General features: G+C 42.9%; 2 protein-coding genes across 4 annotated transcripts; one reads left to right on the top strand and one right to left on the bottom strand.

The window, feature by feature from the left end:
• Nucleotides 1-20,870: 20,870 nt before the first annotated feature.
• LOC132866040 (protein sprouty homolog 2-like) lies at nucleotides 20,871-53,575 on the bottom strand. Of its 2 annotated transcripts, XM_060898599.1 has the most exons (4): nucleotides 53,309-53,575; nucleotides 48,487-48,524; nucleotides 47,993-48,052; nucleotides 20,871-22,984 (listed from the first exon to the last, which is right to left on the bottom strand). In XM_060898599.1, exon 4 carries the CDS (start codon nucleotides 22,924-22,926, stop codon nucleotides 21,925-21,927), a length of 1,002 nt encoding a protein of 333 aa, XP_060754582.1. In that variant the 5' UTR covers nucleotides 22,927-22,984; nucleotides 47,993-48,052; nucleotides 48,487-48,524; nucleotides 53,309-53,575; the 3' UTR covers nucleotides 20,871-21,924. The 2 variants fall into 2 exon arrangements, with proteins under 2 accessions (XP_060754582.1, XP_060754583.1); XM_060898600.1 differs by lacking the exons at nucleotides 47,993-48,052; nucleotides 48,487-48,524.
• LOC132866041 (uncharacterized) lies at nucleotides 31,306-51,114 on the top strand. 2 transcript variants are annotated; one of them, XM_060898602.1, is made up of 2 exons: nucleotides 31,306-35,259; nucleotides 51,058-51,114. In XM_060898602.1, the coding sequence occupies exon 1, from the start codon at nucleotides 32,372-32,374 to the stop codon at nucleotides 33,371-33,373; it is 1,002 nt and encodes a 333-aa protein (XP_060754585.1). In that variant the 5' UTR covers nucleotides 31,306-32,371; the 3' UTR covers nucleotides 33,374-35,259; nucleotides 51,058-51,114. The 2 variants fall into 2 exon arrangements, with proteins under 2 accessions (XP_060754585.1, XP_060754584.1); XM_060898601.1 differs by lacking the exon at nucleotides 51,058-51,114 and adding an exon at nucleotides 38,413-38,624 and having other exon boundaries at nucleotides 31,306-38,324.
• Nucleotides 53,576-72,089: the final 18,514 nt, after the last annotated feature.

Below are 72,089 nucleotides of genomic sequence, written 5' to 3'. Positions count from 1 at the left end.
GGACGGAATAAAAAATAAGGGAATAAGAGTCCAAAAAACAACATATTCTTGTCTTGCACAATTTTTACTGTTGATCCATTAAGTATCTCAGTTCAGTAGCCCTCTTTTCAGTGCCAGCATTTAGGACCACCAACTGCTCTCTCTTTTCCTTGGCTCATCGTCTCAGGGTGTTTGACTTTGTTATTAGTGTTGCCATTTTGGTGCCAGCAGAATTCTCTGCTGCTTCTGCCATGTGGTCAGCATCCTTTTGGAGACTCTCACATACATACACCTTCCAATAATCTCTTCCTTTTGAGTTCCTCAAGTTCCTCCACCACATTCTTTCTTTTTTTCTTTTGGTCATCTTTTTCCTTTTTACTTCTCTCTTCATCCAGGTATGCTCTGTACCTGGTGCGTGCTGTGGCACAGTAACTGACCATCTCTTTGGTCAGAGGCACTTTGGTCACTCCTCCACACACTCTGACATCTCATATAAGCCTCTGTGCAATGATTGCTTCCTCGGTTATGTTGCAGGTCTCCACCTCTTTATTTGTTGAAAACCCATGCTCAACTTCAACTTGCCCATGGGACAAGAGCAGCAAATATTTGCAGAATGTCCAGAGGTCAGGATAAGACCCACTCACTTTCTGATGTAAAAATACATCAACTCTGGATTTGTCTGAAGGACTGAAGGACATCAAGTCCAAACCTTTGGTCTCACTGTACAGGAGATTTTCGAACTGCTGAAATATTACATCACGTGTAATTAGATTTGATGCAGAAGAACAGTGTCAACACATAGCATCACAATTAGAATAGGAAAGTAGCTTGTAACCCAATAATCCCATGATACCAGAAATGTGCAATCAAATCTCTGGGTATATGTTGACCAGGCTAATACTTCAAACCAAAAGAGTTGGTCTTATAAAGAGTGTTAAAATCCATGTGTTAACAATATTCATGTTGATAAAATAGAAAACCATAATTTAACATTCCGGCGGCACGGTGGTGTAGTGGTTAGCGCTGTCGCCTCACAGCAAGAAGGTCCAGGTTCGAGCCCCGTGGCCGGCGAGGGCCTTTCTGTGTGGAGTTTGCATGTTTTCCCCGTGTCCGCGTGGGTTTCCTCCGGGTGCTCCAGTTTCCCCCACAGTCCAAAGACATGCAGGTTAGGTTAACTGGTGACTCTAAAATTGACCGTAGGTGTGAATGTGAGTGTGAATGGTTGTCTGTGTCTATGTGTCGGCCCTGTGATGACCTGGCGACTTGTCCAGGGTGTACCCCGCCTTTCGCCCGTAGTCAGCTGGGATAGGCTCCAGCTTGCCTGTGACCCTGTAGAAGGATAAAGCGGCTAGAGATAATGTGATGTGATGTGATATATCTTAATAAAGTGCTCTGGGTATCATTGCTTTAGGAATAAGTTGCCTGTTTTTATAATGTTTGTATTTTTTTATAATTTCAGGAATGTACAAAGGAACTAAATCTCAGGAATATGCTCTCCGTTACCCCTTTTCCACCAAATCAGTTCCAGGGCTGGTTTGGTGCCAGTGGTGGTGCTGGTTCACAACTCGCTCAACTTGCAAGCCAGCTGAGAATCAGTTTGCTTTTCCATAGCTCACGGTGCTAAGCGGAGCCACATCATTATGTCGCTGTATACGTCATTACGTCGCTGTATGCGTCAGTTACGGCACTACGTTTGCATAAACCTTGGCGCGAATATCAAAGCAAAAACAACACAGAAGAAGCAGCAGTGGCAACAACAACAACAACAACAATAATAATGGATGACTTTGTGTTTGTACAGCTGCTGCTTCTTGTCACTTAAAAATGGCGATCTTTCACAGTCTTGCTATTGTTGTTGGTCTTAACAACTCCGCCCCCCCCTGCTGACGTAAGCAGTTCTTTCCTCTGGCCCAGCAGAGAGTTGGTGCTAGCCTGGAACCGGTTTTTCTGGCCCCAGAGCCAGTTCTTTGTCAGTGGAAACAGAAAACCCGGTTCCAAACTAAGCACTGGCCCCGAACCAGCCCTGGAACTGCTTTGGTGGAAAAGGGGCACTTGTCAATGGATGGACCCTCTGTTAATTGGAAATTTGTGGAACTCCTGCAAAAAGAGCATGCTGAGCAATTTGCTGGGACACAAATTCAAATTGTCGGAAGATGTGACAGCCAGAAGGTAACACAGGCATGAGGGAGCCCTGGGACATAAAGCAGCCAGCCACTACACCGTCAACAAACTTGAGTGAGCAAGCGAGTGGGGACTGACAGCATCCATACATCCCAGTTTACCAAAACACTCTATGTCTGAGGATCCTCCAGATCTACACCTTTACCTCATAAACACCATTAACAAAAGGCTTGACTAAACAGATATGTTTTCAGCCTAGACTTAAACACTGAGACTGTGTCTGATTCCCGAACACTACTTGGAGTGGCTGTTCCATAACTGTGGGGCTTTGTAAAAAAAGGCTCTGCCCCCTGATGTAGCCTTCACTATATGAGGTACCAGCAGATAGCCTGCACCTTTTGATCTAAGTAGGCGTGGCGGGTTATAGAGGAGCAGAAGTTCACTCAGGTACTGTGGTGCGAGACCATTCAGTGCTTTAAAGTTCATTCAGAGGGTTATTATGAAGATAAAACCGGATCCGTGCTCAACAAGAGTCCATGGGCTCAGAAATTAACTACTTAGATGGCGCCTTTAAACCTATGTATGCACATCTCAAGCCCATACCAGGAGCAAGCTGTTCAGGACTCTTGCATTGTTCTTCACACAAAAAGTGCCCATGTTTTCAGTTTGGTTTGCACAAAACAAGTATGGTGTGACAAATTAAAAAAAAAAGTAACTGTTCTGAACTGAAGTACTACTGTTATGCATTGAAGTACTACTAAGCAACTAATGTTGCTTTAGAACTGTGTTCTAAATTGTGTTGAAGGAAGCTTCACACACATTACACACAGTTAAATGTGGTTTTATGAAGCTCAACAATTCCCACATTTTGTCACGTTTAAGGTCATTTGTACTATTAAATAAATTTGATATTTTTGACATTCAAGAATTTGGTGTGATTTTTGAGAGAACAGGATAAAGCGGCTAGAGATAATGAGATGAGATGCAAACTTGCAATTATTAGTCAGGATAACTTATACATGTAAATTAAAACAAATCTGGAATTTGTATTCCCTGAACTTGAAATGGAAAGTTGTATAAATTTAGTAAAGTTATTTCAACTTGAAAATTTGAGTTACAATAATGCAGAAATGTGTGTTTGTGCAACTAGGTAATGAAAGTTTTCTTGTGTTGATAATTTGAAATAATCTTTATTTTAACTTGCAGTATAAAGTTGAAACAAGTGATTAAAGGTTCAATCAACTTTGACAACTTGGTAAAACATTTTGAAACAACTAGAACCTTGTAGTTAAATCAACTCTATTAAATTTAATTTCTGAGTTGAAACAAAGATAATTGTCAAATTGAGTTAACTTGCATTTTCAAGGCAGCAGGTGGGCTTGCATTTCCAAGTAACCAATTTGAAATGTTTTACAGTGTAAAAAAAGTTAATGCTGGCTAAAACAGGAAGGTGTCAGGTCTGCTCATTTTCCTGACAAAAGAACTAGTAACAAAATGCTTGACTAAATATGTTTTCAACCTTGACTTAAACATCGAAACTGTGGCTGGGTCCTGAACACTACTTGGAAGGCTGTTCCATAACTGTGGGTCTTTGTAAGAGAAGACTCTGCCCCCTGCTGTAGGCTTCACTATTTGAGGTACCAACAAATAACCTGCCTCTTATAATCAAAGTAGCCATGTCATAAAAGACCAGAAGTTCACTCAGGTACTGTGGCATGAGAACATTCAGTGCTTTATAGGTCAATAGTGGTAGTATATATACACTGGAAGAATATTAAATTATAAAAACAAAAATATCTGAATACTTATTTACCCTCACTTTATATAAGCCAGATATATAGGAAGCCAAAAGAGATTTCCGTATTACTATAGCTACAAATCCTGCCCCTCTAAGTACTATCAATCAGGGGTGTTCCATAAAGTGAAATTCAAATGAGTTAAATGCAAATCCAGTTTTCTGTGTATCCTAATACCTAGAGTATCATTGAGTATCATGCCACCTCCTAGGGTCATTCAAACAAGGGTTGTGTATATAGCCGTGTCTGGAAGCTTTATTTAAAGCTAAATCCTTTGGTCTGATCCAAGTTTCTGTGATCAGTTATAGTTTAATTTACAATAACCACTTTAGAGGAAGGAGATCTAGCAATCCTAGTTTCAGATCAAAGTTGTGCATTTGGTGTGATCTAGTGATCTAATACTCGAACAAACCTTTTCAGAATTTCTACATTTTTGTAGATGTTTAGGTTGGAACAGATTCAATCTAACTGTGTTGAAACTAGTTAGAAGTCATGCTGCCTGTGTCTTACCTTGGTAGCCAGCAATCTAACAAGCAGATAAATCAGGTAAAGTGCTATCATTTTAAATGACTAATTATGAAATTGTTCCTGTTACAGAGCGACTGTTAAAATGGATATGGGGATTCAAAGAGATAGAAGCTAATGAGAAGATAATCCCAGTAATAACACAATGCAGTTATACAGAGATGTTGGCATCACATGTATGCTCATATATGCACACACCAACACAAATACATGCAAACACTACAGCTTTGGAGGAACTTCACTTCATACAGCCTGATTTTCATCATTTAAATGACCTGTATGATAAAATGGCTGTATTTTTCCAGCTGTGGTTTCCAGCTTCAGCATGCAAAATAGCTCTCTCTGTGTGTGTGTGTGTGTGTGTGTGTGTGTGTGTGTGTGTGTGTTTTGGTTCTGTTATGGAGACTTGATCATAACGGAAGCCTTTGTGACATGAGGGGCATTTAATAAATACAGAGTTCATCCATGACATGAAACAAAAGCTACAATGCATTTTTTTTTTGTACACTCACCGGTCACTTTAACAAACACCAAGACACCTGCTCATATCCAGTTATCCACCAATCATGTGACAGCAGTTTGTGTTCACATCAAACATTAAAACAGGGAAAAATGTGATCTCTGTGAGTTTAACTGTGGTGTGCCTGTTGGTGCTAGATGGGCTGGTTTGGATATTCCAGATACTGATGATCTTCTGGGAATTTCACATACAGCACATATACATACAACAGTTTCTAGAGTTGACACAGAATGGTATGAAAAGCAAAAAAAATAAAATTATATATATATATATATATATATATATATAGAGGGCGGCACGGTGGTGTAGTGGTTAGCGCTGTCGCCTCACAGCAAGAAGGTCCTGGGTTCGAGCCCCATGGCAGGCGAGGGCCTTTCTGTGTGGAGTTTGCATGTTCTCCCCGTGTCCGCGTGGGTTTCCTCCGGGTGCTCCGGTTTCCCCCACAGTCCAAAGACATGCAGGTTAGGTTAACTGGTGACTCTAAATTGACCGTAGGTGTGAATGTGAGTGTGAATGGTTGTTTGTGTCTATGTGTCAGCCCTGTGATGACCTGGCGACTTGTCCAGGGTGTACCCCGCCTTTCGCCCGTAGTCAGCTGGGATAGGCTCCAGCTTGCCTGCGACCCTGTAGAAGGATAAAGCGGCTACAGATAATGAGATGAGATATATATATATATATATATATATATATATATATAGAGGGCGGCACGGTGGTGTAGTGGTTAGCGCTGTCGCCTCACAGCAAGAAGGTCCTGGGTTCGAGCCCCATGGCCGGTGAGGGCCTTTCTGTGTGGAGTTTGCATGTTCTCCCCGTGTCCGCGTGGGTTTCCTCTGGGTGCTCCGGTTTCCCCCACAGTCCAAAGACATGCAGGTTAGGTTAACTGGTGACTCTAAATTGACCGTAGGTGTGAATGTGAGTGTGAATGGTTTTCTGTGTCTATGTGTCAGCCCTGTGATGACCTGGTGACTTGTCCAGGGTGTACCCCGCCTTTCGCCCATAGTCAGCTGGGATAGGCTCCAGCTTGCCTGCGACCCTGTAGAAGGATAAAGCGGCTAGAGATGATGAGATGATATATATATATATATATATATATATATATATATCCTGTGAGCAGAGGGTCTTTAGGCTTAAACACCTTGCTGATGAGAGAGATCAGAGGAGAATGAACAGGGGGACAGTTCCAAAGCCCCCCCCCCAGCACCCCCTGTTGTGTTACACATTATTCCTAAAATACCAATGACCCTTTCTGCTATCCAGATCTGACTGATGCCCTACTTCTGGTTGGAGTTCTCTTCATCTCTTGAGATACAAGTGATGTCTTCTACTCTCCAGACCTGCTTGATCCCTCCTGATTACCTAATTCTGGTTGGAGTTCTCATCACTTCCCTCCAGTGAAGGATGACCCCAGATGGACAGTCTAAAGATACCTTTAGAAGACTTCTTTAGAAGGAGGCTCTGGACACTTACAGTTTTACTATGATGGCTTAAGACTACAACTGCTATGATAACTTTAAGACTGCAGTTGTCATGAACAGTCCTGCACTCAGGTCACCATCAATGAACAGCTGATAACAAAATAGACTTCATGTTAGAACTGTAATGGATTTCCTGGTTACTCAGTTGCACTTTTTGATCATATACATTGATAGAAGTGAGTTATTTATTATCATGCTATCTGTTATCATGCAAATGAGGATTGGTTTCCTTTTGAGTCTGGTTCCTCTCAAAGTTTCTTCCTCATGTCTTATCAGTGAGTTTTTCCTTGTTACTGTTGCCTCAGGTTTGCTCATTAGGGATAAAAGTTATTAGGGATAAATTTATTAGTTCATATGTTTAAAATCTTTATTTTTATGTAAAGCTGCTTTGTGACACTGTCTATTGTTAAAAGTGTTATACAAATAAATTGACTCAACTTGACATGTAATGTGTACTCAGCATTAATCAGCACATAGAACCTGCTTTGTTCCAACTGATCTGCTGATTGCCTGTCAGTGATAATCATAGTGAAAGCTGACTATTTCCAGTCACTGGGCAATCGGTGCATCTTTACTGACCTACTCTCGAGCACAAGAGTAAAAACCATTTGCTCCTATCAACATAAAAGTAAAAACTGCCTGTGAAGGCAGTATAAGAGTAAAAACCACCTGCTTTTTCAGCATTTTCAGCATGTTTTTTCACCTAATTTTCTTCCCAATTTGGTCTTGCCAAGTATAACCCAGTAGCTAACTTTCCCTTGTCAGACAACAGTAACCAACCAGGGAGGGTGTGGCACACACATGAATCCAACTGCCACATCTTTTCTAAATGCTGAATTTGCTGCCTCAAAAGGAAAGCACAGTTTGCCCTCTTACACATACAGTACATGAACTCACAGGAACCCACAACTGGCTAATGTCAGAGTGATTGACAGGGCAGAGAGAATATGTCACCCTAAGACCATGGCCAATTTGTCTCTCTTTTTTCTCAAGAGGGGATCTCAGCCATGTCTGACTCTTTATCACTTACATTTCTATATTCAAGGGAAGGTAAACTCACGCGCACACACACACACACACACACACACACACACACACACACACTGGCATGCAGGTCTTTGCACATTTCTACACCTTGTATGTGCTATAGCCCCCACTGTGGGTGGTAGAAATGGGCAACTGGACTTGCTTGAAGATTCTTGAAAACGTTTCACCTCTCGTCCAAAAGGCTTCCTCAGTTCTGTCTGACTAATAGGGAGTATCAGATATTTATCCTCTCCTGGATCAGAATCAGAATTCTGATGACCAGCTCATCTAAGGTGTCATTGAGGCATCATGTTGGTGTGGGTCACTGGAGGCTGGGTGTGAATGGCGAGTCATTAGGGTGATCAAAGGATTGACCTCTGCCTGACTACTACTTATTTCCAGTTTAATGAAAGTTTCTACAGACAGAAGCATGGATGCGCCATGGGATCACCAGTGTCCCCTATTGTGGCCAATTTATACATGGAGGAAGTGGAACATATAGCTTTGACCACTTTTGCAGGAGTTGCTCCCAGCCATTGGTTTAGATACGTGGATGATACCTGGGTTAAAATCAAAATCCAGGAGGTGGAAGCTTTCTCGAAACACATCAATGCAGTGGATAGCAACATCAACTTCACTCGGGAGGATGTCAGTAGGAATAATCTAGCCTTCTTGGATTGTGATGTACACATTAGACAAGACAGAAGCCTTAGTATCGAGGTCTACCGGAAACCCACACACACAGACCAGTACCTACTTTTCGACTCTCACCACCCACTGGAACATAAATTGGGGGTCATTAGGACCTTGCAACACAGGGCTCAGAACATTCCTACAACATTAGAGGGAAAAGAGAAGGAGCAGAATCATATCAAGAAAGCACTTCAGAATTGCGGTTATCCCAACTGGGCTTTCCTAAAGAGCATAAAAAGGAACATAACTGACAAGGATGATAACAGGAACAAACGCAAGAACATTGTCATTCCCTACATTTCTGGTCTATCTGAGAAACTCAGGAGGATCTTCTACAAACACAACATTCCAATACATTTCAGACCCAGTAACACCCTGAAGCAGAAACTGGTCCACCCTAAGGACAGAATACCCAGACACAAACAGGACAACGTAGTGTATGCAATTCAGTGCAGTGAGAATTGCACGGATTCATATATTGGTGAGACCAAACAACCGCTATACAGGCACTTGGCCCAACACAGGAGAGCCAGCTCCTCAGGCCAGGACTCGGCTGTCTACATTCATCTTAACAACAAAGGACACTCATTTCAGGAATGTAATGTACGCATTTTAGCCAGAGAGGATCGTTGGTATGAGCGAGGAGTTAAAGAAGCCATTTTTGTCAACCTGGAACAGCCATCACTGAACAGAGGTGGGGGTCTAAGACATCATTTGTCAACCATCTACAAGGCGGTATTGGACACTCTTCCCAGACGGCTGGGTATACGCCAGGACCCAGCTGTTTTCAGTGACTCACAGGAGGACAGAGAGAGTCAGATTGCCATTGATCACCCTAACGGACAATCCTTTGATCACCCTAATGACTCGCCGTTCACACCCAGCCTCCAGTGACCCACACCAACATGATGCCTCAATGACACCTTAGATGAGCTGGTCATCAGAATTCTGATTCTGATTCTGATCCAGGAGAGGATAAATATCTGATACTCCCTATTAGTCAGACAGAACTGAGGAAGCCTTTTGGACGAGAGGTGAAACGTTTTCAAGAATCTTCAAGCAAGTCCAGTTGCCCATTTCTACCACCCACAGTTTACTATGACCTGGATGATTGAGAATCTTCACAGACATATAGCCCCCACTGCGTCTTATACAATGTTTACAATGTTTCCAGTTCATTATTATTTTTACTAGTTTAGAGTACATTTATCATTTTGCACTGTCTTTTGTTTGCATTCAATATTTAGTTTGTTACTAGTTTACAGTTTTGTACTAGTTTATTTATAATATTTGCACTGTATCTTTGTAAGAGTGGTGCAACTGTAGCACAAGACTTTCAATGTATATAGATACTTATAGCACACTTTATGCACAAGAAAATAAAACCTGAAACTTGAAACTCATTCTGGAGGCTTGTAATGAACAATGGGGTGATGATAATTCGACAATATGACATACTACAGCAAAGAAATGTGAAATTATTAACACACTGCACATGGATAGATACCACTAAAATCTAGAAAATCTCACAAAAAAAAATCTACAAACTCCAAATGGCAAAACATTGTGACATCAGTTCATGGTATATCCAGGATATACCATGACTGACTCACACCATATCCTTTTTTTTTTGACACCACAAGATACATTGCTTAATCAGTGATGGAAGTATTTTATGTCATGTGAGCCATCCTTGGCCATTTTTTAATTAAATTAGGGACATAATAAAAAATACGTCACGGTTGTAGTTCTCCACATCCCAGATGTAGTTTGTATGAAAAATACGAGTGGCGTGTTTCCCAGTAAAACACTCCTGTCTATGTGTTTTCTATGTAATGTCTGATGAGGATAGTTTGAGCCTATATTTTCTTATCAGAACGTGATACTGCTGCTAAAAACTATGGTTATTTTATTCTGACATCATAAATGTCCTTGTCCGAACATTTTGACCTCTTTAAAATATGTAGAGTGGTGGCTACAAGTATCGACAGTCCATAATTATTGACACCTTTTCAGATTTACCAATTAAAAAACAATTTTACAAAGGTGAGTTTCAGTTACAACAGTTATTATTGGTTAATTAATCAACTGAAAGACCCCCCTCGCCCTTTGATCTTGTCATCTGATGACACGGATCGTTACCTGAGATGGAATTTTTTTCAGCATGATCAGCAAGTTGAGGAAAACCTGGACATTATCATCGCAGGTAAGCATGGTGGAAAGATCATGGACATGTTTTACTTATCAAATTCACCGATATTTCATGATCTTGTCAAAACCTACTTTGTTTCTTACTCTTTCATTTGACAGTCACCATTTTGCATCTAACCATGTGTTTGAGAAGTCAAGTGATGTTTCGATAATAGTGATCACTTTCACCGGTGTCCACCATTATCGACACCCTGTGGAAATAAGTGAAATTGACAATTGTTATGTATCGATCTTTGTGTAACATTGTTGAAGTAGATGAAGTACTTTAAAAAAATAAAAGTGCTGTGATTTATAATAATTTTTTTCTGATTCATAACAGAATGGAATGCTTATAGAGTATTTGGAATCTTATTGCAATAAACAGAATTAGACCAGCATTAAATTCTTAGCATATAAAAAATTACAAGCCTGAAATATTATATATATATATATATATATATATATATATATATATATATATATATATATATATATATATATATATATATAAATCTCCTTCTCACCCCTGGCGGGGGGGTGGTATCCATGTCATCCTCAAGCTCGGGTCCTCTACCAGAGGCCTGGGAGTTTGAGGGTTCTGCGCAGTATCTTCGATGTTCCTAGTACTGCGCTCTTCTGGACTGAGGCTTCAGATGTTGTTCCTGGGATTTGCTGGAGCCACTCTCCCAGTTTGGGGGTTACTGCCCCAAGTGCCCCCACTACCACGGGGACCACGCAACCCTTGACCTTCCACATCCGTTCCAGCTGCTCTTTCAACCCTTGATACTTCTCAAGTTTCTCATGTTCCTTCTTCCTGATGTTGGCGTCAGCTGGGATCGCCACATCTATCACCACCACCCTCTTCTGCTCTTTGTCCACCACCACTATGTCTGGTTGGTTAGCCAGGATCTGTTTGTCAGTCTGGAAGCTGAAGTCCCACAGAACCTTGGCCCTGTTGTTCTCAGCCACCTTCTGTGGTATGGCCCATTGGGACTTGGGTACTTCTATTCCATACTGGTTGCAGATGTTCCTGTATACTATCCCAGGCACTTGGTTGTGCCTCTCCATGTACGCTGATCCAGCTAGCATCTTACACCCTGCTACTATGTGCTGGACTGTTTCAGGGGCTTCTTTGTACAGTCTGCATCTTGGGTCTGATCTACTCTGGTAGATCCTGGCCTCTATGGCTCTTGTGCTTATGGCCTGTTCTTGTGCTGCCATGATTAGTGCCTCTGTGCTGTCTGTCAGTCCTGCATTATCCAGCCACTGGTAGGATTTCTTGATATCAGCCACTTCCTCTATCTGACGGTGGTACATGCTATGTAGGGGTTTGTCCCTCCAGGTTGTCTGTTCCTCCTCCTCCTCTGCGCTCTCATCAGGGTTCTGCTGCCTGAGACATTCACTTAGCAGTTCATCCTTTGGGGCCATCTTTCTGATGTATTCTCGGATTTTCGATGTTTCATCCTGGACCGTGGTCTTGACGCTCACTAGCCCTCGGCTTCCCTCTTTCCGCTTAGTGTATAGTCTCTGGGTGCTGGACTTGGGGTGGAACCCTCCATGCATGGTGAGGAGCTTTCTAGTCTTGATATCTGTGGCTGGTATGGACATATATATATATATATATATATATATATATATATATATATATATATATTCAGCCCTGTGATGACCTGGCGACTTGTCCAGGGTGTACCCCGCCTCTCGCCCGTAGTCAGCTGGGATATATATATATATATATATATATATATATATATATCATCTCATTTCATTATCTCTAGCCGCTTTATCCTTCTACAGGGTCGCAGGCAAGCTGGAGCCTATCCCAGCTGACTACGGGCGAAGGGCGGGGTACACCCTGGACAAGTCACCAGGTCATCACAGGGCTAACACATAGACACAGACAACCATTCACACTCACATTCACACCTACGGTCAATTTAGAGTCACCAATTAACCTAACCTGCATGTCTTTGGACTGTGGGGGAAACCGGAGCACCCGGAGGAAACCCACGCGGACACGGGGAGAACATGCAAACTCCGCACAGAAAGGCCCTCGCCAGCCCCGGGGCTCGAACCCAGGACCTTCTTGCTGTGAGGCGACAGCGTTAACCACTACACCACCATGCCGCATATATATATATATATATATATATATATATATATATATATATATATATATATGTAAATATCTACCACATATTACAATATCAGTAGACATTTTATATTTTGATTCAAGAAATGACATGCGAACTTTGACCTGGATTTTCATGTGGTTACAATATCAATTGCCTGTTGACATTCATTAGTAAACTACAAAACTAGGAATTAATACAAACAGCAACAAATGATTAACAAAATGTGATCTACGGAAATTATTTAAAAGTGGTTAGAAAGTGGAATAAAAAGATCTTCTGACACAAGTTAAACATTATCAGTTCATTTGTTTACAAACATTATAATTACCTCCTCATTTACGTAAGCACCAACATCGATATATTTATATAAAATATATTTTGGACAAAATATAAGTCAATGTAAAACAAATTTTAAATAAAAACTATGTTTTGTTAATACCACACACTGATTTTTTTAAAATAAATAATCATCTGGGTGTCGATAATTGTGGAACGGTATCGATAATTGTGGACAAATGTGTCAATACTTGTGGAACGGTGTCATGTGATCTGATACGCTAAGTAATCTGGAATCAACTCATTTTTTTTCCAGTGGAAGTTTGAGTAATTATTCATGCACAATTTACATACAGTGGTGCTTGAAAATTTGTGAAACCTTTCGAATTTTCTATATTTCTGCATAAATATGACCTAAAACATCATCAGATTTTCACACAAGTCCTAAAAGTAGATCAAGAGAACCCAGTTAAACAAATGAGACAAAAATATTATCCTTGATCATTTATTTATTGAGGAAAATGATCCAATATTACATATCTGTGAGTGGCAAAAGTATGTGAACCTTTGCTTTCAGTATCTGGTGTGACCCCCTTGTGCAGCAATAACTGCAACTAAACATTTCCGGTAACTGTTGATCAGTCCTGCACACCAGCTTGGAGGAATTTTAGCCCATTCCTCCATACACAACAGCTTCAACTCTGGGATGTTGGTGGGTTTCCTCACATGAACTGCTCGCTTCAGGTCCTTCCACAACATTTCGATTGGATTAAGGTCAGGACTTTGACTTGGCCATTCCAAAACATTAACTTTATTCTTCTTTAACCATTCTTTGGTAGAACGACTTGTGTGCTTAGGGTCGTTGTCTTGCTGCATGACCCACCTTCGCTTTAGTTTCAGTTCATGGACAGATGTCCTGACATTTTCCTTTAGAATTCGCTGGTATAATTCAGAATTCATTGTTCCATCAATGGTGGCAAGCCATCCTGGCCCAGATGCAGCAAAACAGGCCCAAACCATGATACTACCACCACCATGTTTCACAGATGGCATAAGGTTCTTATGGTAGAATGCAGTGTTTTCCTCTTTCCAAAAATAACGCTTCTCATTTAAATCAAAAAGTTCTATTTTGGTCTCATCCATCCACAAAACATTTTTCCAATAGCCTTCTGGCTTGTCCACGTGATGTTTAGCAAACTGCAGATGAGCAGCAATGTTCTTTTTGGAGAGCAGTGGCTTTCTCCTTGCAACCTTACCATGCACACCATTGTTGTTCAGTCTTCTCCTGATGATGGACTCATGAACATTAGCCAATGTGAGAGAGGCTTTCAGTTGCTTAGAAGTTACCCTGGGGTCCTTTGTGACCTTGCTGACTATTACAAGCCTTGCTCTTGGAGTGATCTTTGTTGGTCGACCACTCCTGGGGAGGGTAACAATGATCTTGAATTTCCTCCATTTGTACACAATCTGTCTGACTGTGGATTGGTGGAGTCCAAACTCTTTAGAGATGGTTTTGTAACCTTTTCCAGCCTGATGAGCATCAACAACTCTTTTTCTGAGGTCTTCAGAAACCTCCTTTGTTCGTGCCATGATACACTTCCACCAACATGTGTTGTGAAGATCAGACTTTGATAGAGCCCTGTTCTTTAAATAAAACAGGGTGCCCACTCACACCTGATTGTCATCCCATTGATTGAAAACACCTGACTCTAATTTCACCTTCAAATGAACTGCTAATCCTAGAGGTTCACATACTTTTGCCACTCACAGATATGTAATATTGGATCATTTTCCTCGATAAATAAATGACCAAGGATAATATTTTTGTCTCATTTGTTGAACTGGGTTCTCTTTATCTACTTTTAGGACTTGTGTGAAAATCTGATGATGTTTTAGGTCATATTTATGCAGAAATATAGAAAATTCTAAAGGGTTCACAAACTTTCAAGCACCACTGTATTGAAAGTCTTTTCTACTTCTGCAATGGCCAAAATATGGTTAAGGTGTCGATAACTGTAGCCGCCGCTCTAGATGTTCTTTTGATAAAAAAAAAAATAAAATTGACAGGCCGATGGATATAGCTATAAATTTGCGCTACCGGTATTCTATTCGGATAAAGTATGTCAAAATTTCCGAACACCTGTTCAGAGTTGAAATCTTTTTTTTTTTTTGCCGTTAAAATTTTGCATATTATTATGTTATGTATATTTTTTGGCGATGTCACAACTCGTCGTGCCTGTGCACGCGCGGACCGGATGCGTTACATCCTGCGGGACAAAGAGCTGCTCTGTTTCCCCCTCCACACGCGCACGCGCGGAACAACTACAGTTTGGCTCGTGCACTTGAGGCGTCGTTTCTGACTTGTGGGTTGTTTTACAATCAGGTTCCGCGAGCTAAAAATCACATTTAACACTTATTATCTTCAATATCAAAAGGCTTGACTAAATAAACTTGGTTGTTTATTGTAGCTCTGTGATAGCTCTATTTACCATGCAAAAAAAAAAAAAAAATTGGTGATAACGTTATTTTTGGTGAATCTCATCTCATCTCATTATCTCTAGCCGCTTTATCCTGTTCTACAGGGTCGCAGGCAAGCTGGAGCCTATCCCAGCTGACTATGGGCGAAAGGCGGGGTACACCCTGGACAAGTCGCCAGGTCATCACAGGGCTGACACATAGACACAGACAACCATTCACACTCACATTCACACCTACGGTCAATTTAGAGTCACCAGTTAACCTAACCTGCATGTCTTTGGACTGTGGGGGAAACCGGAGCACCCGGAGGAAACCCACGCGGACACGGGGAGAACATGCAAACTCCGCACAGAAGGGCCCTCGCCGGCCCCGGGGCTCGAACCCAGGACCTTCTTGCTGTGAGGCGACAGCGCTAACCACTACACCACCGTGCCGCCGGCAATATATGTCATATTTAGCAAAATTACTCATGTCATTTAGAAAAAGTGCTTTTTTGACCACAGGTAGCTCCAAAAGGGATGCACTTAAATCATTCTTTATACCATAAAACACATATTTGGTTCCATATCATTGGAAACATAGTTAAGTTTTAATGTTGAATGCCAGTAAGTTTTCAGACTATTTTGATCAAATTAGTATGTAATTGTGTCAAAAAAAAAATGTCCTCTCCGAGACAGCTAATTTTTCAATATAAAATAACATATCTAAAATGGGGGCAGCACGGTGGTGTAGTGGTTAGCACTGTCACCTCACAGCAAGAAGGTTCCGGGTTCAAGCCTCGTGGCCAGCGAGGGCCTTTCTGTGCGGAGTTTGCATGTTCTCCCCGTGTCCGCGTGGGTTTCCTCCGGGTGCTCCGGTTTCCCCCACAGTCCAAAGACATGCAGGTTAGGTTAACTGGTGACTCTAAATTGACCATAAGTGTGAATGTGAGTGTTAATGGTTGTCTGTGTCAGCCCTGTGATGACCTGGTGACTTGTCCAGGGTGTACCTCACCTTTCGCCCGTAGTCAGCTGGGATAGGCTCCAGCTTGCCTGCGATCCTGTAGAACAGGATAAAGCGGCTAGAGATAATGAGATGAGATATCTAAAATGATTATTTTCATCCTAAAATGTGGTCAAGATATTGGGACATAAATATTAGAGACAACTAACACAAAGCTTACAGCCTTATATTTAAAAGCACTATGGAAGTAGTGGATTCTGAATTGTCAAAAAAAATGTCCTCTCTGAGAATCACTTAATTTGTTTCCCCCAGCCCTGCTTAAAGCTACACTTAATCTTCTTTATCTTAGAGCAGATTACACAATACCGTACACATATGTCAAAAATTACCTGAAATCTGTTCTTTAACTTGTCCTTCACTTAAAAACTGGTACAAGAACCAGTTTGAATCAATTTGAATTTTGGACCCCTGTGACACAAACTTTGTACCTTGATTGTAAAACAACCCTTGTCACAACTTCAGTGCTTTAAATAAAAAGTGATGAAAACTACGAGGACATGCATTTATTCTGCTGTATGCTGGAGGATGTATACCTCGGACACACACACACACAGAAAGAGAGAGAGAGAGAGAGAGAGAGAGAGAGAGTACCACACACACACACTGAGCAGTTTTGCATTGTTTTCACTGATGTGTGCTTTTATAAGTCTCTAATTTTGATGATCACAGACTGAAATTTTAATTTTTCAATGTCACATGCTAGCAATTACATTAACATGCATTTTAAAGTCTCATAGTTTAAAGTGTGTGTGTGTGTGTGTGTGTGTGTGTGTGTGTGTGGTTAGTTTCCACAGGAAATGGCGTACACATGCAGACTTCGTTTTCTCAGAAATGTGTGTGAACATAATTGTGTGTGTGTGTGTCCTTGTACTTGCTGCATATTGAAGACTGGAATCCATTTTGGCTCATCCTCACTTCTTTAAAGGGCTGTTTGAGGGTTAAGACTTAGTTTTAGGGTTCAAGTTAGAATTAGGTTTGGGTAAGGGTTGGGGTTAGGCATTTAGCTGTAATGGTTAAGGTTAGGGTAAGGGGCTAGGGAATGCATTATGTCAATGAGTGTCCCCACAAAGATAGAAGTACAAAAGTGTGTGTGTGTGTGTGTGTGTGTGTGTGTGTGTGTGTGTGAGAGAGAGAGAGAGAGAGATGCTAGTTCCTGGTATCACACTTTTTTAATTACTAAAGAAGGGATTTTCAAAATTTTTGCAACTAGAGGTCTGTTTAGCTGTAAAATTAATCCTATTGAACCTCTTGGTACAAATTTATTTCTGAATGTAATCCAACTATTCAAATTTTATTCAGTTGTATGCTCTAATATTCTGGCTCTTTATTGGACCCTCTTGCTTTGAGGAGACATTGCTAACCACTACACCATCATGCTGCCCTAAATTGCTCATAGGTGTGAATGGTTGGATGTCTGGGGTGTACAATTAATGATAGTTTGTCTTTACTGTATCCTTTAAACAGGAATGTGAGAACACAGCTTTTTTCCTGTGGACTTAAATAATGCACATCAGGCTCTGATGTGTATTATTACTTCAGTGATGTGTCAAATGTTTACACCATAGAAGTGCTGAAAACGAATTGTACTTTGGATGTTTTCAACTCGAGGAGAGATGTGAAATATTTGCTCCAATAGTGTGGGTGGCATCTGTATTGTGCACTGTATAGTTGAAGCAAGTCAAACATTGTCTAAAAACTACTCTGCCGTATTGCTAGAAGGAAGGGGAAAATGCAACCAGACACTGTATATGTACAGTGTCTTGCAAAAGTATTCATGCCCCTTGGTGTTTGTCCTGTTTTGTCGCATTACAAGCTGGAATTAAAATGGATTTTTGGGGGGTTAGCACCATTTGATTTACACAACATACCTATAACTTTAAAGGTGAGCATTTTTTGTTTTATTGTGACACAAAAAATAATTAAGATGAAAAAATAGAAATCTGGAGTGTGCATAGGTACAGTATTCACACCCCCAAAGTCAATACTTTGTAGAACCACATTTTGCTGCAATTACAGTTGCAAATCTTTTGGGGTATGTCTCTATTAACTGAGCACATCTAGCCACTGGGATTTTTGCCCATTCCTCAAGGCAAAACTGCTCCAACCCTTTCAAGTTAGATGGATTGTGTTGGTGTCCAGCAATCTTAAAGTTATGCCACAGATTCTCAATTGGATTGAGGTCTGGGCTTTGATTAGGCCATTCCAAGACATTTAAATGTTTCCCTTTAAACCACTCCAGTGTAGCTTTAGCAGTAAGTTTAGGGTCATTGTCCTGCTGGAATGTGAAACTTCATCCCAATCTCAAACCTCTGGCTGACTCAAACAGGTTTTCCTCCAGAATTGCCCTGTATTTAGTGCCATCCATCTTTCCTTCAGTCCTGACCAGCTTTCCTGTCCCTCCAGATGAAAAATATCCCCACAGCATTATGCTGCCACCATCATGCTTCACTGTAGGAATGGTGTTCTCAGGATGTTGGATTTGCACCACACATAGCAATTCCCATGATGGCCAAAAAGATCAATTTTAGTCTCATTTGACCAGAGTATCTTCTTCCTTGTGTTTGGGGAGTCTGCCACATGCTGTTGGGCAAATTCCAAATGTGTTTTCTTAAGCAATGGCTTTTTTTTCTGGCCACTCTTCTATAAAGCCCCACTCTGTGGAGTGTACGGCTTAAAGTGGTCCTATGGACTGATACTCCCATCTCCGCTGTGGATCTTTGCAGCTCCTTCAGTGTTATCTTTGGCATCTTTGTTGCATCTCTGATTAATGCCCTCCTTGCCCAGTTTGTGAGTTTTGGTGGGCAGCCTTCTCTTGTCAGATTTGTAGTGGTGACATATTCTTTCCATTTTGCTATGATGGATTTAATGGTGCTCCCTGTGATATTCAAAGTTTGGGATGTTTTTTATGACCCAATATTATGATCAATACTTCTCCACAACTTTGTCTCTGACATGTTTGGAGTGCTCCTTGATTCTCATATTGCTTGCTTAGTAATGTTGCAGAATCAGGGTCCTTCCAGAACAGGTTCATTTATACAGACATCATGTGACAGATTATGTGACACTTTGATTACACACAGGTGGATTTTAATCAACTAATTATGTGACTTATGAAGTGAACTGGTTGGAACAGCTCTTATTTAGGGGTTTCATATGAAAGGGGGTGAATACCTATGCACACTCCAGATTTCTGTGTTTTTTTCATCTTAATTATTGTTTGTGTCACAATAAAATAACAATTTTCACATTTAAAGTGGTAGGCATGTTGTGTAAATCAAATGGTGCTAACCCTCCAAAAATCCATTTTAATTCCATCTTGTAATGCAACAAAACAGGACAAACACCAAGGGGGATGAATACTTTTCCAAGACAGTGTATGGCTCGGTGAGTTAGCCAGCTAATTATTTAGCTTTTATGCTTGGTAAATAAATGCATTACATAGATGAGTATTCATCCATTTAGGATAGAATATGCAATTCATATTGGCTTCTGATTTTCAATATCTCTGATGATCCGATTAGGCGAGGTTTGTAGTAATGTTCCTGGAATCCTTTGGCTGTGGAACAATATGTAAGAGAAGGCTTAAATGCCTTATCTGTGACCTGAGACATCCTTAAATCAACCTACCACACATGTGAACCTGCCAACTGGTTCTTTGCTATTGTTATGAACGCTGTTTACTACCAATATGATATGTCCTAGGAACAGTGACATCATTTTCTGTGCTCATGAAGATTTGATTGAAATGGACTATAAATGGATACAATGCATGATGTGTTGTTCTATAATACATATTAAATTGTAATAGTTATCAAATTGCTGTGGCATAAGAAGAAAACACTTGACGGCATGCTGTTATAGGAAAATAATCAACTTTGGGGTGATAATTCCCAAGCACACCACCCCAACATATTTTCCTGTAAGAGCATGCCCCCAAGTATGTTATTTATTACTGCAAGTGGAACAGACCTGTTAAGGTAAAACATTTTCTGTAATCTCAGATAGGAATGGTTGAAGATAGAACTCGTGTTGGATATCAGAGATTTCTTAAAGTGGTACAGAGTGAAGAACAGGCTCAGGCTTACTGCAGTCTCCTTTCAGACTGATAATAATGTAAGCAGTAACTCACATAGCATTGAGTCTGTGACCTGGTGATTCCTGTCAATCAGAACAGATGGAAATAAAGTGTTTTATATTCCATAAATCACATGAATGTGACTGAGTTAGTTTATAATATGTGATTAAATAAACCAATGCTTCGAATGTGAGGATGTGTGTGTAGTGTTCCAGGTGTTCTCTCTATCAGCGATTACGCCCTCTGAAACATGACCCGAGAGTAGATTTCACCAACAAAAAGTCACAGAAATTCTCCACAATGCCTCTTTGTAATCGGATGTCACAAAAGCAGCAAGAAAAAAAAGACCTTGAGAAAACAGCATGGTTCAATTTCAATAACATTAATATATTTTCTACTTCATAATGAATATAAACTTCACACAAGGCACTCATATGCATTATTTACATCATTTATGTTTCTTAATGTTAGCATGATAGGTGCATCTGTAAAAATAAATATGCTTGCACAATAAAAACTTTAAATAAATATACTTTACACAAAGCAAATTAAAAATAGAACACATTTTTTTCACTTTACAATTTTACAGGTATTGCTCCATGGATAATTCAAAGTATGTAAAGCAAAATAAATAATAATAATGATAATAATATGTACAGACAATATTAATAAATGCACCATAAATGTTTTATATATAAAGATCTGTCGAGTTGTCTAGGTATGACATGATGCTTTTTCATAGCTCAAATGTATAAAAATAAAACAATCTCTGATTAACTCATCAAATTACTAATTTACAAATACATGTAATTTATAAAAAGTGTAAAAAAAAGTGTTATTGCTGGTTATATCAACATGATTTGATTTTAAAAAGAGAAAAAAACTAAGTGAAAATGCACAATGCAAACCTTTAAAAAGAATCAAATTCATGAGTCAAAAAGTAATCAGATTCATGAGGTAAATTAAATCAATTTCATAACTCAAAAATATTCACATTCCTGAGTTAAAAATAATCAGATTCATGAGTCAAAGGGAATCACCGTGTTTCCTTGCTTTGCTTTCTTTCATCTACAGTGTCAAAACTACATTGTGTCAACAAATAAATGAACAACAAAATACATCAAAGAAACAAATAAGTCTCTGTCTGTCCAAGTCACAACACAATGCAAACAAAAAAATGTACAACCAGACCACTTTCCACTCTGTCACATTTCTTGGTCTACAGTTCTGAAAGTACAATGTCAACAATCACAAACCAAAAATAAAAACTGAAAGTTCCAAAAATTCAACCTAGAAAAAGTGAAGGTTACAGCACTGTCAGTGGCCTGTCCCACATCCACAATTTCTCAAAACATCCAAATCAAAAAGAAACATGAGTCAAACTGAGTCAAAACTAAAATGGATGAGTCAAAACTAAAAACAATAAAAAAGAGCCAAAACTGGAAAGTAATTGGTCAAAATTAAAAATAATGAGTGAAAACTGAAAAATAATAAGTCGGAAATAAAAAACATGAGTCCGAATTAAAAACTGAGTCATGGCTTACCACATCCTATTATTAAAAAAGAATACAAAACCACAAACATATAACAAACGTCTCCTCCATCAGTGCCTAAACAACAAAATAAAAACAAATCATAAGTCGTAAGTCACATGTTGACTCTTACATCTGCAGCCGGTCCGGTGGGTGTGGTTGTGGCAGGCTTGGCAGAGTGCCAGGCAGCCACGGGCAGGGCCATAACACAGCAGGCAGGGCAGAACGAATGCCATGGCCGCCGCCGTACTCCAACGCGTACACCTCCGGGACTCATGGCAGGAAAATGGGGCATCAGCACTGGAGTCCTCGTCATCGCTGGAGCAGTGGTAGAGCAGTGCTTTGAGGCAGCACACACATGTGGAATACTCCACCAGCGCCTCAGCTGAGCACAGGCAGCGACGCCCACACAGCCAGCAGGCTGGAAGGGGCACGGCAGCAGTGCAATCCCTGCACTTGCAACGGCTGCAGCGATCACACAGGTTTGGGTGCTTCCTGTTTCGTTGCGTTGTTGTTTCCTGTTTTGGTTCCAATTTTAAAGGCTTTTGATCTGTGGAAGCACTTCCCAGCAGCTTAATTTCTTCCTGTTTCAAGTTGCAGCTCTTGGGCTGCTCCTGTATTGCAACATCTGGTTCACCTACACTTCCCAGATTCCTCTGCTCTGAGATAAATCTTCCACTCAGTTCCAACACTTCCTGTTTCAATTCAATGCTCCACTGTTGTTCCTCTACTGCTGTCATTTTTTTGTCCAAATTTCCCAGAAAGCTTAGCTCCTGAGTGGATATTACAAAGAGTCCTTTCTGCACATCCCGTTCAGTTTTTTCTGGCTGTTTCTTCACTACAGTTTCACCTTTGTGTTCCCCAGTCCCTTGCTCTAAAGATGGTTCAGTGTCAGTGGACCTCCGAGCACTTTCAGGTGAATGTGAAGAATCCTGAGTGTGATCATCCGGTCCTGGCAGAGCACCTTCATCAGGGGCAGAGTCAGATATCTGTAGGCGGGGCCAGGTCGTAGGACCCTCTGTGTACTCGTTGCAGGAATGGACAGTTTGGATCTGATGGAGTGAGAGAAGGCCACTTCCACTGTCCTGGTCTCTTGGCTCCATTGCTGCTCAAATTGGGGATGTGAAGATATCTGGAGCGAAGTAAACACATCTGAAAGTCCTGCAGGGGATACATAGCGATAAATAGGATGTTACCCTCCCTGTACAGTATATGCAAATCAGCATGACTGTAGCCAACAGAAGATGACTAATCAGCATATGGATGTAAATGAGAAAAGCTTGCCTGCTACAATTCTCACACCTTCAAATCCTCCATGAGGACAGAGGCAGCATTAACACATCAAAATTATTAACAATTCTTCTAATATTAAACTATAATACTAGATTTTAAAGTTTGCAGTTCTAATAGTAACTATGATATGTAATCTTTAACATGTTTAAAATGTAAAGTGAATTGAATGTAGGCAGTTCTTTGTCATATTTGACAAAAACACTCTTAAAACAAAGAGGTTAGTTAGCCTGAGGTGAGTGGTTCCATCAAAATCTGGAATTAGGCAGAGACTGTTTCTGTTTCATGTGTAGAATTGCTTAAGTGGCTGATTTCAACTGTACAACTCAAAAATCTATGTAAATTCAGGAAAAAAAATGTCTGCATGAACAGAAGCCAACAGAAGAGGCGAATAAACAAATCCATGCAAATAGCGTGCATGTGCACACACACACGCGCACACACACACACAGCTCTTTGTGCAGTAATGGGGGCTGGCGACCTTCTCTCTCACGCCATTAATGGCTCTACTCTCTCCAGCTTCAGCTCCTAATGTTATCTTTTTACACAAAACTTTTCATTAAAATACTGAGAACAAGATATAAAATATTAATAAAATTTTTAATACAACCTCATATCAGAAAAAAGTTGACAGTATGTTGAAATTGAAATTAAAACAAAACAATTATTTGTAAATAATTTTTGACCTATATTGCATTCAAAACAACACAGCAATACATTATTTGATGTTTTACCTCATGAATTTTATGTCGTTTTTCCCCCCAAGTAAACACTTGTCAATTTTCTTGACCATTCTTGCAACACATTTCAAAAAAGTTGGGATGATAAAGCATTTACCACTTTGCATTGTTGCCATTCCTTCTCACAACACTTAAAAGATGTATAAGGACTAAAGACACCAAGTGTCTCAGGCGTTATTTTGTCCCATTCTTCTTGCAAACAGGTCTTAAGGTGTGCGACAGTACGAGGTCATCTCATCTCATCTCATCTCATTATCTCTAGCCGCTTTATCCTGTTCTACAGGGTCGCAGGCGAGCTGGAGCCTATCCCAGCTGACTACGGGCGAAAGGCAGGGTACACCCTGGACAAGTCACCAGGTCATCACAGGGCTGACACATAGACACAGACAACCATTCACACTCACATTCACACCTACGGTCAATTTAGAGTCACCAGTTAACCTAACCTGCATGTCTTTGGACTGTGGGGGAAACCGGAGCACCCGGAGGAAACCCACGCGGACACGGGGAGAACATGCAAACTCCACACAGAAAGGCCCTCACCGGCCACGGGGCTCGAACCCGGACCTTCTTGCTGTGAGGTGACAGCGCTAACCACTACACCACCGTGCTGCCCCCAGTACGAGGTCATTGTTTTCATATTTCTTATTTCAAAATTTGACACACATTCTCTATTGGGGACAGAGCCATGCCTTTGTAATGCATGCAGAATGTGGTTTTGCACTGACATATAGAACTACAGTGTCTTGCAAAAGTATTCATCCCCCTTGGTGTTTGTCCTGTTTTGTTGCATTTACAAGCTGGATTTTTAGGGGGTTAGCATGACTGGATTTACACAACATGCCTACCATTTTAAAGGTGCAAATTGTTTTTTATTGTGACAGAAACAACAATTAAAATAAAAAAAAAAAAAAAAACCAGAAATCTGGAGAGTACAAAGGTATTCATCCTCCAAAAGTCAATACTTTGTACAGCCATCATTTGCTGCAATTACAGCTGCAAGTCTCTTGGAGTATGTCTCTATTAGCTTAGCACATCTAGCCACTGGGATTTTTGCCCATTCCTCAAGGCAAAACTGCTCCAACTCCTTCAAGTTTGACGGGCTGCGTTGGTATACAGCAATCTTAGAGTTATGCCACATATTCTCAATTGAATTGAGGTCTAGGCTAAGTCATTCCAAGACATTTAAATATTTCCCTTTAAACCACTCCAGTGGTGTTTTATCAATATGTTTAGGGTCATTGTCCTGTTGGAATGTGAACCTTCGTCCCAGTCTCAAACTTCTGGCTGACTCAAATGGGTTTTCCTCCAGAACTGCCCTGTATTTAGTGCCATCCATCTTTCCTTCAGTCCTGGCCAGTTTTCCTGTCCCTGCAGATGAAAAACATCCCCACAGCATGATGCTGCCATCATCATGTTTCACTGTAGGAATGGTGTTCTCAAGGTGATGGGAAGTGTTAGGTTTGCACCATATAGTGGCCATATGCCATGTCCTGTGTAATTTGTCTGTGCCTCTGCACTGTTGCTTTTATTTTGGTGTTCGTGGGCCTGTAGGCAAGTCACATGGGTATTGGTGTAGGAAATGAATGAATGGATATATACCTGGGCACCAATACGGTAGGATGGAGAGGGGGTGAGTAGGGAGAGCACATTTTTTGTTGACCGCTTGTACGCAAACTTACTGAAACTTAGAACTGCAATTAATAACCTATTCTACGTCCTTTGACTTATTTATTAACATCGCTACTTTGCATAGAAGCACTTGCACTTTCTATTTTATGCCATCATTGTCTGGATTGATGAGGGTGTTTTTAAGCTGCTTGTGAGAAATAAACGGAAGAAAACAGCACCCCTTGAAGTAGACATTGGAATTTTTTGTAGCGCGTCACTTAAGTGAAACTCCCTAGCTTAGCCTCTTGGTGATTTTGTTGCTTGTCACCATACATTTGTCAACAAAAAAGCATGTAGTGAATGCCTGACAAGCACCGTCTTTATCACGTTTTCTTGTGAATGTGGATGTGACCTGACAAAGGAAACTGGAATCACCTCGGATTCATGGACGACACGCATGACTGCAGCAAAGACTGATCTCAACCCGAACTTCAGACAGGTAGGCCTGTGAAAAGCTGCATTCATGTTGTGTATTTAATGAAATAGAACGCAGTTTTGATTGTTTGCCAATGGTGTGTCCATTGGGGAACGCTGCCTGCTCGTGAGAAGTTCGCCAAATTGGACACTGGCTGTCTCTGTTGATGAAAACGATGAACTGTGCTGAAACTTAAATTCTGTCGAATCTGTTGAGCTTGTCGAGGCACTTTGCAAACTTTTGAACTGTTGAATTACTAAGGAAATATGAGTGAAAAAGACGAATCTAATGGAAATGATGCTTCTGATGCAGTGCTTACAATACGAGAAGTCAAACTCACTAGAAGGGCTTTGGTCTGTAAAATCCAAAAGCTTCAAAAGGAGTGCAAAACACATGTAAATAAAATCAAATAATTAATTCCTGCAGTGAAAGAGCTAATGAAACGAAATGAAAATGCACAACAACTGAAAACGAGGTTGCAAACTCTTGTTTAGCATTATGATTACAAGTTACATGAATCATTAATATCTTGGTTACCCGATGATGAACAAGCTATACAAAATTACTGGTTTTCAAGTATTAAAAGTCACAGCAATATATTCAAAGATAATGTGACACAATGGCTGAACGAAAGGGAAATAATCCTCTCTGCTGAAACAACCTCTAACTCTGTTGAAAATAATAGTGCTTCTAAGTCTGTTGAAAATGGTGCCACTGTTATGGATAAGAATGTCTGTCACATTAAAATGAAAGATTCATTTCAGGTAGTAGCACAAGAGACTATAATAATAATAATAACAATTTCAATTTATATAGCGTCTTTCACAAACCCAAGGACGCTTTACACAGGAGTTACCCCCCTCAAAAAAAAAGCCACACTAGGAAGAGTAGTGTGAGGTAAAGAGAAAAGTTTTCAAATTAGCTTTGAAGGAAGAGAGAGTGGAACAGTCATGAAGCAGCGATTGTGGTAACAAGTTCCAAAGTTTAGAAGCAGCAACACTGAATGATCTGCCACCCACAGATGCCAGTTTAAAACGTGGGACAGTCAGAAGTCCACAGACAGAAGATCTGAGGGAGCAGGAGGGACAGTACAAATGAATTAGCTCTCAGAGATAGGAAGGGGCGAAACCATGAAGAGCTTTATAGGTTAAAAGCAAGATTTTGTATTTAATCCGAGAAATAACTGGCAACCAATGCAGTTGCTGTAAAACAGGAGTAATGTGAGCTTGGTGAGTGTGAGGACTAGCTGCTGAGTTTTGGATGTACTGCAGGCGATTGAGCAATGTGGCAGGGAAACCATAAAAGAGAGAATTGCAATAGTCAAGACGAGAAAAAATAAATGCATTGACCAACATTTTGGCATCAGTTTCCAAGAGAAGAAGGCAGAGACGTGCAATATTGCGGAGGTGAAAGAAAGCATTCTTAGTAATTAGTTTAAAATGGGGTTCAAACATAAGGGTGGAGTCAAAGAGAACTCCAAGGTTTTTTTATAACTTGGGAAGGACTAATAGACACACCATCAACATCAATAGTGAAACTGGAGAAGTTCAGAACCTGTCTTTTGGTACCTACTAATAGAACCTCCGTTTTGCTAGCATTAAGTTTAAGGCAGTTCTTATGCAGCCATTGCTTAAGGTCAGTGATGCAAGTCTTTAGCAGCTGGACAGAGGCTATGGAAGGGGTAATAGTGATGTAGATTTGAATGTCATCAGCATAACAATGAAAGTTAAGGCCATGGTTACGAATAATCTGGCCAATAGGAGAAATATATAATGTAAAAAGAAGGGGACCAAGGACAGAACCCTGAGGCACACCTTAAGCAATAGTAACAGAGGATGATTTATGAACACCAATAGAGATGAACTGTTGCCTGTTTGCTAGATATGACTGAAACCAGGCTAAAGTGAAGCCAGTAATACCAAAAGAAGATTGTCTGGAAATGAGTATCTCATGATGTACAGTGTCAAAGGCAGCTGTGAGGTCCAAGAGAACAAGGACATTGAGATGACCAGCATCAGTTGAGAGCAGGAGGTCATTAACAACTCTTATGAGAGCAGATTCAGTGCTATGCAGATTGTGAAAGCCTGACTGAAAGGGTTCATAGAGATCATTACGAGCAAGGAAAGTATGAAGCTGAGAGGCTACAACTCGCTCCATTACTTTAGCTAGGAAAGGGAGATTAGAAATGGTTCTGTAATTGGACAGTGAAAGAGGATCTAGACCAGGTTTCTTTAGTATTGGTGTAACAGAAGCAATTTTGAGGGAGATGGGAACAGTGCCTAAAGCAAAACACTGATTAATCATATGAGCAATATAAGGGGAGATAGCAGATACACAGGATTTAAGAAGTGCAGTGGGTGCAGGGTCCAGCAGACATGAGGAGGAGGAGGACTTAGTCACAATTTCCGATACTTTAGAATAATCAACAGGAGAGAAAGCAGAGAGACAGCAGTCAGCTTTATGAGAAACAGCTACTTGCTAGACAGAAGAATTTATTTCAGAATGAAAGTGTTGGTAAATACTGTCAATTTTATCCTTGAAAAAATCCAAAAAAAAGCCTGACACTGAGCAGGGGAACTGGGAGTGGTTGAGGAAGGAGGCTGAAGAAGTTTATTTATTGTATTAAACAGAGTTTTGGGTCTATAGTTGCCACTCTTAATGACGTTAGCATAGTAGGAGGATCGGGCAGCATTAAGAGCATCCTTATACTTTGCGATGTGTTCAGAGAAGAGTGAAAGATGAATAGCAAGGCCAGTTTTCTTATAAAGGCGCTCTAGCCGCCTTCCCTTGGCCTTCATGGCCCTAAGCTCAGAGGTGAACCAAGGAGAGGCGCGATTTGCGGAGACCTGTCTAGTTTTAAGGGGAGCGAAAGTGTTAAATGTGTTAGATATAGTATTATTGTAAATAGAAACTGTATCATCAGGAGAGGAAACCTCAGCAAATTTACAAAAAGAAGAGAGGAGAGAGGCAGAGAAAGAATGCACATCAATAGAAGAAAGATTACGGAAAGAGACAGTAGAACACACAGGAAATTTAGAAGAAGGCACACTGAGACAACACTCAATCAACTTGTGGTCAGTAAAACCTACATCAGAACCCGATACAGATACAATTTTTATACCAGTAGAGCAAAGCAAGTCAAGTATATGACCATGATTATGTGTGGGAAAGTCAACATGCTGAGTTAAACCAAAACATTCAAAGACAGTCAAGAGCTCATCAGTAAGGGAGCAACTAATGTCAACATGAATATTCAAGTCACCCAGAAGAATGACAGCAGTACAGACAGATGAGGCTACAGTTAGCAGTTAATTCAGTTCAGACAGAAAAAGAGATGGCGATGATTTGGGAGGTCGATAGATTAAGAGCAGCAACATCGGTGTGGGAGTGGAGGTTTTCAAAGCCAGATATTCACAGGATGTAACATCATGAAAAACAATCTCTTTAAGTTTCAAACCACATCGGAAAACTGCAGCTAGACCTCCAGCTTTCCCTGTGAGACATGGCTTTGATATATGTGTGTATCCAGCTGGTGAAGACATATTTAAATGTAGATAGTCCTCAGCCTGTTGCCATGTTTCCACCAGCAGAAGTATGGCCAGGGTCTTTTGGATAATTAGGTCATTAATGAGTGATGCTTTGTTGGTGATGGAGTGGGAGTTTAAAAGGCCAATCTTCGCAGGAAACACAGGTGACAATCCAGAGACAGCAGAACCTTGCAGTTTCCCAAGTGAGCGAAGAACACCGTGATTAACTCCATGAGCATTCTTGTTGCCCTTGGCAATCCGATTGTGAGTCCATATGATGGGTATGGAAGACTCCGAAGCATAATGAGCAGTCGGAGAGCGCGGAGACCGGTGAATATACCGAGGGTGGCGCGTGATTCCAATAGAGTGGCACAGATTAAATACCGTGGAATCCAAGCGGTGCCACACACTAAGGCTTTTTAATTCCTCTGGCGAGTAGGTGTAAAACATGGGTAAAAGCCCAGGCCACAAAACCAATACCCAGACCCACAGTCACGATCCAAAAACAGATGGATAGATGCAGTCCAATGTATGGTGCAAAGCCACCTTAGCCTAACACAGCTCATAAACGTAGCCAAAACACCAGTGGTACCACACCCAGAGTACAGTGCAGGGAAGCAATTTGACTAACCAGCACATAAAACAAGGCAACAGTGTAGTAAATGGTGGAAACTCACTCACCACTGCTGAAGTCAAGCGGGTGGAAAGAAAAAGGGGCCTCGCAGGCGGGTTAGCTACAGGTGATTGCAAAAAGCCGCTGTCAAAACCAAGCAAGAAGAGTCCAAAATTAACCAAAAAGAAACAAAATGGATTTGCAACAGGTTGCCAAAAATCAGAAGCACAGTTAAAGAAAAAAAAAAGAAAGAAAACGCCAGGGAGAAGAGGCAGCAAACTCGCACACTACGTACTCTCAACCGGAAACGGAAACTATGCATCCATCATGCATAGTGGCCATCAAGGGGCTAGAATGGGGAGGGGTTCACTGCTCAGTGAAAAAAAAAGACTAGCGCTATGCAGGAAAACCTACAGCCACAATCAACTGCAACAGGCTTCATTACAATGCCAGGAGATCCACAGGATGATGTGGGCCCAGACAACAGCATATCAAATGTGCCAAGTACAACATCTGCACACAGCTCACAAAAGTCATTGGTATCATGCACCTCTTCTGTCCACATTAAAGCTGAAGTTGACCTGGCAGCATTAATGGCACGACAAAAACTCATGCAGGACAAACACGCACTGGAGGAAGAAGAGGAGCAAATACGGAAACGTAAAGAGAGACTTAAGCTAGACAAAGAGATTGCAGCACATATGACTAAAGTGAGTGTGCTGAGGTCTGCAAGCCTGACTGGTGCAAAAAGCACTACCACAAAACAGTCTAATGCCATGAATTCATACCTCCGTAAAGCTCAAGGAAAACCAATGAAATTTAATGCTGATGTTGCCCCATTCATTCCTCGGACAATGGAACCACCAAAAAGGGATGCACGAGTCATAAACAGAAGTGGTGATCTAGCCACAAGGCCTAAAGTCAGAACAGCCACCTATGCTCATGTTCAGCTTCCCGCTTTAGAGCACCACACACACAAGTCTAATCCTCATGCCCATGTTCATTTACGAAGTGGGATCACACATAACACTGAAGGTCCTCTTGCCCATAGTGGTCAAAACAATGTTCTTGACATCATGAAAAAATAAAATGAAATAACAACCTTACTGATGCAACAACAGTAACTGTCATCCTTGCCTAAAAGAGACATTCAAGTCTTTGATGGTGATCCATTGTAATATCACTCTTTTATGAGAGCCTTTGAGAGTGGTGTTGAAAGCAAGTCTGATAGCTACAGTGATTGCCTGTATTTCCTTGAACAATTCACTTGAGGGTGCCCAAGGGAACTCATGAGAAGTTGCCTGCATATTGATTCTGAGAGGGGTTATGCTCAAGCAAAGGCCTTGCTACAAGAGCATTTTGGCAATGAGCAAAGGATTGTGGCTGCTTATATGGAGAAAGCTCTGTCATGGATTCCGATTAAGTCAGAGGACGTTACAGTCTCTTCCTCAGAAGTTGTTGCAATGTGATAAATGATGTGCAGTATATGTATGAACTGGATATGCCTGCTAATATGCTTACAATTGTGAAGAAGTTGCCCTACAGGCTAAGAGGTCGTTGGAGAACTGTAGCATGTGAAATACAAGAAAGGCATCAGGAAAGGGCTATATTCAGTGACATTGTTGATTTTATTGAAAGACAAGCAAGAATTTTAACAGACCCTGTGTTTGGGAATATTCAAGATACTCCACTAAGTAAAAGCCTGAACCGAACCACCTCAAAGCCCACACTGAGACCCAACAAAAGAAGTTTTGCCACAAATGTGAATACTATGGAAAGTGACACTGAAACAAGGGAACAGACACTAGATAGTGCCATACCTGCCAAAGTCTGTTTGTTTTGTGAAGCTGAACATACACTAGAGTCATGTCCCCAATTGAAGAAGAAGGCTCACAGAGGAAAGATTGCTTTCTTAAAGAAAAATGGTATTTGCTTTGCTGTTTGTGTATAGGACATATCAGTAAGGATTGTAGAAAGTGTCTGTCCTGTCAAGTATGTAGTTTGAAACACCCTTGCAGTGGATAGAGCTTTAGTGTCCAGTGGCCTTACTGGGGCTGGTGATCATGACTGTAAGCTTCCCATAGTGCCAGTCCAGATTAAGTCCAAGAAAAGCAATAAGACAGTGATTACATGCCTTCCTAGACCAAGGTAGCACTGCTGTTTTCTGCACTGTGAACTTGATGAATAAGCTTAATCTCTCAGGAAAGAGAACACATATCCTTTTACGTACTATGGGTCAAGAAAAGGTGTTGAATAGCTACGTGGGCACTGGGCTGGAAGTGGCAGGTTTAGATGGTGAACAGTTCTGTCAACTGTCCAGACACACAGGAAAGCATGCCAGTCAACCAAGGCAACATTCCATGTCAAAAGGATCTTCAGAGATGGCCTCACTTAAAACACGTCCACTTGCCAGAAACTGACTCAGGAATCAAACTGTTGATAGGTACAAATGTGCCAAAGGCTCTGGAGCCACTGGAAGTCATCTGCAGTGTAGATAATGGACCCTATGCAATCAAGACCATTCTTGGCTGGACTGTCAATGGACCACTGGGGGGAGACAGTGGTGAAGAACTTGTCATTGCAATGGTTAAGAGAGTCTCTGTTTTGAATCTTGATGACCTTTGGCAGCAGCAGTTTAAAATTAATTTTCCAGAATGCAGCCATGACAAACAACCTGGTCTGTCAAGAGAGGATCAAAACTTTATGAAGAGGGTCACAGATTCTGCTGAGCTTGTGGATGGCCATTATTGGATCGCTTTGCCTCTGGGAAATAGTCAAGTGAGCATGCCAAATAACAGAAAGGTCACAGAGCAGCCAGCCTTAAATCTGCAGAGAAGGTTCAAGAAAGATGCATCCTTCCAACAGCAGTATACAGCATTTATAGATGACATCGTCTACAAAGGATATGCAGAACAAGTTCCCTCAGAAGAACTGGCCTGCTGTGATGGGATATTGTGGTATATACCACACCACAGTGTTTACCATCCACAGAAAGGGACGCTCCATGCGGTGTTCTATTATGGAGCAACTTTGCGGTCAGTGTCTCTCAATGCTCAGCTCTTGCAGGGACGAGATCTCACAAGCTCACTGATTGGAGTTATGACCAGGTTCAGAAAAGAACCAGTGGTGATCATGGCAGACATAGAGTCCATGTTTCATCAGGTGAGAGTACCAGGTGAAGATGCAGATTTGCTGAGGTTTCTCTGGTGGCCCAATGGGGACCTTACAAGAACTGGTGGACTTCAGAATGAAGGTACATCTCTTCGGTGCAACTTCATCACCAAGTGGTGCTAACTTTGCCCTGAGCAAACGTGCTGAAGACAATGCAGAGCAATTCAGCCAAGAAACAATCAACAAAGTGTTACATTGCTTTTATGCCAATGATTGTCTCATAGCAGTGGCTAGTGAGGCACAGGCTGTGAGGCTTTTTCATGATCTGGTGTCCATATGTTACAAAGGTGGCTTCAAATTGACCAAATGGATGAGCAATCAACATGCTGTGATGGATGAAATCCCAAAAGAGCAAAGGGCAAAGGACTTGAGGAACTGGGCTTTGGATCACGATATACTTCCTGTGGAGAGAGTTTTAGGGGTGCAATGGTGCATTCAATTTGACACCTTCAAGTTTAAGACTGTGGTGCCAGAAAGGCCTCTGAAAAGAAGAGGCATTCTCTCCATCATGAGTTCAATTTATGATCCTTTAGGAATTCTAAGTCCTTTCCTCCTCACCACTAAGATCATCCTGCAGCAGCTATGTAGGAAAGAACTTGGTTGGGACGATTCCATTCCATCATCAGCTGCCCAGGAATGAACACAGTGGCTAGAAGAACTCGGCCAACTGGAGCAATTTCAAGTTACAAGGTGCCTGAAACCACCAGACTTTGGAGAAGTCATTATGGCACAATTACATCGTTTTTCAGATGCATGTGAGGATGGCTATGGTGGTGTGACCTATCTGCTCTTGCAGAATGTGCATTCAGAGGTGCACAGTGCTTTTGTCATGGGAAAGTCCAGGGTAGCACCATTGAATTATGTGTCTATACCACGTTTGAAACTTACAGCTGCCATTATGGCAAGCCTCAGGGACACATTCTGGAAAAGAGAGTTGCATATGCAGTTTCAGTCATCAGTGTTTTGGAGTGATAGCACATCTGTACTTAAATACATCAAGAATGAAACTTCAAGGTTCCTTACATTTGTTGCTAACAGGGTCTCTGAAATTCTTAAAATATCTCAGGTATCTCAGTGGCGGTACATGAATACCACAAGCAATCCAGCAGAGGTTCATGAGCAAATGCATTCCTGAGGAATAAAACCTAGCTGTCAGGGCCTGAGTCTCTTTTGCATCCTGAACAGGACTAGCCTCTGAATCCAGATCAAATGAATGAACTCCCACCAGACAAGCCAGAGGTCAAGATGCATGTTACAGTGAATGCCCTGGACAGCTCAGTGGAAATGGACACTACCACCTGTTTAATCCATCATTTCTCCTCCTGGATTCGTTTAAGAAAGTCCGTAGCTTGGCTCCTCAGGTTCAAGAGCCTGCTTCTGTTGCTTTGCATGAAGAGGGAGCAGTTGAGCTCAAAGGAACAACAGGGGCTTTTCACAGAGTGTAGGGTGGAGGAGATCAAAGGCCATGCATTTAGTGGTCTGCTGACAGTGGACGAGTTAACAAGTGCTGAAATGGAGATAATCAAGTTTTGCCAGAGAGGATGGTTTTCTGATGAATTTGACAGTTTGCTGAGTGGCAGGGGTGTCAGTAAGAACAGCTCCATCTTCAAGCTTTCCCCTGTGTTGGACAACAGTGTTCTAAGAGTTGGTGGGCGATTAAGTAGGGCAGCTATGCCAGAAGAAGCAAAGCATCCTGTTATATTAGCCAAAGACCTCCACATCTCAAGCATTCTTCTTAGACACATACACAAAGAGGTGGGCCATGGTGGGTGTAATTATATGTTGTCAAGGTTACGTCAAATGTACTGGATAACAGGTGCTTCTACAGCCGTACAAAACATTCTGTCCAAGTGTGTTGTCTGTCGCAGGATGCAAGTCACCCCAGGGTGCCAGCAGATGGCAGACCTGCCTATGGATAGGGTCTTTCCAGAAGAACCTTCATTCACCAGGGTCGGAGTGGATTACTTCGGACCCTTTGAAGTCAAGAGCCGAAGGAGCGTGGTGAAGAGGTATGGAGTAATATTTACTTGCTTGGCTGTATGCACCGTCCATATTCAAGTAGTATCTTCTTTGGATACTGATTCTTTTATAAATGCACTATGATGCTTTATAGCAAGGCATGGCTAAGTCCTGGAACTGCGCTCTGATAATGGGACAAACTTTATTGGAGTGGAGCGTGAGCTCAGACAGGCTATTGAAGGTTGGAATCAGACCCAGATTAATGATATGTTTCTTCAGAAAAACATTAAGTGGGTCTTCAACCCCCCTACAGGTTCGCACCATGGGGGAGCTTGGGAAAGACTGATAAAGTCAGTACGTAAAGTCTTTAATTCCACCATGAGGTCACAGAATCTTGACAAAAAGGGTTTTCACACCATTCTCAGTGAAACAGAAACCATTATTAATGGTCAACCACTGACCAAGGTATCTACGGATCCTAATGATTTGGAAGCACTGACCCCTAATCATCTGTTGCTGTAGAAAATATTCCCATCCTTACCACCAAGGGAGTTTCAGAGAAATTACATTTATGCTCATCACCACTGGAAACAGGTCCAGTATATGTCAGACCTGTTCTGGAAGCGGTGGGTCCAGGAGTACCTGCCACAGTTGCAGGATCGGCAGAAGTGGTCCAGCACGAAGCGTAATTTCATAGTGGGGAACATAATTCTTATTGTGGATGAGATGGCGCCACGTAATTCCTGGGTCATGGGAAGGGGCAACCAAACCTTTCCAGACAGAAGAGGTCTAGTACGAAGGCTGCTTATTAAGACCAAGTCCAACTGTTTAGACAGGCCAATACCTAAGATCTGTCTTCCGCAAGAGGTGGAAGCCTGAAGAACTAGTTTGGTTTTTTTTTTGTTGTTTTGGGTTTTTTTTGACAGTTTGACAGTGACTGACAAACTTACTCACTGGACAGAAAGTGGTGGTAAAGATCACTATGACGGGCTAAGTGCTTGAACCTCTGGCCCAGACTTGACTTGTGCTTTGTGAAGAAAGAGGACAACACAGCCCCTTCGAACATACACAAAGACATTCACATGGTTTTATGATTTTAATGTTGTGATGTTGCATTTATTACAACTTAGTAATAATTAGGGGCTGGGATATAGTGGCCATATGCCATGTCCTGTGTAATTTGTCTGTGCCTCTGCACTGTTGCTTTTATTTTGGTGTTCGTGGGCCTGTAGGCAAATCACATGGGTATTGGTGTAGGAAATGAATGAATGGATATATACCTGGGCACCGATACGGTAGGATGGAGAGGGGGTGAGTAGGGAGAGCACATTTTTTGTTGACTGCTTGTACGCAAACTTACTGAAACTTAGAACTGCAATTAATAGCCTATTCTACATCCTTTGACTTATTTATTAACATCGCTACTTTACATAGAAGTACTTCATGGGTTAGGCTTGCGCCCTTGCTCTTTAAATACCAAAATTCCTCCAGATTCCTTGAATCGTTTAATCATATTATGTACTGTAGAGGGTGAAATATCTACAGTAAATCTTCTCATACCTTTCTTTGAGAAACATTGTTTTTAAACACTTCAATAATATTCTCATGCATTTGTTGACAAATTGGAGCTCCTCTGCCCATTTTGTACCTCAAAAACTCTGACTTTCCTGGATACTGATTTTGTACCAAATCATGACTCCAATTACCTGACATCACCTGCTTCAAATCACATCATTATTTTATTGTTTTACCTCAAAACTTTCCCTAAATTACCCCCCCACCTTTTTTTTTGAATGTGTTGCAGGCCTGAAATGCAGGACTAGATGTATGAAATGAAGTTGACCAGACAAAACATGAAATATCTTGGGTTCATACTGTCTGCAAGTCTACGTAAATTTAGAAATCACTGCTTTTTTATTTGCATTTTCCATACTGTTCCACCTTTTTCTGATTTAGCATTGTAAGATGTTATTGTACTAAAAACATTCAAACAGCAGCTGATCTTACTGATCTCAGACTGTCCTAATCAGTGTGGCCTAACACAGAAGTTTTCAACCTTTTTGGGGCTAAAGCGGGCGGCACGGTGGTGTAGTGGTTAGCACTGTCGCCTCACAGCAAGAAGGTTCCGGGTTCGAGCCCCGTGGCCGGCGAGGGCCTTTCTGTGTGGAGTTTGCATGTTCTCCCCGTGTCCACATGGGTTTCCTCCGGGTGCTCCGGTTTCCCCCACAGTCCAAAGACATGCAGGTTAGGTTAACTGGTGACTCTAAATTGACTATAGGTGTGAATGTGAGTGTGAATGGTTGTCTGTGTCTATGTGTCAGCCCTGTGATGACCTGGCGACTTGTCCAGGGTGTACCCCGCCTTTCGCCCGTAGTCAGCTGGGATAGGCTCCAGCTTGCCTGCGACCCTGTAGAACAGGATAAAGCGGCTACAGATAATAAGATGAGATGGGGCTAAAGCCTCACTCACAACCCACCGTAAGTGTTTTGGACACGCACGGATCGCATGGCTTGATAGCTCGCAGCCGTGCCACAGGGTCGTGGTGAACCCGGGGGAAAGTTTGGGGGAGGAGTACGGGCAAAGTACTTGTCAAGTACAGGTGGCACACCTGACTTCCTCGAGGCGTGGGAAAAATTGTGCCTTTAGCCCGTGGAAAGCATATATCTGACGCATGTGATCAGTGCGTGTTCAGTGAGTGTGGAGTGTGTGAGACTTGCATTTTACCAGTTTCCTGCGCTATGAGTTTGGGCCACACTTGTGAAGCATGTGTGACGCATGTGATTAGCATGTTACAATTACTCATAACTTGCGTGTGACGCAAGCCAGGAGTGGGTATAAAACCAGCATGTCTGCAGCATTCTGCATCTGTCTTTTGACTGAAGAACACTAGATATTTTGTGGGAAAAATGTAAAAATTTTCAGTTTAAAGTTTAGGAAATTGGACCCAAGAAGAAGCGACCAAAAGTGAAGTAACCCAGCCTGAAACAGCAGAGGGGGAGGAGGAGAAAGAATTTGATGATGATGGTAGCAGCACTGGCAAGCCCTGCATGGACAGGAAGAAGTATGCCTTCAAGCCGGCAGAAGGCACAGCACCCCGCCAGAGGTATTTTCACAGGTAAATACACAAGCTTTAAACATTCATTTCAGTATCCATATGCTTATGTAATTAATATTATATATGCTCATTTTCATGTATGTTTCAGCTAACGATGCCCAGAAGTGAGGACACTGCAATCCCATCATCACTGTCAGGCCATTGTGCCATGCTCAGTGATGAGGACAAGGACATCCTGACACCCCGTCCCACCACTCAGCAGGAGTAGGAGCAAGAAAGTAGCTCAGAGTCAGAGTCAAAGTGTGTTTCAGTGCTCAAACTGTTGAGCTATTTAGTTGGGATTTTTTACAATGTAATAAAATGCGTTATTCCCTTATACTCATGTTTTATTATTTGACATTTGCATGGTAAATTAACATATACTCAAATAAAAACAGCAAATGAGGTGGACTTCTTCCTTTCTACAATGCTATACGCTACATGATCAGTTGCTTGGTTCCTCCCCAATATATATATACCCAGAGTCTTGCCCCTCATGTCGCGTGCAGGTCGTGTGTGCTGCATGCACACCACACATAGGGGTAGAAAGTGAGATGTACTTCTGTCTTGCAGGCCACACAAATAGCAAGTGTGGAATACTTGTGTAGTACTTCTGAGGCACGTCACTCATACAATGACCGTGCGTCGCTCATGCGTCTTACTGTCATCGCAAAAAGCCCCTACTCGCCGTGCTGCTGACTTGGTTCAGGTGTACAAAAGGAGTACAGGTCCCATACGTAGTGTATGCGTTCTTGATTTGTCGCAAGACCCATAGAATTTGCATGTGTAGGACCAAAAGTCTCCACAGGCAGTCTGCGACCTTCTACGGTGCTGAACACAAGCAAGTGTCACACAAGTCTCAAGCACGGTTTTGCCAGATTTTTTATCGTCGACCACCCATAGCAGCATGTATGGCGGGTTGTGAGCGAGGCTTAAGGTACATCAAAGGTCAAACCAGAATATCAAGGCAAACCAACTTAAAATTGGTTATCGATCATAAAGAATCAATTCTGTCAACTCAAAATGTAAAAGTTGGTGACTGTGATTACATGACATATCCTAGCATCAGTGTTGATAGGTAGTGAACTAATGTGGCGAGTGTGCATGTAAGAAGGTGTTGCTAAATGGAGATCTCAGCTTCTCATGAAATCTGTACATCACAAGGATCTAGGAGAAGCTTTTTATTTTAGGACATGATGTATGCCTATCATGAATACTGGCCAGAAGTGATCAATTACTGCAGGAGTCTCAGCCATGGTGGCTTGTTGCTATTTAGCCCCTAACACTCTCTAAGCTTAAACATTAACAGTCCTATGAGCCTTGCAACATGGAACTGACAACAATTAGAGAGACTACATTTTCCAGTCACTAAAATCCTTCTCCCTTGACCTAATTTTATTTTTGAAATCAAACTGAGAATGGGACTAAGAGCCATTTAGATTTAAAAAAAATAAAAATAAAAATTGTAACTAAGTGACTACCAACAAACGTTTTTAATTAAGAAGCAGTGTCATGTATTTAAAAATACTATTTCATGACTCTGTATAAAAAGCACTGGGCTCCTCAAAATTCATTTTGCCTCATGACACACAAGTGTGCCATGGTACATCAGGTGAGAACCACTGGCCTAACATTCTAATGAGCACGTTTAATTGGCAGCCTTCATTCTGAGACTCCATCTGAGACACCACTCAACCTCCATGTAGCAACCAGCTAATTACAGACTGACACAGTAGCGATGCTTGCTATGTCAGCTTTCCCTGGCTAATGTCTTTCACTTGCTAGTTAATCTTTCACTCAGTAGGTTATCTTCACTTATTATGTTACATTTCACTCATTAGAATATCTTTCACTCATTAGGTTACCTTTTCATTTGCTATGTTATCTTTCACTCTTTAGGTTATATTTCACACTCTAGATCATCTTTCACTCCCTAGTTTATCTTTTACTCATTAGGTTATCTTTCATCCTTTAGGTTATCATTCACTTGCTACTTTGCCTTTCATTTGCTAGTTTATCTTTCACTTGTTATGTGATCTTTCACACGTTAGATAATCTTTCACTCTCGATGTTATCCTTCACTCACTAGCTTACTTCTCACCCACTAATTAATTTTAATAAGGCTTATCACAACTGTAACACTAGATTTAATAGTAATATCCAAAAAATAGTAGCCAATAGAAACTGGGGCTTGTGGATATATACAAATTTTACTGCAGATGATTGGAACAAGTTAGATAAGTCCTTGAGGGAAATGACATCATTAAGAAAGTTTAAAAAAGGCCTCTGCAAAGTAGTTTTCCAGTATGTTCTGGTAAGATAGTCTCTCTCTCTGTTTTAAAAATAAATAAATAAATAAATAACCTTTATCTTCTATATATACACTTTATCTTTATATATATATATATATATATATATATATATATATATACACAGTGGTGCTTGAAATTTTGTGAACCCTTTAGAATTTTCTATATTTCTGCATAAATATGACCTAAAACATCATCAGATTTTCACACAAGTCCTAAAAGTAGATAAAGAGAACCCAGTTAAACAAATGAGACAAAAATATTATACTTGGTCATTTATTTATTGAGGAAAATGATCCAATATTACATATCTGTGAGTGGCAAAAGTATGTGAACCTCTAGGATTAGCAGTTAATTTAAAGGTGAAATTAGAGTCAGGTGTTTTCCATCAATGGGATGACAATCAGGTGTGAGTGGGCACCCTGTTTTATTTAAAGAACAGGGATCTATCAAAGTCTGATCTTCACAACACATGTTTGTGGAAGTGTATCATGGCATGAACAAAGAAGATTTCTGAGGACCTCAGAAAAAGCGTTGTTGATGCTCATCAGGCTGGAAAAGGTTACAAAACCATCTCTAAAGAGTTTGGACTCCACCAATCCACAGTCAGACAGATTGTGTACAAATGGAGGAGATTCAAGACCATTGTTACCCTCCCTAGGAGTGGTGGACCAACAAAGATCACTCCAAGAGCAAGGCGTGTAATAGTCGGCGAGGTCACAAAGGACCCCAAGGTAACTTCTAAGCAACTGAAGGCCTCTCTCACATTGGCTAATGTTAATATTTGTGAGTCCACCATCAGGAGAACACTGAACAACAATGGTGTGCATGGCAGGGTTGCAAGGAGAAAGCCACTGCTCTCCAAAAAGAACATTGCTGCTCGTCTGCAGTTTGCTAAAGATCACGTGGACAAGCCAGAAAGCTATTGGAAAAAATTTTGTGGACGGATGAGAACAAAATAGAACTTTTTGGTTTAAATGAGAAGCTTTATGTTTGGAGAAAGGAAAACACTGCATTCCAGCATAAGAACCTTATCCCATCTGTGAAACATGGTGGTGGTAGTGTCATGGTTTGGGCCTGTTTTGCTGCATCTGGGCCAGGACAGCTTGCCATCATTGATGGAACAATGAATTCTGAATTATACCAGCGAATTCTAAAGGAAAATGTCAGGACATCTGTCCATGAACTGAATCTCAAGAGAAGGTGGGTCATGCAGCAAGACAACGACCCTAAGCACACAAGTCGCTCGCCTAAAGAATGGTTAAAGAAGAATAAAGTTAATGTTTTGGAATGGCCAAGTCAAAGTCCTGACCTTAATCCGATGGAAATGTTGTGGAAGGACCTGAAGCGAGCAGTTCATGTGAGGAAACCCACCAACATCCCAGAGTTGAAGCTGTTCTGTACGGAGGAATGGGCTAAAATTCCTCCAAGCCGGTGTGCAGGACTGATCAACAGTTACCGCAAACGTTTAGTTGCAGTTATTGCTGCACAAGGGGGTCAGACCAGCTACTGAAAGCAAAGGTTCACATACTTTTGCCACTCACAGGTATGTAATATTGGATCATTTTCCTCAATAAATAAATGACCAAGTATAATATTTTTGTCTCATTTGTTTAACTGGGTTCTCTTTATCTACTTTTAGGACTTGTGTGAAAATCTGATGATGTTTTAGGTCATATTTATGCAGAAATATAGAAAATTCTAAAGGGTTCACAAACTTTCAAGCACCACTGTGTGTGTGTATATATATATATATATATATATATATATATATATATATATATATATATATATATATATATATATATATATATATATATGTGGGGGGGGGCGTGATTTCATTAATCTTTGAAATCTAAATTAATCCTTTTTTAGCTTACTGTACTTCAGTTGTAGAATTTTCTTTTCAGTGCTCTCTAATCTGTTGACTTAATTGGTCGGACCTGTGTTCTTTACTTTTATTCACAGTTACACTTTATTTTGTGGGTTGATGTAAACCGCTCTACTAACTTGTGTCTTTTTCATATTTTATATTGTATCATTTTTATGTTTTTAATTTATTTATATTTTTGAGGACCCTTCTGTAAATCACTCTGTGATGGTATTCTCAATAAAGATTATTACTATTATTACAACCCTGATTCGACCCCTACCAGTTCGCATATCGCACGAACAGATCCACAGAGGATGCCATCGCCGTAGCTCTACACTCTGTACTGAACCACCTGGAGCAGCAGCAGAGCTACGTCCGCATACTCTTTGTGGATTACAGTTCTGCTTTCAACACAATAATCCCGGACATCCTTATCAGTAAACTGGACACTCTCGGCCTCCCCCCTCTCACATATGCCTGGATAAAGGACTCTCTTACCAACCGGCCACAGACTGTGAGACTTGGCCCCCACTTCTCCTCCACCCGCACGTTGAGCACCGGCTCTCCACAGGGCTGTGTGCTGAGCCCCCTCCTGTACTGCCTCTACACACATGACTGTAGTCCGACCCACAACAACAACAACCTTATCGTCAAGTTTGCTGACGACACCACAGTGGTCGGACTCATCTCAAAGGGAGACGAGGCAGCCTACAGAGAGGAGGTCCTGAAGTTGGCAGCCTGGTGTTCAGAAAATAACCTCGCTCTGAACACCAAGAAAACCAAAGAGCTTATTGTTGACTTCAGGAAGCACAGCACCGACCTAGCCCCCCTCTACATCAACAACGAGTATGCGGAGAGGGTCCACACCTTCCGGTTTCTTGGCGTCCTCATCTCTGCCGACATCTCCTGGTCAGTAAACATTACAGCAGTCATTAAGAAGGCTCAGCAGCGGCTACACTTCCTGAGAGTCCTCAGGAAGTACAACCTAAACTCCAACCTGCTGCTGACCTTCTACCGCTCATCCATCGAGAGCCTGCTGACGTACTGTATTACAGTATGGTACGGCAGCTGCATTGCTGTAGACAGGGAGAGGCTCCAGAGGGTAGTTAAGGCAGCACAGAAGATCATTGGCTGCCCTCTCCCCTCCCTGATGGACATTTACACCTCCCGCTGCCTTAGCAGAGCTAAGAACATTATCAAGGACAGCTCCCACCCTGGCTTTGATCTGTTCGACCTGTTGCCCTCAGGGAGGCGCTACAGGTGCATCAGGACAAAGACAAATCAATTCAAAAACAGCTTCTTTCCAAAAGCCATAACCGCCCTGAACTCGGATATGCTCTGACTTTATAGTCTATTTATTTTACTATGTGACTCTCTTCGTGCAATAATTTATAATGTGCAGTACTTTATAAGGTGACTCTCTCTGTGCAATACTTTTATAATGTGCAATACCTCACTCCATAATGTGAAACGCAACACATTCACCTCAGGACTGTGCATCTTACACACAACACATACACCTCAGGACTGTGCACCTTACACACAACACATACACCTCAAGTCTGTGCACCTTACCTTACCTTGTAATACTTTATAATGCATAACATTTTATTTTATAATGTGACTCTCTCATGCAATAATTTATAATGTGCAATACTTTATAACGTGACTCTCTCTGTGCAATACTTTATAATGTGCAATGAGCAATACCTCACTCCATAATGTGGAACACAACACATACACCTCAGGACTGTGCACCTTACCCCCCTTACACCCTCCCCCCCCCTTTTTTTTCCTCTCTTTCTCTCTCTCTACACGCTGTTTGCACTGTTATTGGAGATGCTTTAATCTCATTGTACATGTGTATAGTGACAATAAAGGCATTCTATTCTATTCTAAATTGTAAATAAAAACGGAATGCAATGATGTGGAAGTTTCAAAATTCCATATTTTATTCAGAATAGAACATAGATGACATATCAAATGTTTAAACTGAGAAAATGTAACATTTAAAGAGAAAAACTAGGTGACTTTAAATTTCATGACAACAACACATCTCAAAAAAGTTGGGACAAAGCCATGTTTACCACTGTGAGACATCCCCTTTTCTCTTTACAACAGTCTGTAAATGTCTGGGGACTGAGGAGACAAGTTGCTCAATTTTAGGGATAGGAATGTTAACCCATTCTTGTCTAATGCAGGATTCTAGTTGCTCAACTGTCTTAGGTCTTTTTTGTCGTATCTTCCGTTTTATGATGCGCCAAATGTTTTCTATGGGTGAAAGATCTGGACTGCAGGCTGGCCAGTTCAGTACCCGGACCCTTCTTCTACGCAGCCATGATGCTGTAATTGATGCAGTATGTGGTTTGGCACTGTCATGTTGGAAAATGCAAGGTCTTCCCTGAAAGAGACGTCGTCTGGATGGGAGCATATGTTCCTCTAGAACCTGGATATACCTTTCAGCATTGATGGTGTCTTTCCAGATGTGTAAGCTTCCCATGCCACACGCACTAATGCAACCCCATACCATCAGAGATGCAGGCTTCTGAACTGAGCGCTGATAACAACTTGGGTCATCCTTCTCCTCTTTAGTCCAAATGACACGGCGTCCCTGATTTCCATAAAGAACTTCAAATTTTGATTCGTCTGACCATAGAACAGTTTTCCACTTTGCCACAGTCCATTTTAAATGAGCCTTGGCCCGGAGAAGACGTCTGCGCTTCTGGATCATGTTTAGATACGGCTTCTTCTTTGAACTATAGAGTTTTAGCTGGCAACGGCGGATGGCACGGTGAATTGTGTTCACAGATAATGTTCTCTGGAAATATTCCTGAGCCCATTTTGTGATTTCCAATACAGAAGCATGCCTGTATGTGATGCAGTGCCGTCTAAGGGCCCGAAGATCACGGGCACCCAGTATGGTTTTCCGGCCTTGACCCTTACGCGCAGAGAGTCTTCCAGATTCTCTGAATCTTTTGATGATATTATGCACTGTAGATGATGATATGTTCAAACTCTTTGCAATTTTACACTGTCGAACTCCTTTCTGATATTGCTCCACTATTTGTCGGTGCAGAATTAGGGGGATTGGTGATCCTCTTCCCATCTTCACTTCTGAGAGCCGCTGCCACTTCAAGATGCTCTTTTTATACCCAGTCATGTTAATGAGCTATTGCCAATTGACCTAATGAGTTGCAATTTGGTCCTCCAGCTGTTCCTTTTTTGTACCTTTAACTTTTCCAGCCTCTTATTGCCCCTGTCCCAACTTTTTTGAGATGTGTTGCTGTCATGAAATTTCAAATGAGCCAATATTTGGCATGACATTTCAAAATGTCTCACTTTTGACATTTGATATGTTGTCTATGTTCTATTGTGAATACAATATCAGTTTTTGAGATTTGTAAATTATTGCATTCCGTTTTTATTTACAATTTGTACTTTGTCCCAACTTTTTTGGAATCGGGGTTGTAATTTCACTTTCTAGGTTAGTTATTACTTGCTTGATTACCTTTCACTCATTACATTATCTTTCACTTGCTTGGTTTGCTATTGCTCACTAAGGGTGTACTCACACTAGGGGATCCATACCGCACCTGAGCGCACTGGACCACCAAATCCAATTAACTGAACTAGCTTGATCACTGCATACTGCACCCAGGTGTGGTTCATTTGGACTGCTTGGAAGAGGCCTGCTTGAGTGTGGTTCAGTTGGGCTTGTGTAATGTGATCTCTAACTGCACAGAACTCGAATGCTAGAGTGTGCACTTTTCCATTGGAGAATAATTGGAGAATATTTGGGTTGATCATGGATCTGATTTTCCCCTTTTTGATGAATGCAAATTGGAGTGAGTAAGCTGCATCGAGATGGCATAAGTGCACTTGGGACTGGAACATACAGCAGATTGTGAGCGTAGGCCAACAGGGGAGTGGAGAGATGAGACAATTGCCTTCAGGAGTGGTACTAGCCAGTTGGTCTGAGTGTGAGTACACCCTAAGTTATCTATCACTTGCAATTTTACCTTTCACTCACTAGCTAACCTGTCACTCACTATTTTACATTTGCTTTTTAGGTTAGCTAGCTACCACTTGTTTGGGTACCTTCCATTTGTTGGGTTATCTTTCATTCTCTAAATTATCTTTCACTCATTAGGTTAGCTTTCTCTCACTAGGTTAGTTTTCACTTGGTAGTTTACTTGTCAGGGCGGCACAGTGGTGTAGTGGTTAGTGCTATTGCCTCACAGCAAGAAGGTTCTAGGTTTGAGCTCATTGGCTGATGGGGGCCTTTCTGTGTAGAGTTTGTATGTTCTCCCTGTGTTTGCATAGGTTTCCTCTGGGTGCTCCGGTTTCCCCCACAGTCCAAAGACATGCAGGTTAGGCTTACTGGTGACTTTAAATTGACTGTAGGTGTGAATGGTTGTTTGTCTCTATTAGCCCTTTTCCACCAAATCAGTTCCAGGGCTGGATTGGGGCCAGTGCATAGTTTGGAACCAGGTTTTCTGTTTCCACTCTGTTTTCTGGCTCTGGGCCAGAAAAACCGGTTCCAGGGTAGCACCAGCTCTTTCCTGGGCTAGAGGAAAGAACTGCTTACGTCAGCAGGAGGAGTTGTTAAGCCCAACAACAATAGCAAGACCGCAAGAGGGCACCATTTTTAAATGAGCGACGAGATATCATGGATGCAGTAAAGCAGCAGTCATCCATTATTGTTGTTGTTGTTGCTGCTTCTTCTTCTTCTCCGTGTTGTTGTTGCTTCGATGTTCGCACCAAGGTTTATGCAAACGCAGCGACGTAACTGACGTATACAGTGACGTAATGACGTGGCTCCCCTTAGCACCCCGAGCTATGGAAAAGCAAACTGGTTCTCAGCTGGTTTGCAAGTTGAACGAGCTGTGAACCAGCACCAGCACTGGCCCCGAACCAGCCCTGGAACTGATTTGGTGGAAAAGGGGTATATGTGTCAGCCCTGTGATGACCTGGCTGGGATAGGCTCCAGCTTGCCTGCAACCCTGCACAAGATAAGTGGTGATGGATGGAGTTTACTTGTCATTCACTAGATTAACTTTCACTCACTTGATTAGTGGTCATTCACTACCCTGCTCAGATTAGAAGGGAAAGTTGAAATGTATGAGCTTTGATAAAAGCTGTGGGTGGGAAAAAAACATGAGCTGTTCCTTCTATTAGAATGTGGACAAAGGAACTAATGGCATGTCTAGCTTTGTATAGACTAATATATATTGTTAAAAAGAAAGACAAGAACTTTGCTCAATTGTGGAGTCCTTACATGAACTTTTTGAATACTCATGATTTTGAATTGTGATTCATCTGAAACTTTCTGTAATTTATGCACTGCTGTGATTTTTTTTTGCCAGATTGAGGGATAATATATTCATTTCCTTTCTTAAAATGCTCATGTTTGTTGTTAATATGTAAATCTAAATTTAAAAAAAGTTAAAAAAAAAAACAAAAAACATGAGCTGTTTGAACATGTGAAACTCTGCACAGATAGTTACCTGAGTGCAGGACTAAACCCTGGCTGCTGGAGTTATGAGATGAGGATATCTGCTGTACCACTGTGAAATCATATAATAATCATCATTATTCATTTATATGTTTGGAAAACAGACAGAAAAACATACAGAGAAAAACACACACGGACAGTCAAACAGAGATAAATAGGCAGACAGACAGAGAGGCAGATAGACACAAAGACAGTCAGGCAGACACAGAGAGAGGTAGACAGACAAAGTCAGACAGACAAACAGTCACACAGAAAAACAGTTGGACACTCAGTCAGGCAAACAGAGACTGAAAGAGAGACAGACAGTTTGTCAGACAGACAGATATAAAGACAGACAGGTAGTCAGTGAGACAGAGAGACAGTCAGCTAGACAGTCAAACACAGACAGACAAATAGACAGAGAAATATACTGTTAGACAGAGAGATACACAGATAGTCAGTCAAACAGAGAGACAAATAGCTTCTACTGTGATGATGATGACACACAGTTGTATGTTTCAACAAAGCCAGATGAGAGGCACCAGCTGAAAAAAAAAAAAGGGGGAATGTGTAAAGCATATTAGACATTGGATGCTTATTAACTTCCTTCTATTTAATACTGACAAAACAGAAGTACTTGTACTAGGGCCATATGCAGTTAGAAGTAAGCATTCTGGTTACATAGTAACTCTGGATGGCCCTTCTGTTTCCTCATGTGCAACAGTAAAAGACCTTGTATACTTGTAAAATGCAAAATGTATACTGTTCTTAACCATTAGGTGACACCAGTCATACACAACAACCTGTGTTTTCTCTCCCTCTCTTCCCCTCCCTCTCTGTCTCTCCCTCTGCCTGTCTCTCACTGTCAAGTTACATGTTGATCCTGAAACACCAGTGATCCTGACTGCAGGTGCTGACCTGCTGACCTTGCTCTTTGGACCTGCGTGATCCATCCTGATGCCCTACATCTGGCTGGAGTCTCATTGTGTCGCTCCCGTGGAGGATGGCCCCATATGAACAGTCTAAAGACAGACTGAGATGATGGCTCTGGACACTTACAGTTTTGTGATGATGGATGAGGACTACAATTGCCATGATAATTTTAGCTCATATATTTAAAGTCTTTCTTTTTTTTAAAGCTGCTTTGCAACAATGTCTGTTGTTAAAAGCGCAATACAGATAAACTGATTTAACTTAACTTGACCTTGGTGTGATTATTCACTCCAGTCTTTCATTTGAAGCTCATGTAGATAATATTACTCGGATAGCCTTCTTTCATCTCAGAAATATTGCTAAAATAAGAAATGTAATGTCACTACATGTTGCAGGAAAAAAAATAGTTCATGCCTTTGTTACCTCTAGGTTGGTTTATTGTAATGTCTTACTGTCTGGTAGGGGTGTGCAAAAATATCGATACGGCGATATATCGCGATACTTTGTCTTCCGATTCAATATCGATACTCAAAATTTGAATATCGATATTTTTTCAAATAATAAAATCATGTTTCAGATGGGTTGTAACTCCAGTACGACTTCCGCACCTCCGCTCCGCGAGGTGTCGCTGTGCCGCTACCTCACTGCAAGGCACTCTTCGTCTTCTCTTTTTTCCCCGGCGGTTGCAGTGAGGAAAAAAAACAGGCAAGCATGGCTGTTAACATAAACCTAGAGACGCCGCCGAACTTTAAGGCAGATGTTTGGAGGCACTTTGGATTCCAAAGGAAAGGAGAAAAAAAAACAGTGAGCCGGACAAAGAGAATGCACTCTGCAAAACCTGTTTCGCTCCAATTAAATTAAGATGCTCCAATTAAGATGCCCACTGCACTTTTCAATGTGTTTCAGACAGTGTGTTGTTCCTTTAAAATAAGCACAAGTTAAATGTTCTCAGGTATATGTTCTCAAGTTTACAAAGAACAAATTGATATTAGTGTTAGCACTGAAATGTATGTGCAGTCTGCAGTGCAAGTTTTAAGTTTTCATAAAACAATTTGATTTTGCTTGTTAAGCAGCACTGATGTGTCCATGCTTACAGAAAAGTTGATAATACTAGCACAGAAATGGGAGTTTTCTGTATGTTGTAGTGAAGCAACTCTTGGTTTTGCCAGCAGTGGAATAGAGACAAATATATGTCTGGCAAGAGTGTGTAGTTATGTATGTGAAATGTAATTTTACAGTGGTCAATAAATTCTGATTTTCTTCAGTGACACAGATATCGTGATGTGGTTGAAATTTCTTGCAATATATAGATTATCGCAGAATCGCTGTACCGTGATATTATCGTTATCGTGGGCAAAATATCGCCATAGTATCGTATCGTGAGGTATCTGGTGATACCCAGCCCTACTGTCTGGATGTTCTAGTAGGTGCATAAACAAGCTCCAGTTAGTCCAAAATGCAGCAGCAAGAGTCCTTACTAGAACTAGAAGATATGACTACATCACCCCTATCTTATCCACACTGCACTGGCTCCCAATCAAAGTTTGCACTGATTATAAAATACTACTATTGACCTATAAATCACTGAATGCTCTGGTGCCACAGTACCTGAACAAACTTCTGGTCATTTAAGACCCACCACACCTACTTAGATCAAAAGGTGCAGGCTATTTGTTGGTACTTCAGGTAGTGAAGGCTACAGCAGGGGGCAGAGTCTTTTCTTACAAAGCCCCACATTTATGGAATAGCCTTCCAAGTAATGTTCAGGAGTGAAACACAGTGTAAGTGTCTCAGTCTAGGCTCAAAACATATTTGTTTAGTCAGGCTTTTTGTTAATAGTATTTTATTACATGAAGAATCAGGTGTGGACAAAATAAAGTATTTTGCTAAACTGGGATGTTTGGATTTTATCACTCCCCATTCTGATGTGTTCACTCAGGTTTGTTGAGGGTGGAGTGGCTGGCCGCTTTATGTCCCAGGGTGCCCTCATGTCTGTGTTACCTTCTGGCTCTCCCTTTTACTTATGCTGTCATAGTTAGCATTGCCAGAGTGCCTGCTTGCACTCAGTGCCCAATGTACACTGTTCTTAACCATTAAGTGGCAATGGGCATACCTAACAATCTCTCTCTCTCTCTGTCTGTCAAGCTACAGATGCCACTTCTGAGACACCAGTGATGCTGACTTCTCATGCTCTCTATAATGCATGATTCATCCTGATGCCCTACTTCTCGCTGGAGGTCTCATCACTTTACTCCTGCAAGGATGGCCATATGTACAGCCTCTGATCTATCCTGTTGCCATACTTCTGGTTGGAGTTCTCACTACTTTGCTCTTGTGAAGGATGGCCCCATATGTATAGCCTAAAGATACATTTAGAAGATGGCTTTGGACAATTAATACAAACAGTTTTGCTATGATGGCTTAGGACTACAATTGCCATGATAACTTTGGGACTGCAGTTGTCATGAACAGCATTGCACTCAAGTCTCCATCAATAAACAGTTGATAGCTTCAACAAAATAGACCTTATTTCAAAACTATAATTAATATCCTGGTTACACAGTTGTACTTTTTGACCATATAGAACACACTTATAGAAAAGAGTTATTTGTTATTATGATATCTGTAATCACTCAAATGAGGATGGTTCCCTTTTCAGTCTGATTCCTCTCAAGGTTTCTTCCTCATGGAGTCTCAGGGAGTTTTTCTTGCCAACGTTGCCTCAGGCTTGCTCATTAGGGAGAAATTCATGTTTAAAATTTATATTTTCTTTGTAAAGCTTATTTGTAACACTGTTAAAAGCACTATGGAAATAAAAGTGACTTGACAAACAAGCAGACAGAGAGGCAGACGGTCAAAAGGTCCACTGGAACGTAAAACAAGTTTTGCTACATGTGAAAAATCCATCCATCCATTATCTGTAGCTGCTTATCCTGTCCTACAGGGTCACAGGAGCCTATCCCAGCTGACTATGGGCGAGAGGCAGGGTACACCCTGGACAAGTCACCAGGTCATCACAGGGCTAACACATAGACACAGACACAGAGGTGATTCTAGAGTCTGTTGTGGGCCCAAGCAAAAATTTCCAGGGGGCCCTTCTGACCAGTGTTCATCACCAATATGTTATAAATAATCTGACACCAACGAAAAATGTATGAAACCATCTCATCTCATCTCATCATCTCTAGCTGCTTTATCCTGTTCTACAGGGTCACAGGCAAGCTGGAGCCTATCCCAGCTGACTACGGGCGAAAGGCGGGGTACACCCTGGACAAGTCGCCAGGTCATCACAGGGCTGACACATAGACACAGACAACCATTCACACTCACACCTACGGTCAATTTAGAGTCACCAGTTAACCTAACCTGCATGTCTTTGGACTGTGGGGGAAACCGGAGCACCCGGAGGAAACCCATGCGGACATGGGGAGAACATGCAAACTCCACACAGAAAGGCCCTCGCCGGCCACGGGGCTCGAACCCGGACCTTCTTGCTGTGAGGCGACAGCGCTAACCACTACACCGTGCCGCCCTGTATGAAACCAAAGTTTTTTAAATTCCAAATGTGAAAATACAATGGTAAAGAACAATAAAAATAAGCCCTCAGGCCCTGACTCTCAGGGGGCCCCTGGGCCAGGGGACCCCAAGCAACCAGCCACCAATTAGCCTAACCTGCATGCCTTTGGGGGAAACCGGAGCACACCCACACAGACAGCATGCAAACTCCACACAGAAAGGCCCTCGCCGGCCACTAGGCTCGAACCCAGGACCTTCTTGCTGTGAGGCGACAGTGCTAACCACTACACCACAGTGGCACCCCGTGAAAAATCCATATCCATCATAATCATAATACCCATTGCACTGCGACTTTTGCATAAATGCACACTAAACTCCTAACCATTAGCGTCGTTAGGCTATATTATTCGGGTATTTTGAGCCTAGCCCCAAATGTTTTTGCCCTCAAAAAAAGTAAGCGATTTATAGAAAACAGCTGGGGGAGTTGACATAATTGAGCACTGCGCAGTGCACGTTTTGGTAGTCGCTAACAGAGGAAGAACATTCAGAGTTCTGAATGTTCTTCTGTTGGCTGTTACTAAAATTTGGAAGATAACTTAAATAAAACAGTCCACTGGTAAGTCATCGACCGTGGGTGTATATATAGAATGTATCAACAATGTAACCTATGTTGATGCACAAAAACCGCTATGTGAAGCCTGGTTATCTTGAATTTACAGCGCAGATGATATTTTACTCATGTTCCTGAACTAACAAGCGCGCGCTGAAATTATTCTGTAAAAATATCGATTAAAACAATATGAATGTAAATATTAAATTAACAGAATAGTTTACCTTTATTCATCACTGAGACCTGTTATAGAACAATGTTTAAACTCACCGTGAGTTCAACACTGGTTCCCCGTGCGTTCGTGCGCGCGTGTGTGTGTGTGACCCCGATGTATAGTGCTCAATACAGCCTCCAGCATACAGCAGAATAAATGGATTTCCTCGTAGTTTTCATCACTTTTTTTTTTTTTAATTTAAAACACTAAAGCTGTGAAAAGTCAGAAACGGCGCCTCAAGTCCAAGTGCAGGAACTGTATTGCTCGGCGCGCGCGCGTGTGAGGTGCGTGCTTGCGCGTGGAGGGGGAAACAGAGCAGCTCTTTGTCCCGCAGGATGTAACGCATCCGGTCCGCGCGCGCACAGGCACGGCGGGTTGCCACATCGCCAGAAAATATACATAATATAATCATGTCCATTATTTTCTAGCAAGCATAAAATATTTCAACTCTGAACAGGTGTTCTGATATTTTGGCATACTTTATCAGAATAGAATACCGGTAACGCAAATATATAGCTATATCTATAGGGGCGTTTCTGGCTATTGAAAAGACCAGGGGCTAAGTCAAGTTTTCCTGGGGGCTTGTACTTTTTAAGCGAGATTGGCATAGATAGGTTGGGAGGTTATATTTAACATTACAAGAAATATTATCCCACACTCACATGCAAAGGTTATGTAATCTTTATTAGTGATTTTTGCACTGCTCTTTTTAAATTTATGTAGTTCACTTCAGTTTCTGTCTCCTTATTATTAAGTTATTAGCGACACCCATAATGTCTCAGGAAACTGAGGCATATGTCAATTGACTATCTCATCTCATCTCATTTCATTATCTCTAGCCGCTTTATCCTGTTCTACAGGGTCGCAGGCAAGCTGGAGCCTATCCCAGCTGACTACAGGCGAAAGGCAGGGTACACCCTAGACAAGTCGCCAGGTAATCACAGGGCTGACACATAGACACAGACAACCATTCACACTCACACCTACGGTCAATTTAGAGTCACCAGTTAACCTACATGTCTTTGGACTGTGGGGGAAACCGGAGCAGAGGAAACCCATGCAGACACAGGGAGAACATGCAAACTCCGCACAGAAAGGCCCTCGCCGGCCACGGGGCTCAAACCCGGGCCTTCTTGCTGCAAGGCGACAGCGCTAACCACTACACCACCGTGCCACCAAATTTATCATCAGTTTAATAAAAATATATCATTTCTCACTCACATAGCTCTCCTGTAGGACCACAAAGACAGAAATTCTAAGCTGCATTATTATATTACAACATTCAAAATCCCAGATGACATCCCATCTCACAAGACTATGATCATATAAGTATGTCTTCCAAGTTTTTCTCTTTCACACAAACTCATAAATACCAATTTGTCCAATGCATCCAGGCTCAGTTGACTGCAGCAGCTCATTTGTGGTGTCTGGACAGCACAAATTTATGTTGACATTAATATTGTGTGGCAAAACAAAGAAATAACAAAAAAAAAATGTATCCCTATATGTGATTAATATGCCAAAGGCTGACTATGGCTGGCTGGTTCTGCATCGGCTACAGGTAGCATTAAAACATATGATCAAATAATGCCAGGGCAACGATTGGTGTCTACATGAACACAAACTGTTGTAGATCTGTTAAATAAACTTAATCAGACAAATAGATTGCCACTGTAGATATTCATTAAACCACGAACTTTTGAGCTAGTCTGGCACACTAATCACACAGACCCTATGCTGTAAGTTCAAGAAAACCAGGCTACACGGAGTGGTTTTTGTGCATCAGTCTAATTTGTTAGGTTACATTGTTGATGCATTCTATATATACACCCATGGTCAGTGACTTACCATCTGATTTCATCTTGAAAAATCCAACAGTAGTGGATTGTTTCTTTTGAAGTCATCTTCTGACCAGTTCTGAATGTTCTTTTGTTGGCGGTTAACAAAATCCTGAATGTGCACTGTGCAGCGTTCAATTATGTCCCCCTCTTCTCTGCTTCCCCTGTGTTCCCCCCTCCATCTTCGGATGCTGCAAGTAAAGTTCAGATCTGTTTCATTCAGTTGTTTTCTATTAGTCTCTTATATTTTTTGAGGGTAAAAATACCAGGGGCTAGGCTCAAAATATGCAGGGCTATATGCCCAAGTGATAGGGACTAACAACACTACTGTCTACTGGTCTGTCATACTTTATCAAAATAATATCTACATTTATAAAATAACATCTCGTGTTGAAAAATATATCACTCATTTGCTTTGCTCACTCATGATATATATGCATTCATCACTCGAAGATAAACTTCATATCTTCGCATGACCATGTAATGTCCTCTATGTTAGACACCATTACTTATCCACAAAGTTAAAAAAGGAAGAAAATCTGTTAATTCAGAAAAAAAAAACAATTGCTTTAATGAAGGTACACCACAGGAACTATGACACATTATATACAAACAGTCAAAATCAAAAACAATCATCCATCCATTATCCATAACCGCTTACCCTGTGCAGGGTTGCAGGCAAGCTGGAGCCTATTCCAGCTGACTATGGGCGAGAGGCGGGGTGCACCTTGGACAAGTCACCAGGTCATCGCAGGGCTGACACATATGCCGCTTTTCCACTACCAACGCGGCTGAGCCGTGCCGTGCTGAGTCGGGCTGAGTCGAGCCGAGTGGGGCTGTTGGAGTTGCATTTCGACTACAACCGCGCTGAACCGTGCTGGCTGGAAGTGGGTGGACACATTGGGTGGAGTTAGCGAAAGTGGGTGGACGTCAGGTGATGTCGTTAGGCGGCGCAAACAGTGACATCAGTGAGCTTTTAAGCGGTAGTCTCACGACCCGGATAGTAAACAATAAACATGGAGGACATGGAGTCGTTAGTGTTGCTGGTCTTGGTGCTGTGGCTTGTTGTCACCGACAACGCCAACAGATACTGGCAAGAGCGTATAGATGAGGTGAGGCGCATAAGGCTTCATAATTCATAATTCTCCTTCTTCCGGGTTTACGGTGTTTACAGATCCCAGCGTGCTCGCGGGGCGTGTGAGGACACTCCTCCTCACCAATCAGTGCACAGGGGAGTGTCTCCTCACGCCCCTAGCCTCACTCAGCTCGGTTTGGCTCGCTTCAGCCCCACTCCAAAACGGTGCGAGTTTTGGGGGCTAAACAGGGCTGAAGCGAGCCGAGTCGTGCTGTTTTCAGATAGTCGAAACGCGAGCCGTGTCGGGCTGAAGCGAGCTGAAGCAAGCTGAAAAAGGGTAGTGGAAAAGGGCCAATAGAGACAAACAACCATTCACACTCATGGTCAATTTAGAGCCACCAATTAGCCTAACATGCATGTTTTTGGACTGTGGGGGAAACCGGAGAACCCAGAGGAAGCCCACACAGACACAAGGAGAACATGCAAACTCCACACAGAAAGGCCCCTATCGGCCACTGGGCTTGAACTCAGAACCTTCTTGCTATGAGGTGACAGTGTTAACCACTACATCACCATGCTGCCCCTAGATCATTTATGAATAAGCATAATACAAAGTTATGTACTGGAAGCATTTCATTGCATCAATGTACAGCTTATACAGAGGAAAAAAAGGATTGACACGCTTCACGTTTCAGCCATAGAAGAAATAGGTTTTATTCAATCTTGCAAGATAGGGCTCTCACTCACAGAATTATGTATCTTCAGTGCAGAGCACATCTCATATCTTTTGCTCCCTTTTAAAGCCTGAATATGTGAAAATCTTGAAACTAAGTACATGCAAGCTTCATCTGTGATTAGATACCAAATGAATGCAGAACAATCACGTACACTCACACTCAAGGATAACATTTTCCTGATTAGATGTTAGAAATTAAAAATTTAAACTGAGACATTTAAAATCTTAAACACTTAAACATTTTCCATTACACTTCCTCCTTTTTATCAATTCTTTGATAACATATTCGATTCTGCATACCAAGCTAACAATGTCAACTACCAAGCTAATTACAAAACTTCTCCTAATCACATCTATCTCTACCCTTCCCTTTTGGCTTTAGGTAGACATTTCATTTATAGGAGAAGGAAAATTAAGTATATTGTGGTTTTAGCAAGACATAAACATCCCTAGAACATGGCATTCTTTAGATAGGAAAAGCAATGCATGGTGTTGCTAAACTTAAATATTGTTCTGCAATATCTCCTTCAGGTCCTCATCATGCTCATCCCAGAATGGAGGATCATAGTCCCCGTGAGGTGATGAAGGCCATATCTGGAAGCTCATCTGGGTCTACTTTAACCAGTTGGTAACCATGTAGATATGCTGACATTACTCTATTTATCATAGTGAAACATTGCATCAAGCATGGTGCACAGAAACAAATCAACAATAATATCAGAACAACAGGAATAAGCATAGAAACATATGCTGTCCATTTCCCAAAAACTCCATACACCACCCCCAGTCATAGTCTCCATGCTCGTCCAAGTGCAACTGGTGCGCTATATCTTTCATTTGGCTGATGGCTTGAGTGATGTTGTCATGCTCTCCATTGTTGGCCAGAACGTATGTGCAGAGAGTATGGAGAGAGGTTCGGGTTAGGTGACCTTTCATCCTTCTTGACGTTTGTTGGTGCTCTGAGTGCAGGTACACCCTTTTGCACTCTTCCCACCTCACCGAGACTCAAGGACACCCTCTTCTGTCACCAACTCCTTCCTTCACTCACTGTTTTCCTTGTCCTCTTTTTTCCCCTTCAGGTTCGGGTATTGGTGTTCACTTGCAGTGGTTGGCATGTATCCACTTGGCTCTCTTGCCAACCTTAACAGCCATCTGTGTCATAAGGAGGATTTAGTATGAACCGAGCCACCTGGGGTGTCTCCAGCTTTTATGTCGGAAGTCCTTCACCACTATCCAGTCGCCAGGCTGCAGATCGTGAACTGCACCCGTTGCAGGCTGTGGAAGAGTATCTTTCACTTGCTTGTGGGTAGCACACAAAACAGAAGATAATTCTGCACAATAACACAACATTTCATCTTCACACAAATTTGTTGTTAGGTGTGGCATCAGCTTTGGCCCTATTCCTGTGTTTGCCGGTCTGCCAAACAGTACCTCAAATGGGCTAAGTTTGTTTTTTTGGTCTTACCCATGTGTGCATATGGAAAAGAGCAATAGGGAGGGCTTTTACCCAGTTTAGTCCTGTTTCTGCATAGCATTTAGCCAATTTGTTTTTTAGAATGTCATTCTCTCTTTCTACTGTGCCCCCACTCATGGGATGATATGCACAGAGCTGTCTTAAGTCTATGTCCAGCATCTCTCCTACCTGTTTGAGGGCTTTGTTGACAAATGGGGTCCCAGTATCACTATTTATTTTCTGTGGAATACCCCACCTGGGAATTATTTCGGACAGCAGGGCCTTTGCTACTGCTCCTGTATCTTGTTTGGATGTCGGAAAGGCTTCTACCCACTTAGAAAACATGTCTACTGTTATGAGACAATATTTCTTCCCTTCAGCAGGTGTCATTTCAATGAAGTCCATCTGTAAATGGTCAAATAGGAGGTTTGGGACTGGGTGTGCAGCCTGAGGGGCTGTCTGCCCATGGCCTATGTTGTGTGTGACATAGATAGAACATTTTTGGCAAAACTTTTGTTAAAATACTGCAAAGCCTTTCGTGAACCAGTGCTTAGCCATTGTACTCATCATTCCCCATTTTGACAGATAGTCTTGCCCATGTATCGACTTAGCAAAATGTTGGAAGTACCCCTGCGGCAGGCATGGCTTACCAGAATCTGGTAGTGTTGCCACTAACGACTAATTTTCTCACGACTAATCTTTCGATTAGTCGACTAATCTTAATGACTAATTTTCAAAAAAATCAAGTGATTGCTATTTCATTTGAGTTCTTTTTATTTTGAATGTAACTCAAGGGCCAAAACATAAAATGTCACTTGTGCCAAAGTAAAAAGTAAACATAACATAAACATAACATAAATAAATTAAATATTGAATAAATAAAATAAAATAAAATTTAATAAATAAAATAAAGTGCAATAAAATGGGAGAATGTCTTCCACTATAAAACTACTATTCTCCAAAGTATAATCCTATCAATATAAAAGAAAATATACAAACATCAATAGGCCCTCATTCCTTATTGAACTTCCAGTTAAGTGACTTCCAGTTACAACAAATAACAACAAATAATTGGATTTTGCACCTCCTACTGAAAAACTGTTAAGTGCGAACATGCAGAGTGCAAGACAGCATAGTGTCCAACTGTGGCCCACTGATTAATCAAATGTCGTGTTGTAGTGCAAGAATGTCAACATGTCCACATGGTCCGGACTTAGGCTTGCTCTTTTCTTTGTCGCTATGTTTCCGGCTGAGGAAAACAGACATTCGGAAGGTGTAGATGTGGCTGGTACACACAAAAAAGACTTTGCAAGTGATACTAGAAAAGGAAACCTGGACTGATTTTGCTTCCACCACTGCAAGGGATTTGTGCTTTTGGGTGAAGGCTGTTCCCCAATGTATCTGAAAAACTCTTCTCGCACTAAATGCGTGTCATTGCTTTCCTTATCCTCACTGTCCATTTGGCAGGAGGATTCATCAGAATCTGATGATGATCCCAGCAATGTGTCCAACAATGACACAGGGGCCTTTTTTCTTGTGTCAGCAGAACTGCAGGATGTAGTGTGCTGCTGTACTGCATCGGACTTCTTCTTTTCTTCAAATGCAAGACTTTGGACCTTTGCCTGCAATCTCAAGATGTCATCAGCAGATAAGAACTTCAGCCTACAGAATCTGGGATCGAGAGCAGAAACAATTAGGCTGGGACTTGTGCTGCTGTCCATGGAGAATTTAATCTCATTCTCCCACCTTTTGGATATTTCATTTTCTGCTGCTTTCTGAAATGCCAGTACATTGGAATTCTCAAAGGAAGAAGTGGTCTGTGTGCTTTTTAGAAGCCCTTTAATGAGTGGGGGTAGGCAACACAGTGTCACATACGACTCTCCACTCAGGTAGACTGTAGCACATTCGAAGGGTTTTAGAGCTCTCTCAAGCTCTTCTAGGAGGCTCCATTGTTCTGGCTTGAGGTCAAGGTAATGCTTTGATCTATTTGTGAGCCCTGGGTCTGATAAGCATGCCGTTACAGGCCATCTCTGCTCCAGCAGACGACTGATCATATAGTACGTGCTATTCCATCTCACACGTACATCTTGGATGAGGCTGTTTTCGGGCTGTCCCATTTGTTTTTGTTTTACCTTCAGGCTTGAGCTGGCAACCTCACTCTTGTTGAAGTGCTCAACCAAGGACCTTGCAGCTCCAAGGGCCTTTTCAATTTGAGTATTCATCAAAGCATGGTTCACAATGAGCTGGAGAGTGTGACCTGCACAGCGAACTGAAGAGATCCCATGTCTGTCTTCTAAGAGTTTGAGGGCACAGACCATGTTTGCTGCATTGTCATGAACTATTGAGGTATTTCACTCACGTGACCAAGTCATGTGATGCTGCCATTTTGGACGGCACGGCTCGAATCAGTTTGAATGCGAGGAAGGCGACAAACGAAAAACAAAAGAAAAAGGAGCGAGATGCAGAAAACACCTTCACTATCCAGTGATGTAGGGCATTTACAGGGCGAGCAGAGGGAGAGGTATTTGCAAAAATTGAGGTTAGCAGGCTTAGAGAACGATGTTTACCTGCTTCCACCAGGATTGTTCACTGACGAAGTACACGAAGCCCTCGTCTTTACCTGACTTCGGCCCACATGATCTGTATACCTATGTCGTTAAAAACCCATCGCCATACACAGGTATTGATCTGAAAGCGTATAAGAGTTTGGATGCCTACAAATATTTTGTGTCAGGCTGGGTAACATGCCTACATCAGCGGGTCGTCCCTGGAGCCGGTGGTCGCCATCTGATTACAGCTAAGGTTTGTTCACATTTTCATTTACTTTCGGTCCTCAGGATAAACAAAATGTTATTAAATGTCATTGAAATAACTTCTTAGTCTGTTGAGACATGGCCCGTTATAAATTTGCTGTTACCAGGCAATGACTAAGAACTGTATTATTAGGGTCGGTGTCTGTGTTGTAGCAGTGTACTAGCAACTAGCTGTTAGCACTAGCTAATGTCAACAACATAGTAGCTGGTATGTTACTGTAGCAATGTTTACGTTCAGTCATTTGGATGACTGTTAAAACCTTTCAGTCTCAAGTTTTTCCTTTACTGGATTTACTAGTTTACTGAGCTAGCGCTCTCCGGCCAGGCCGGGAGCCATCGCGCGCTCTCCGGCCAGGCCGGGAGCCATCGCGCGCTCTCCGGCCAGGCCGGGAGCCATCGCGCGCTCTCCGGCCAGGCCGGGAGCCATCGCGCGCTCTCCGGCCGAGCCGCGAGCCATCGCGCGCTCTCCGTCCGAGCCGCGAGCCATCGCGCGCTCTCCGTCCGAGCCGCGAGCCATCGCGCGCTCTCCGTCCGAGCCGGGAGCCATCGCGCGCTCTCCGTCCGAGCCGGGAGCCATCGCGCGCTCTCCGGCCGAGCCGGGAGCCATCGCGCGCTCTCCGGCCGAGCCGGGAGCCATCGCGCGCTCTCCGGCCGAGCCGGGAGCCATCGCGCGCTCTCCGGCCGAGCCGGGAGCCATCGCGTGCTAGCTCAGTAAACTAGTAAATCCAGTAAAGGAAAAACTTGAGACTGAAAGGTTTTAACAGTCATCCAAATGACTGAACGTAAATATTGCTACAGTAACATACTAGCTACTGTTGTTGACATTAGCTAGCTTGCCGTCCAAAATGGTGGACACCGGGGCGTCACGTGACCCTGTGACGTCAGGTGAAATACCTCAATAGCCAGTATTTTATTCACAGGAATTTCAAACTTAGCCACTGCAGCTTCAATCCATGATGCAATATTCACTGCTGTGTGCCTCTCTTCAAGTGGCATGGTGGTCAAGTTAAAGTTTATGAGTGCCCATTCTTCATTTATGAGGTGGCAGGTTAAGCCCAAGTATGCCTCTGTAGCAATGCTTGTCCACACATCTGTTGTCAAACATATCATGGAGCTGCAGGACAGGGCATCTTTGATTCACTGTATTTCCACATCATATTTCCTCTCCATCATTTTGGTGACACATGTGCGTTTGGGTAGAATGTAGCCAGGTTGAAATACTGACACCATGTTTTTGAATCCTGCGCCTTCGATGATGGAGAGTGGTCGCATGTCCGTCACAATCATTTTCAGGACACTATCAGTGAGTACTGCTGCAAGTTGTGGTGTGCAGTCCTTCCTTGGAAGGAATTCAGTCAGACTACTTTGCCTGAAACTGACAAAAACAGAGAAGAGAAAAAATACAATTACTCAAAATATAGACTTGGAGAGCCCATTACTAAATGTTCTGTCTTGACTTCCCCTTAACATGCATTACTTTTATTTGTATAGGCTCATTAAGTAAGCTGTTCAAAAACATATTTCTGATATATTTTTTTATCACATTTAAGTCAGAGGACTAGGCTGCTATGCTACATAGACATTTTCACACACAAATTGTTCATATGTTTAACAACAATGATTAGCGTATTATAAAAGGGAAATGATTGATGGGACATCTCATTGGCACGAATTCTAGAACACAAACAAGTTTTTATTTTCTTGCCGTCATGGAACTGTATGGGCACTGTAATTCTTCAATTAGCGCAACCACAGAATATTTGGCCGGATGATGAGATGCCGGTACATTAGGGGTGTCACTAAAACATTCAAAATAGACTAGGCTACACACAAAACTGTTAAAATACTACAAGCACACAGCACTTCTACCCATAATATTCGATATGTCTGAATGCCCAAACTGTCGTGTCAGCTGCTAGACAGCCTGATGAACTATGTTTGGCTGTTGCGCTGCACCTCTCATCGGAAAATGTAAAGCCAGCCTCTTGTGGCACTGCTGGGGGTTGGTAGAGTAGCTGGGGGATGGTGACGCCAAGTTAAAAAAGTTACATTCGTCCTGCGTGTGTGTGTTTGTGTGTTTGAGTGTGCGAGTTGCATACGTTATGGCTTTTATCTATGTTGTGTGCTTATTCAATAAACCCGATAAACCCTCTGTCTCGAGTCTGGTGCCATCTCGAAAGTGTTACACCATTTAAATTACTATAAATGCACGTGCATACTAGCATTGTTCAACTAAAACATTACCAAAGAGTCGAGGGGGCCTGCTTAACATCCAAAGACAGTCAGTCATCGTACTTCACAAGATTTATAAAAAGCACACACTAGCTAGGTGTGTAAACAGTAATCATAATGTTAGGCTACTCACATTGTCTTTTCCTTTTCTGAAGCATCCTCAACAGCTCCTGTGTGTTTCCTTTTAAGGTGCTCGTGCATGTGCTCCCGTGATAAGCCAACGAAGTCTTATAGAGTGTACAAACCACTCTATCACCAGCTGCCCTAAAGTATTCCCATACTTTCAATGCTTTTGGTCTTTTCGTAAAATTAGAAGTCGCTGTCCTTGATTCATCAGAGTCACTTGCCGCTGCCATTTTCATGTCAAGGCATGCTCAAAACCAGAACCGACAGTAAAGAAAGATCATAATGGGAGAGGGAAAGAGAGCCAATTTGACCAGTGGGGTGCGCACATCAAAACTAGTGGTGTGGAGCGGAATTACCTGAACTCGGATGAGCCATTTGAGACTGTAGAAAAAAATTCCAGTCAACCATTTTTTATGGTCGATTACGTTGACTAAGTCGACTAATCGTGGCAGCACTAGAATCTGGACCATACCAAATGTCATCGCACTTTTCACAGACCACTTTCTTTCACTGCAGAATCTCCTGTGGTGTAGTTCATTTTTGCAGGTCCTGCAAATCAAGTGTAGGTGTTAGTGCTGTGGAAGAAACAGAGGTTAACACATGCGCATGAGGGGAGCCCTTGGATGCTGTGGCCTTTGCAGCAGCATCTGCAGCAGCATTACCTAAGGAAACAGGGCATCACATTTAAAAATTGATACTTGTTTAAGAAGCAAGACAGCATCAAGAAGTTGTTGAATAAGTGCATGATGTGTAATAGGCTTCCCTGTGGAGGTAAGAAAGCCTCTATGCTTCCACAGGGTGCCAAAGTCATGGACAACACCAAATACATAGCTGTCTGTAGATGGTTGCTGACTTACCTTCAGCTAATCGGCATGCTTCTGTGAAGGCCACAAGCTCCACTGCCTGCATAGAATAATGCTTAGGGAGTGACTCTGCATCAAGAACAGAGTGTTCTGAAACAACTGCAAAACTGACCTGACTTGTGCCTGACTTGGGGTCACGCAAGGCGGACCCATCCACAAAAAAGATCAGGCCCAGATTGTGAAGTGGGACCTCAGAGAGGTCTGGATGTGGACTGCAGACCTGATAAACTGTTATGATGCAGCACTGGGGCTTTCCATCCTCTTCTGTTGGAAGGAGATTTGCAGGATTCAAGATTGTGCAATATTTCACTGTGATATTAGAAAGTTCTAAGAGAACCATGTTGTACGGTACCTGAGCCAGAGCACTGCTGACAAATGTGATGTCTTTTGTTCAAGTAAGAGCATTGAAACCGCATGGGGGACTAAAAGTCTTAGGTCCATATACTCCAAAACATCCTTGGATGCAACCACTGCCTTTTCAGCTGCAGCGATTGCCCTAAGGCAAATTGAAAGCCCTGCAGCCACAGGATCCAGCTTGGCTGAATAATAGGTGACTGGTTGTAACTTACCTCCATGCTCTTGCAGGAGCTCCGAGGTCATACACCCATTTCTCTCATCTACTGTCTGACTAAAAGAAACATTTGGATCTGGAATACCCAGTGTGGGTGTACTTTGAAGAGCTGTTTTTAGTCAAACAAATGCCTCCTCCACCTTGGGGGTCCAAGTAACAATATTGTGTGCCTGGAGTCCCTTTCCGTGGATCAGATAACTGAGGGGAGACTCAAGAACAGCATAATTAGGTATGAAAGAATGACAATAAGAGCACATCCCTATGAATGACATAATTTGTTTCTTCATAACAGGCTTGGGAATGTTTTGAATGGCAGCAACTCTGTCCTCACTAAATGAACTACCCAAGCTAGAGATGTTACAAAGGTGCTTGAAAGTTTGTGAACCCTTTAGAATTTTCTATATTTCTGCATAAATATGATCTAAAACATCATCAGATTTTCATGCAAGTCCTGAAAGTAGATAAAGAGAACCCAATTAAACAAATGAGACAAAAATATTATACACAGTCATTTATTTATTGAGGAAAATGATCCAATATTACATATCTGTGAGTGGCAAATGTATGTGAACCTTTGCTTTCAGTATCTGGTGTGACTCCTTGTGCAGCAATAACTGCAACTAAATGTTTCCGGTAGCTGTTGATCAGTCCTGCACACCAGCTCAGAGGAATTTTAGCCCATTCCTCTGTACAGAACAGCTTCAACTCTGGGATGTTGGTGGGTTTCCTCACATGAACTGCTCACTTCAGGTCCTTCCACAACATTTCGATTGGATTAAGGTCAGGAATTTGATTTGGCCATTCCAAAACATCAACTTTATTCTTCTTTAACCATTCTTTGGTAGAATGACATTGATTGAAAACACCTGACTCTAATTTCACCTTCAAATTAACTGCTAATCCTAGAGGTTCACATACTTTTGCCACTTACAAATATGTAATATTGGATCATTTTCCTCAATAAATAAATGACCCAGTATAACATTTTTGTCTCATTTGTTTAACTGGGTTCTCTTTATCTACTTTTAGAACTTGTGTGAAAATCTGATGATGTTTTAGGTCATGTTTATGCAGAAATATTGAAAATTCTAAAGGGTTCACAAACTTTCAAGCACCACTGTATGTCCCAAGAACTTAACAAGCATCTGGACAAATGGAAGCTTATGGAGACTTGCCTTATGCTTGCTGCAAAAGTTTTATGGTGTCCCTTCTACATTGCTCTTCAGAGGGTGAGGCCAGCAGAAGATCATCCACATATTGGAGAATGGCAGATCCTTCAGTCAAAGAGAACTAAGGCTCTGCCTCAGGGCTTCATTATAAATGGTGGGTGATTCACAATAGTCTTGACACAGGCATGTAAAAGTGTAGGGGTGGCCCTCAAACTGAAAAGCAAACCAATACTGGCTGTCTGGGTGCACCAGGACACTGAAGAAAACATTGGCCAAGTCCACAACTGAAAAATGAATGCTATTAGGCAGAATCTGTGAAAGGATAGTGTGGCAGCAGGGGCATGGTCGAGCGCCAGTCTGTGACAGGAGGGCGGAGCCAGGGAAGGTGAGTGGCAGAATCACTGCACCTGATGGTAATTAACCTGTGTTTGTGTGTCTTCCCAGTAACCACACCCTATTTAAGGAGGCAGAGGGAGAGCAGAGGAGAGCTCATCCCGGGACAAGAACACAGCGCGTGTGTGTGTGTGTCTCTCTAACAGAATAAAACTAGGCTGTTATACTGAAAAGTCTGGCAATAAAAAGCCTATTAGTACCTGAAGCTTTGTCCTGCCATCCTCTGTGCTCCACCCACACTTCAGAGAGCTCTACAGTGGTGCCAAAACCCGGGACAAGGTGGAGCACCAACCTCGCAGCCCCATGGAATCCTCCCCGTTCGCGGACCTGGTCCACGCCCTCGCCACGGCTCAACAAAGCCAGCACCAGGCGCTCGTCACGCTCCGAAAGGAGCAAGAGCGGCACTTCGAAGCCCTGGTGCTGGCCCAGCAAGAAGATCGCGAGGCATTCCAGCATCTCCTCGCGTCGGCGGGGTCCACCAGCACCCCGGCCGCAGGCCCGTCTCCCCTCACCATGACCAAGATGGGCCCACAGGACAACCCCGAGGCGTTTCTCACATTGTTCGAGCAGGTCGCCGAAGCCTCGGGGTGGCCGATGGAGCAGCATGCGGCGCGCCTCCTCCCCCTCCTGATGGGAGAGGTGCAGCTGGCCGCGCTACAGCTCCTCGCCGACCGCCGGCTGGCCTACGCGGACCTTCGCCGGGCCGTCCTCCAGCACGTGGGGCGCACCCCAGAACAACAGCGCCAGCGCTTCCGCGCGCTAAGGTTGGAGGAAGTCGGCCGGCCATTCGCGTTCGGCCAGCAGCTCCGGGATGCCTGCTGGCGGTGGCTGAGGGCCTACGATCGCGACGCTGAGGGAATCATCGATCAGGTGGTGCTGGAGCAGTTCATCGCCCGCTTACCAGCCGGAACCGCAGAGTGGGTCCAGTGCCACTGCCCGGCGTCGCTGGATCAGGCAGTAGGACTGGCGGAGGATCATTTGGCGGCTGTTCCGGCGGCAGGACAACCGACGACGTCTTCTCTTCTCTCCTCTTCTCTCTCTCTTTCTCCCCTCCCTTCTGTGTCCCATCCTCGCCCCATTCCCCCACCACGGAGGCGGAGGCTAGCTCCACCCCAGCCGGCCCGCCGCACCCATGGTGCCCTCCCATTTCTCCCTTCTGTGTCTGTCTCTCCCCTTTTCAGGTGAGTGAGCCCCAGAGCACCGGTGCAGAGGGGAAGCCCGGGCCGGTTTGCTGGCGCTGCGGGGAGCTGGGCCACCTGCAACAACAGTGCGCAGCAATGGAGGTGGGCATGGTGGTACGGATCCCTGACGCGCCAGAAGCTGCCCTCGATTGGGCCGGAGCGTATCGCATACCGGTGAGTGTACAAGGGGCTACATATCAGGCGTTGGTGGATTCTGGTTGCAATCAGACCTCGATCCGCCAAAGCCTGGTGCAAGATGAGGCATTGGGGGGAGCACAGGGGGTGAAGGTGTTGTGTGTGCACGGGGATGTTCACAGCTACCCTTTGGTGTCGGTCCACATATTTTTCAGAGGGGAAAAATCTATAGTGAAGGCGGCGGTTAATCCTCGCCTTACCCACTCTTTAATTTTGGGGACCGATTGGCCGGGATTTCGGGGTTTAATGATGCACCTAGTAAAGAGTGGGTCCTGCCATTTGACAGGGGGAGGTCCCGGTGTTGCTTTGGCTGGAGCTGCTGTCGCAGAGCCATCTACGTCATCTCCACGACAGAGTGAGGAGCCGATGGCTCCTCCTCTTTCTGTTGGGGAATCCCTCATGGATTTCCCATTAGAACAATCGCGAGACGAGACTCTGCGACATGCGTTTGACCAAGTGAGAGTAATTGATGGTCACATGCTCCAGCCGAACGCCACCCCGTCCTTCCCCTATTTTTCTATTATGAAGGATAGATTATACCGAGTGATGCAGGACACTCAGACGAAAGAGTGAGTCACACAGCTGTTAATTCCAAAGAGCCGCCGGGAATTGGTGTTTCAGGCGGCTCATTTTAATCCCATGGCTGGATACCTAGGACAGGATAAGACACTAGCCCAGATAATGGCCCGATTCTATTGGCTGGGGATTCGCGGCGATGTCCGTAAGTGGTGTATGGCGTGCCGCGAATGCCAGTTAGTAAATCCAGCGGCCATTCCAGAAGCACCTTTGCGCTCCCTACCATTAATTGAGACCCCGTTCAAAAGAATTGGGATGGATCTCGTCGGGCTATTAGATCGGTCAACACGAGGGTACCGCTTTATATTGGTTCTGGTGGACTATGCAACGCGATACCCGGAAGCGGTGCCTCTTCGCAATATCTCAGCACGCAGTATTGCGGAGGTCCTCTTCCACGTCATCTCCCGGGTTGGAATCCTGAAAGAGATTCTGACTGACCAAGGCACCTCGTTTATGTCACGAACACTGAGCGAACTGTATGGGCTATTAGGGATTAAGCCGATCCGCACCAGCGTTTATCACCCACAAATGGATGGTTTAGTTGAACGGTTCAATCGCACCCTCAAGAATATAATTAAAAAATTCGTAAGTGAGGACACACGTAACTGGGATAAATGGCTTGAACCCTTGTTATTTGCAGTGAGAGAGGTCCCCCAAGCCTCCATGGGGTTCTCCCCATTTGAATTGTTATACGGGCTTAAGCCACGCGGCATTTTAGATGTGCTGCGGGAAAATTGGGAGGAGGGACCTTCACAGAGTAAAAACGAAATTCAGTACGTTATGGACCTGTGCACAAAACTCCACACGCTCACCCACCTAACTCAGGAGAATTTGTGGCAGGCCCAGGAATGGCAAGCCCGCCTGTACAACAAGGGCACGCGCCTTAGAGAGTTCACTCCGGGAGATAAGGTACTCGTACTGTTGCCCACGTCGAGCTCCAAATTAATCGCCAAGTGGCAAGGACCCTTTGAGGTCACACGGCGAGTCGGGGACGTCGACTATGAGGTAAGGCAAATGGACAGGGAGGGGGCGCTACAGATCTACCACCTCAATCTGCTTAAACTCTGGAACGAGGAGGTCCCCGTGGCGTTGGTGTCGGTAGTTCCGGAGAAGGCGGAGCTGGGGCCGGAGGTTCAAAAAGGGACATTGGCATCACGTACCTCTCCGGTCCCCTGTGGAGACCACCTCTCCCCGACCCAACTCACGGAGGTCGCCCAGTTGCAGGCCGAGTTTTCGGATGTGTTCTCGCCCCTGCCCAGTCACACTAACCTCATAGAACACCACATAGAGATGCCCCCGGGGGTGGTAGTGTGTAGCCGCCCTTACAGGCTACCCGAACACAAAAAAAGGTGGTTCAGGAAGAACTTCAGACCATGCTTGAAATGGGCATCGTCGAGGAGTCCCACAGTGACTGGAGCAGCCCGGTGGTCTTGGTTCCCAAGGCCGACGGCTCGGTCTGGTTCTGTGTGGACTATAGAAAAGTCAACGCGGTGTCTAAATTCGACGCATACCCAATGCCTCGTATTGACGAGTTGCTCGATCGACTAGGCATGGCTCGCTTTTACTCGACACTGGATTTGACGAAGGGATATTGGCAGATCCCCTTGACTCCATTATCCCGGGAGAAAATGGCCTTTTCCACACCGTTCAGCTTACACCAATTCGTCACACTTCTGTTTGGGGCGCCCGCTACGTTTCAGCGGCTGATGGACAGGGTCCTCCGGCCCCACGCCACCTATGCGGCCGCATATCTGGATGACATTATCATTTATCGTAACAACTGGCAGCGGCACCTGCAACACTTGAGGGCTGTCCTTAGGTCGCTGAGGCGGGCGGGTCTCACTGCCAACCCGAAGAAGTGTGCGATTGGGTGGGTGGAAGTACGGTATCTGGGCTTCCACTTGGGCAACGGGCAGGTGCGTCCCCAAATTAATAAGACAGCAGCGATTGCGGCCTGCCCGAGGCCCAAGATCAAAAAGGGGGTGAGACAGTTCCTGGGGCTGGCTGGCTACTATCGTAGGTTCATACCTAATTATTCGGACGTCACCAGCCCGCTGACTGACCTCACTAAAAAGGGGGCGCCAGATCCGGTCCAGTGGACGGAGCAGTGCCAGCGGGCTTTCTCTGAGGTAAAGGCTGCACTGTGTGGGGGGCCACTATTGCACTCCCCTGACTTCTCTCTCCCTTTTGTGTTGCAGACCGATGCGTCGGACAGAGGGCTGGGGGCGGTGTTGTCCCAGGAGGTGGAGGACCGCCCCATCCTGTACATTAGTAGGAAGCTGTCGGTGCGTGAGGGGCGCTACAGCACTATTGAGAAGGAATGCCTGGCGATCAAGTGGGCAGTCCTCGCCCTCCGTTACTACCTGCTGGGGCGCCCTTTCACCCTCTGTTCGGACCACGTGCCCCTCCAGTGGCTCCACCGCATGAAAGATGCCAACGCGCAGATCACCCGTTGGTATCTGGCACTCCAACCCTTCAATTTCAAGGTGGTCCACAGGCCGTGGGCGCAGATGGTCGTGGCGGACTTCCTCTCCCGTCAAGGGGGGGGGAGTCGGCTGTGGGCCGGATGGGCGCCCGGCCTGAGTCGGGCGGTGGGGGTATGTGGCAGCGGGGGCGTGGTCAAGCGCCGGTCTGTGACAGGAGGGCGGAGCCAGGGAAGGTGAGTGGCAGAATCACTGCACCTGATGGTAATTAACCTGTGTTTGTGTGTCTTCCCAGTAACCGCGCCCTATTTAAGGAGGCAGAGGGAGAGCAGAGGAGAGCTCATCCCAGGACAAGAACACAGCGTGTGTGTGTGTCTCTCTAACAGAATAAAACTAGGCTGTTATACTGAAAAGTCTGGCAATAAAAAGCCTATTAGTACCTGAAGCTTTGTCCTGCCGTCCTCTGTGCTCCACCCACACTTCAGAGAGCTCTACAGATAGTATGTGGATTTGGGACATAAGGGGCAATAGCATGGATAGCAGCACTGATGGCCTGTAAGTCTTGCACGAAACAATTTCTCACTGTAGACACAATGGAATTTATGTCCATCTGATAAGCACCTAATGTTTTGCTGTACAATACCATCGGATCATCAGTATAGCACCAGTTACACTCATTCACACATGCACACACCCACAGGCCCAAATCTTTCTAGTGATCCCCATTTTCTTTCGTCAGTGACACATACGGAACTATGCAAGAGTCAAACACAAGGCTCTGGCCTGACCCTTCCTGAGGAGGACTAACATAGACCACACATTTGTGCCCTGACCAAAACATCTTTCTAAGAATAATATTTTCATGCTTGTCCTCTTGACACCATTCTTGCTCAAACTTAATGTCTGGCATATATCATATGGGCACTGTGTGAGATGGCTGCCTCTCCAGTAGCTCTGTAGTTTTTAGCTCTTTAAACCTCTTTTTTCTACCTTTTTTTACTTTTTTGCTCTTCTTACGAAGACATAGTGTGTTTAACTGTATAACATGGATATATTTAATGTTAACACACAACCAGGAGCCAGTTTTCTCACTTATTCGAGAGAGGAGCTGCTGGCCCTGAAAACAATGGGACGAGCCAGGATACAACACCCCATCCTGGCTGAGCTGAGGAGGAAACCCAGGGGCTGCAAGG

The sequence above is a fragment of the Neoarius graeffei genome, chromosome 18 (genome assembly GCF_027579695.1).
Source record: "Neoarius graeffei isolate fNeoGra1 chromosome 18, fNeoGra1.pri, whole genome shotgun sequence".
Lineage (NCBI taxonomy): Eukaryota > Metazoa > Chordata > Actinopteri > Siluriformes > Ariidae > Neoarius > Neoarius graeffei.
This window is presented reverse-complemented; position numbering and strand designations above follow the sequence as displayed.

Excerpts from the sequence above, each read along its gene's own strand:
- LOC132866040 (XM_060898599.1), bottom strand. The coding sequence starts at position 22,926 with ATGGAGCCAAGAGACCAGGACAGTGGAAGTGGCCTTCTCTCACTCCAT.
- LOC132866041 (XM_060898602.1), top strand. The coding sequence starts at position 32,372 with ATGGTGAACAGTTCTGTCAACTGTCCAGACACACAGGAAAGCATGCCA.